Raw genomic sequence first — 59,937 nt, forward strand, 5'->3', positions numbered from 1 at the left:
TTTGCTGTGGCGTTGTCTTAGCCATCGCCGTAGTAGCTTGTGCCCACGCCATCGTCACTCAATGCACATCGTCGTCGTCGCCATTCACTATTGTACAATGGAGCAGTCGTTGCAGCGTGCATTGTGTTTCGGTTGCCACAGTGCAGGATCGTCCATCGCTGCACTACGGAGCGACTGTCATAGTGCACTGCCGTCTGTGCTGTGATGTTTACCATCTGTATGTTTGACTAACTCTTCCTACCGACTGAAGTGTCCCGCTAAGCTAATCAATCTCTTTATAGTTTGACTTGCCTCCCACAAGCTTGATGCAGTCTCCTAGTGATCTTTGGTCAAAAAAGCTGGAGCTGCTGCTGCTGCTGATGATGATAACGATGATCGTTAGTTGTAGTCCCACATCGGGAAAATCAGACTTGTTATCTCGTCTTGGAACTATAAATAAGGGCCTAAGCTTTGATATTATACACATGCTTATGGTTTGAAGTCTTCTTGTTTAGGAAGCTGAAGGTGTTTTATGGCCTAGGAACATTTCCTAAGGCATTTGTAAGTGTCCCTCTTTTATAATGGTAATTTGCTCCTCTTTCTTCCGTGGATGTAGGTCAAAGTCATTTGACCGAACCACGTATATCTGGTGTTCTGGTGTTTTGTAACTTCGGCATGTGGCAACTCAAGATGGAGGCCATTCTGGTTCAAAACGGAGTTGATTTGGCACTTCAAGGTGCTGAGAACATTCCAGATGGTACGTCAAATGAAGATCTTGCGGGTATGGATAAGAAGGCCCGATCCAACATCATTCTAAACCTCTCTGACGAGGTTTTACGGGAGGTAGCTACGGAGACTACGGCTAAGAGCATGTGGGACAAGCTTAAAGCCTTGTACATGAAGATGACAGTGGAGAATCGTCTCTACTTGAAGCAGAGTCTATATATGCTTCGGATGGTTGAAGGTACATCTATACTCTCGCATCTTGATAAGTTTGATTCTTTGGTTATGGATTTGGAGAATATAGATGCAAAAATTGATGATGAGGATAAGGCTTTGTTGCTCTTGTGTTCTCTTCCCCAATCTTTTAAGCATTTCCGTGATACTTTGATTTATGGAAAAGAAACAGTTTCGTATCAGGAAATTAAATCTGCACTAAAATCTAAGGAGCAAATAGACAGAGATATCACTGGGGAAAGTAGAGGAAATCAGGCTGAGGGTCTGGTTGTCAGGGATAAAATGGATAAAAGAGAATTTGATAGTAGTAGATCTAAATCTAGATCTAAATCCAGACATAGAAATTTGGAATGCAGATATTGTCATAAAATGGGGCACATTAAGATTGATTGCTTTAAATTGAAAAATAAATTAAAGCAAAAGGAAAAAATTGTTGAGAAAACTACTGAGTCCGCTGAAGCTAGTGTAGCTTCTGATGAGAATTTTGGAAATATTTTCTTTGCTACTGATGACAGGACAAAGTCTAAAAATGAATGGATTTTAGATTCAGGTTGTTCTTATCACATGTGTCCCAATAGGGATTTGTTTTCCACATATGAATCTTGTAATGGTGGAATTGTTTTGATGGGCAATAATGCCGCATGTGATGTTGTTGGTAGAGGCACAATCCGAATTAAAATGCATGATGGTATTGTGAGGACGCTCACTAATATTAGACATGTTCCTGATTTGAAAAAGAATCTCATCTCTTTAGGCACCCTAGAGGCCCTTGGGTGTAAATACACAGCTGAAGGTGGAGTTATGAAAGTTTCTAGAAGTGCTCTTATTGTTATGAAAGCTTGTAGGTCTGGTAGCTTGTATATTCTGCAGGGAACTACTGTCATAGGTTCAGTTGCAGTTTCGTCATCATCATTGTCTGATTCTGACATCACCAAATTATGGCATATGCGTTTGGGTCATATGAGAGATATTCGACCACCACAAAGATATGCAAATTTGGTTGCATATGCTTTGTCTGTTGCAAAAGAGACAAGTGAAGTTGGTGAGCCTACTACCTATTCAGATGCAGTTTCTTTTGATAATTCCGCTAAGTGGTTGATTGCTGAGGGAAAGGTCCTTGTTCAGAAAATTTATACGAAGGACAATACAGTTGATATGCTTACGAAGCATGTTCCGGTTTACAAGTTCAAGCAGTGCTTGGACTTGGTTGTTGTTCATTGTTGGTGATTGCCCGTTGGGGCTTTTGTGAAGAAGGTGGAGCAAGTTTTGTTGGGACATGCCAAGGTGGAGATTTGTTAGTTTGGCAAGTCCCATAGTCCCACATCGGGAAAATCAGACTTGTTGTCTCGTCTTGGAACTATAAATAAGGGCCTGAGCTTTGATGTTATACACACCACAAGAAGTACAGCAGGCATCACAAGAAAACTTGCTTATGGTTTGAAGTCTTCTTGTTTAGGAAGCTGAAGGTGTTTTATGGCATAGGAACATTTCCTAAGGCATTTGTAAGTGTCTCCTAAGGCATTTGTAAGTGTCCCTCTTTTATAATAGTAATTTGCTCCTCTTTCTTCCGTGGATGTAGGTCAAAGTCATTTGACCGAACCACGTATATCTGGTGTTCTGGTGTTTTGTTTGTTCTTGTCGCTTTTATTATTTCCGCTTTATTGTCTTTGTTGTGTTGTCAAAATTACCCTTTGGTAAATATCCTGGGGCTAGCTCTAATGATGATGATGATGATTTCTGCAAAGCTGATGAAACCAATGGCCACCTGTCCTTTGAGCTTATCCGGTAAGGAAAAGGATCAGATGCGTGTTCCACTGCGGCATGAGCTTGCGTCCAACTTCCAAAAGAAGCCACACATACAGAGAGATCGAAACACTCCGCTCGACATAGATTCTATATGCTTTTATTCCGGCTGAGTGCAGATATCGAAAGATAAACGCAAAGGACCATATGAAAAGGCTATCCACCAATAGATGTTGGGAATCTATGAGCGTCTTTTGCTATATGTCTGTATGTATGTGAGTGAAGACATCAGCAGCTAAAATGCAAAGGACCAACGAAAAGGATATCCACCAACCTAGTTTAAATCCACAAGAAAACCTAGAACCATGTTGTTCTCCGAGAAATCTGAATTCACTTCAAAAATACTAAATGAACTCTTTAATATATAAGATTCTTCTTTTATATGAACGCATGATTATGGACAAAATAAAAGCAATAATCTTGTCTTTTAACCTCGGCCATGGTCTCACCTTAGCAAGTGTGTATCACATGCATCCGCACAAGCGATTGTGAGGTCACATAGGTGTCCACTTCCACTTGGGATTATAATATACGTAACCAAAGGATCATCACAGATGAATTCATGGAAGTCATTATCAATCACCACAATCGTGACTTCCACGTATAATCCTCTGATTAATATATATATATATGTGTGTGTATATAAAAGAATTTTAAGTATCGAACGTCACAACTGAAGACGAGAACTTGGAATCGATCGGTGAGTGTGCAAGTGTGAGCCTTTGTTGTGTTTCTTAGCCAGCTTACATGATAAAAACTGTGATTGAGAAAGATTTTAGAATCAAATCTCATCCTTATCGATTACTCTTTGCTAAGAGAATAATCTTATTTAGTGATCTTTATGCTCCCAAATAATAAAAAAGGATTGCTACTTAATAGATCTCCATAAATTTATAAAATATTTTTTTAAAAAAATTAATTTGATAATCAAATTCGACTCGGATGAGTTAAAAAAGTATAGATCAGAAAAGCATAAAAAAAAAAAATTCCTTTGATCATCAAATTAATAATAAAATTATATAGATCGAAATCATGGATATAAATTTGTAGTTCAATTTAGGATCGAAAGAAACACCAACGGGTCAACTTTTGATTAGGACCCCAACCCCACAAACCAGGTGGGCTGGTCACATCATGTCAAATCAACCATTGCCACCCTCCACCATTATCGTAAATGGCATCTCCTTCCAAGCAAAACCAATTTGTATCGGGAAGGATGCGAAAAGGAGAATTAGACTTAATGATTTGGTTAAGCATCCATCATACACCAAGTGGCCCCCAAGTGTCGAAGATTCTTCTTCTTTGGTGTGATGTGGATCACAAGATCGAGCTGACCACATATAATTTCAAATAAATGATGATCTTTATGACAATTCAGTTGAGCTAAGAACAGCTATAATGAACCAAAAAAATGATAAATGTTATACTTGATATGTTAAAGACATGAACATGGTTTTATTGCATTCACTTTATTTATTTGTTAATAAAACTCTAAAATTAGTCTCATCGTTGGAATCTTTTCCTATCACTCAAACCATTTAAATTGTGCTACTTTTTATATGTCACCATTCGTGATGTCCTCCTCTCATGTAATTGCCGCAATGATTGTTATGGTGTTTGTTACTCTCATCTTATTTTCAAATATTCTCTATTTTTCTCCTGTTAAAATAAGAATAATGTGGATAGAGAGAGCTCTTTGTCTGATGAATTAACTTGTATTTTTTTTTATATACTCCTTTTATAATATCAAAAAAAGGTTCTATGTTATGATAAAAGGTGCTCGATAAAGTTAATAAAATATGATTTATATAGGAGTAGCTGGCATTATTTTTATAAAGAAAAGAGTCTCAACGGTGAATACAAAATTTATATATCTAATCTATTGACGTGAATAATACCAATGATGCTCAGACGAGTCAAACTCGGTTAGAATCTACGTGCGTAAGATGTCTGATGCAACTAGAGAGAGTAAGACTCTCACTCGATGATGATTGAGAGGGAATTGGACGCTTGTTTTGTAGTTGACTTACACAAACACTAATGTCTCATGGGATCTCTCTTTCTCACATGTTAGTAATGAATGAAATTATGATAATTTTGGTAAACAATCTTGATTATCGTGGCTAGATTATCTTTTACAATGGATTAACTAAGAGAATATTCTATGATACGTTGAAATATTCTTCCAATCTATTATTTTTGAGGTATAAATAAATATTTTTTTAAAATTTTATTTTAGATTAATGTCCACATAGTCTGATCATTATTAATGATCGAGACCCACCTTCCTATTATTATTGACTATGCTATCACATGATCTAATTATTAGGTGAATATTTTTCTTATCACCTACATAGTTTGGAAACTAATGACATCTTCTTCTCATTGTTGCCTTGATTCAATATTCTTATAAATATGATCATATATGAGTTCTCTTATTAAATATATCTAAATCGTTTCCTCAAGTGAAATATAGTACAATCTCACTATCTTAGCCTCTTATATATCCTACAACAATCACGTACTTGTCCCACTACGTGATTTGAATACAATTTGGTTCGTTCAAGTTTGACTCGATCTGAAATATGTGTGTGTTTCCGGTGTTTGACTTCGTCCCATTGGTCGGAAGCCACAAGAGACAATGCGGAGATGATTCCAAAGCCGATTCAACTCTTCACAACACATAAAATACTGAAAGATTCGATCATGCATGAAATAATGTGCCAATTATCATTGGTCGGCGGGATTGGACCAAATCAGAACGCTAAGTTGAATATGACGTAGTCAAATCTAATAATTTGGAGCTGAGCTTGAACAAGTCCATGTTTCATTAGATTGGAGCAGAACGGAACTCGGTTTCACATTCAAATCCTGACTCTTAATTGCGTCCATCGAATAGATTTCTTGACTCGAGTGTTCGTGAAGGACGCGAGAGATGATAGTTGAGAATCGATTAATAATATTCATATAATAATGATGCTAGTCAATCGTATAAAAGATTAATATCAATCATTGTCGGTTCAAATAAGAACCCGAAATCATAATTCCACTTCCGAAAAGTTACGAATCGGAGTCGAATTGTCCGATAGGTTTCAATTCGATTTGGAATCGATGAACTATCATGTGAACGTCACCGACAAATCAAAGGCATGTTTATGTTGGAATTGTGAGGCGTTAGGAGTGTTGTGGGTTGATATGACATCATCACCTTCATCGTTTCTATGTAATAATTCATCAAATATACTCTGAATCATTAGGGAGAAATAAATCATAAAGGTGAACATGAGTCTTATTTAATTAGATTAATTACATTTTATCTCATCTCATATAATTAGTTATTTTAGTATCGTACTTTTAAAAGTTACATTAAGATACTTAAAAGTAAAATATTTAATCCGTTGTTTCATCAAAATCTTTTTCTTTTTTTATATTTAATTCTGTGAAATTATTATTTTTTATCATAGAGATTTTAACGATTTACTTTCGTATGTATAAGAATCATATATAGAAATTTTGATGTTGGAATTATGAGACGATAGGGTTTTGTGGGTTGATATGATATTATCTTTATGATTTCTCTATAATGATTCATCAAATATATTTTGAATCATTACGAAGCAATTATGAATTTTGATTTGAGTCGATTAATTTGGATAAGTTTTAGGTAAAGAAAATATTAATTATATATTATCTCATATAATTAACTATTTTAGTATTTTGATTTCTATATTTTTAAAAGTTACATCGAGATCCTTATACTTACCAAATTGAAATATTTAATCTCGTTATTCCAATAATTTTTTTTAAATTTTTAATCCTATTAAAATTATTTTTTAAATCTTATATAAGGATTTTAATATTTTATTTTTCTAAATAAAAATCGTAATATAATTTTAAAAAAAAATATATAAATCGAAATATAAAAATAATTAATTATAAAAAATAATTTAAAATTAGCCTCAAAAGAGATCGGACGGACCGATTCGTCGACCCGACGTTATCCAACTCACGTTCCGTCACGGTAGCTGACGAAGCCATGTCGAGTGGTCCGATCGAAGCCGAGGCAAGCGATCGAGAAGCGCGACAGATAATACCCGGAAGCGACGCCTTTGCCCCCCCATCAAGATGGAGTCACCGCCTCCTCCCACGCGCTCCACGGCCATTGCCTTTCCCCAAGTGTCCCCCTTCTCCTTCTCCGTCTCCTATTTATAGCCCCTCTCCCCGCACCCCTCTCTGTACTCGTCCCCCGAACCAAACTGTCCCTTCCTTTCCCTTGCCCTTCAGGTTCTCTCGTTTGGTACATTCGATCCAACTCATCTCTCTTTCTTTGGAGGAGGCGCGGCAGGAGGACGAGGAAGAAGAAGACGATGGTGTCGTTGGTGTCGCGACAGGGCAGGCAGTTGCAGCGCTACACCAAGAGCGGGGGTCGCCTCGTCGTCGGGTATGTGGGTCTCGTCCTCTCGCTCCGGGATCGGACGGAGGAGTCGCGGGCTTATCTGATGCAGAACGGTTTCTTTTCGTGCGTGCAGGTGCATTCCTTACAAGTTTAGCCCCCACGGTGAAGGCCTCGACAAGTCGATGGAGGTCCTCGTCATCAGCTCGCCCAAAGGCAATGGGTTGCTGTTCCCGAAGGTTTGCGGAATCTGCCCTTTTCTTCCCGTGCCAGCGATAGATCGGTATTCCTTTTCTCGGTCGTTAAGGGACAAAAGGGTGTAATATGGATGGTTCCTGTTGCCTTCGCAGGGTGGTTGGGAGACGGACGAGACCATAAAAGAAGCAGCCTCGCGGGAGGCATTGGAGGAAGCTGGCGTGCAAGGGAACGTCGAGGTCACCTCTCGATCCCTGTTCGCTTCCGATCGAAATCATTGCAGCAGCATTAATCGCTGATTAGTTTCTCATGTCATCCTTGCAGCGTAAGCTTGGGAGATGGAGGTACAAGAGCAGAACGTACGATGCATACTATGAGGGCATCATGTTCCCTCTGAATGTTACCGAGGAACTGGGAGATTGGCCTGAGATGCATGTGAGACAACGCAAATGGGTAAACCAACCGCTGCATCTTCATTCTTCATCTTCGTATTCTTTAGATTCAATTCAGTATTGTTTCGATCTCTTACACCGATGCGATCGATCAGGTGACGGTGGCCGAAGCCAAAGAGGGATGCCAGCATCCATGGATGAAGGAAGCACTTGAGAGATTGGTGAAGCGGGTCTCCGATTCCGGCAGGAGGAGGAGCAGCAGCAGCACTATCGCAGCATCTTAGAATTCTTCTTCCTTGGCAATATTCAGTGTACATGATGTTGGGGATGAACTCTCTCATCCTTTCAAGTAGCTGATAGTTTAGCAGACTCTGATCGTTCTTTACATTCTTTCAGCCTGATGATTGCGTATGTGTAATCATCATTTTACTGTGGATTGTTGCAAGGAAATCAATGGAAACTTGTAGCACTCAGAGCTACTGTACTCTTTCTTTCCTTCCCTTTGCTTGGTCACATTGGTATTCTTGTTTTGTGCTGACAAAGCAGGATGGTGACTCATGAATCTGATGCAATTATTAAAGTTGAATCCATCTCTCCTGAACCAGATAGAATGGAACATGTTTGGTTTTGGCACAATCAACATGATTGAGACATTTTTGTCCAGCTTCCACTTCTCCATGGATTCTATAGTTGTTTCAGAGTCAACCTGGTGGTGAAACCTCTAAATATATTCCGGCAACTTTTTCATGTACAAGGCTAAGATCAATAGCAGGATATTTTGTTCAAGCTTGAATGCAAGACTAGATTAGCAGCAACATAAATCTCACTACGACTGTTGATTGCTTTGTAACAACATTCTTAGAATAATGATTGTCATAAAGTCCTGAGTTTGAGTTTCATCATCGTCACTTATGCTTTGTATAAATAAAATAATTTATTTTTGTGCCAATTTATATGTGAGTTATCTAATTGTATGAAAAATAATTATAAGAAAAATTATATGTAAAGGCATGAGCAACTCACGGAAATGATCCGTCGGCCTCCACAAATCTTAACCCATGGAAAAAGGCCAATGAAGCCTAATAGGGAAAGCAATGGCATTGCACTACTAAACTGTCCAATGGGCTGATACTTGGAATCGACGTGCACACAAGAGTACGTGTCATTCCCTCACGTGGTCATCCAATTGGAACATGATCCTAGGATAAGTCGCACGAGTCGACCATAGCTACACGATGACCAAACTCGTCCTCTCAGTTTCCTCTCGATTGCATCATCGGTCGCTAGTGATTCGTCGCTTATGGACATAATTTCAAAAGAAGTCGCAGGGAACATTAATTCTTAACGACGTAGCCCGACTTTTCAATCACCTAACGTCAATCCCCATCCCCTGTGCATTTCAAGTATGACCCTACCCTAATAGATGGCACATCCCCAACTGTTCTTCTTAAATGTAACTAACAGAAAGATGTATTCACTAAACCGTTGACATAAATGAACCCCTAATGGTATGAGAAGCTGAAAGGGGGATGAGCAACCGATCACCCTCCACTAACAAATTAGGTATAAAAGTCAACCCTCGAAATCGGACGAGGGAGGGACTTAACCTAAAACTCTCATGAGCTTTGCTAAATCTTATTCACTTTCTTTACTGACTTAAGTGTCGGAGGAGTCGAGTCGAGTCGAGAAATTCCCCTACGCTAACCAATTGTGCAGGACCTTAATGTGTGTAAGCAGTACCTTGGGGCGACAAGGAGCATCACCGGACAAGGTTAAGGAGCATCCTTCAGTTGGCGAACCACACATCGGAGGAACCGCAGATCGATTGCCATGAGCCAACGAGGCCTCATGAGTCCATTTATTATCTTAATCTCACGCACGAAATCATACCAAGTAATCCGCTTGGGCTTATATGACAGGTCTGTGCTTTTGGAACTGAACCAAATCGTATTGACTAAAAAATAACATCTTACTGTTCCCTAAGAAACATGGATGAGTAGACAACAAGAATTGATCATCTATTTATGTGTCAATTTATAGGTGAATTATCTTGAATTATAAGTAAAATTATTATTCTAGAATCATGCATTAATAATTAATTTTTTATGTACCAATTATACTAATTAATTGTCACGATTGTGCTATTGCTAATAAAGAGATTGATTTTAGTTTTGAACCTTTCAAATCATTTCTACATTATATTTAGTTTATTTTTTTTAATTTCAATAAAAAAAATTATTCTCTTTATAAAAGAAAAGAACCAATAACATTTTTAATTTAGCTTTGGAGTTAAATATCTCATTCAAATTTTGTTTTTTTGATCCAACTCGTAAAAATCAATAGAAAAAATAAATCTCCTATGATACATCGGATAGAGTGAATATGCATTCGCCATTGAATCAATAGAACAGTCATACACAACAACCAACGTATTTACAATAATCATTATACCCTTGGAGAACAATTAATGCACATTTATATTCCTTTGGTGCCAATATGGACATGCTTTTCCTATTCGACATGTAAATCAAATTCACCAGTTTTCATTCTTGTTTTCTTGGCTGTTAAATTAAAAAGACACTTATGCCCTTCATGCAGTTTGAATCTTATTCAGTTATTCATCCACAGGTTCACAATATAACGGGAGATGTGAGTGTTTTCCATTGGATTGATAAAAATACGGACTTTTAAACAACATATAGGTATTCCCAAAGGATATTATAAAAAAACCCTTATAATTTTCTAGCAATTTTTTTTTTTAGTTCCCATCAACATAACTATCTTTTTTTTTTTTTTAACAAAAGAGTAATCAGTGTTTATTTCACCATCACAAGGCTCAAAATTATTTTATAATTAAGTTTTTGAATCCTTCAAATCAAGATATGCAATATTGTACCGTACCGGTATTTTGAGGTTGACTCGGTACGGTATGGTACCGGTGTACCGAATAATTATATATATATTTTTTCATTATTGTAGCACTGTAGTGATACCGGACGGTCCGCGTACCGGTATGTCATCGGACCGATACGTACAGTCCATTCTGAGCGATACCATTTGATACTATATACCATACTTCAAACAATAATTAATATTATTATTTTTATATCCCTCCAAATATTAACATCCTTTATCTGTATATACATCCCTCTCATTAATATTTATTAAAAACTCATTTTAATAAAAATCAATCATATTTAACATAATTTGGTTGGACTTTGAAAGGTATATTATGAATACGTAAGGGCCAATTCCCAAAAGAAGTCCTTATTTTTGAAAAAAAAAATTTAAAATATTTTTATTTTAATTTTTTTTATAGAATATCTTTTATAAATGATCATTTTTTTCTAGTCCCTATCGATCTCTAGGGATGTATTAAGACGATAATTAACTGTCACATTTCAACCATTGTGATATATGAATAGATACGAAAGTTGTTTATTCTATAGGGTTATATATGTAATTTTTGGGCAAAACCAGTCTTTTTTCTGAAGCATGAGGGACGCAACCAACGATGACCCTCGCGCGACATGGACACCACGATAAGGCTGACCGTTACAGACCAGTCCTGTCCCCGGACACAGTCGCACAGAACTTCCTATGCGTACCAAGCGATCTGACCGTTGCATCTTAGATCCAACGGCAATGCTCTTCTCCTTCACATTATGACCTCGTGCGGTCCCCCGCTCCGCTCGTTTCTTCGTGTCTCCGGAGGGTGAGGGTGAGAGAGTCTTGAGAGACAAAAGCCGGGCGAGAGAGACTGGCGGAGCGACGAAGTCGGGCGTACGGCGAAGAAATCTGAGGGTGAGAGAAGAGTAGGAAAAAGGAAGAAGAAAGAGATGATCGAAAGGATTCCCGAACGAGGGTTTCTGCTCGTGCTCGTCGAGGAGAGGGAAGAATTGGTAACTTGTGTCGCGTAAACCCTGCCCTCGATCCCCACATCGCGGCTGGGATGCCGAGAATGCGCGCATTTTGATGGGCTCCGCGTCGCCGGACTCGATCGAGGCTGGGCAGGTGCCGTCTCTTTTGCTTCCTTCTTAATCGATCTTCTATTCGTTGATTGATCTAGCCCTTGTTGACTGTCTGTTTCAGTGATAGAACAACCCCCATGTTTGATATATGTGGTTAGATTGTTCTGTCGAAGGTTTCTATCAGTTTCATCAAATTAAGATAGAGCACCTTACTAACATTGCCAATTTTTTTCTCTGGTCCAGTTGAAGTATGAGACTGTCACAGATGGCATCATCTCAAAGCGGTGAGAATGTTGTGACGCAATGTAAAAATTGTCGCTGCGGTGAGGCGGACACCAAGTTCTGGATCACCAGGGCCTCTGACAATCCTGACAAACAAACAAATACATGTCCTAATTGCAATGTTAGTAAGATTTTGTTGAGATCAACAGTGCATCGTTTCCACTGCTATATTATCCCTCTTTCTCTCAAACGAGTCTCTGTATGAATAAAACAAAAGATTGATAATTCATATATTATGATTTATGTTACATTTACAAATATTTTTTGAGGTAAAACCTAATTGTATGTTATGCTGCTTGGATTCTGATGCATGATAGCATATCTAAAGCATGTTTGAGATAATTTCAGAACTTGAAAGAAGTAAGATTCATTGTCTGACTGTTGGAATGATTTTTATTGCATTTTATCTCTGATGAACTGTCTGAAATCAAATTTATCTACCAGTAAATGACTGCCAAGATAACCAGCTTTTCGTGTATATTTTGAATGCTTTAGTTCCATTGTATATTTACTTTTGCTGAGTGTGAATTACTTTTTGTAGTTAACTCTTTTGGATCTTCAACCTTTTGCCCTATGCTGAACTGATAAAAGATAAGCTCCTTCTCTTATTTGTTTAAGGGGAAAATTTGAAACCTTGAAACAGTTTCAATGTTGACTAATGAACTTGTGTTGTTATTATGGTGGATTGATTAAGATAGAACACCTAACCAACAAACAATTCAAAGAAATTTAGTCAACTTAGAATTGATAAATACAAGTAGACACAGTGCTATAAAGCCAATAAAATACCTCTGCCACATGATTGGAGGTAGCAGAAGATAAATCAATTATATAAAAAGTACCAGTCAATATGTGCAATTTATCTATATTAAAATGCAAGCATCACATGTCCAAATTTAGGTGTTAAATATGCAAATATACTAATTTACATTGTCAACAAAAAAATGGTTCTCACAAGTGGAGGCTTTAGGATAAAAAAAGCAAAATCATTAACTCAGATAGTCGATTTGGCATATTTGTTAAATATAAAGTAAAATAAAAGGCAAATGAAAAAGGGTAAAAGTTAAAGATTTTTTATTGAGATTATGAAGACTTAAAATTTGTTTTATCTTCCTTTTCCTCATCCTCAATTCCTCTTTTGTTTCAAGTCCTCTTATCCCATCCTCCTTTATTTCGAGTTCTGGCACAACCATAGTTTGCCTTATCGGTACGTATCAGTGTACTGACCAGCTGTTGGTATAATATGTACCAAGTTGTACCAAGCTAGACTGAGTGTACCAACGCACGATTCATAGAGACATACCGATGTACCACTTATACCGGTCTCCTGTCGGACTGGTACATACTGCCTGTATTGAGCAGTATGACAAACCTTGGGCACAACAATATCTGCTAAATGATGCTAAATGAGAATAAATATGATGCCCAGTGCGACTCCTATGGCTGTAGTTCTCTGCTTCCTTGTGTTTCCTACAATGTCATAATTATGGATTTTAAAAAAGGACTTCTTCAGCATTCACTGGGTTTGAATTGAATTTATAAACCTTAAGGTTGTAACATGTATGTTCCTAGTTTGGACCGTTTAATCATTATTTTCATTGCTCAAGCTTAATTTTTTCTCCTAGGATGTTGCTCTAGTTTTATTTCTAGACCCCAGCTTAATTCTAGAGGTTCTTACTATATCATCACTTCGGAACATGTTTTTTGTTTCCTGGTGTGAGGATTTCTAGCTTATAGTAGAAAGAATATGCATATTTGAACTTAATGCCTTAATATTGATATTTTCTTTTTTGATTAGATTGAATTCTTAAGTAGAAGAAAACATTTATTAATAATATATTTATTCATTGGTTTCAATCATAGAATGATATACTATGAAGCAGTCAAGGATTTACAAACAAACCAATTGAATATTATCAGTGGTTGATTGTACCAAATCACCAAGTGAAGATTGAAATTTGTGTACTATTATTAACAGATTAGTGATCTATTTTTTTTTCCCTCTCTTGTTTAATCTTTTCCTGTACCCCCTGTGATTCATTTTAAGGTTGAATAATTGCCAGTAATGCCTCTGCATGGGCTTAATTTATTCCATGCTATGTTGGTTGCATTGAGACTTGAAAAACAATGCATATGCCATGCAGTTTCGATAACCATGTTTACCAAGGCAGAAGCATAGTATTGCATTTTATCATAGTGAAGAACTGTACCAATTACATACGACAGTAATTTATAGTATAAAGTTTATACCTAGTCTTTCATATCTCAGTTAAACCTTTGTTAACAGTTACTGTATATCTACCATATACAGTCATTGTACAGGTGCTATGGCCTTTTGTTGTCATCTTATGATTTTGTTTGTGTTTGTTATATAAATCTCATTGTCAGTTAGAAGTAGACCACCTTTGAAGCTAGATAACTATCGATGCCAACCTTTTTGCTAGTGGTTCATTCTCCTCTTATGCGAACACAATAATCTTGTAAAATATGTGGATTTTCCCTATTCATATACCACTTCTTGCCTGTTTATGCAACAATTTTGAAATTCATTCAAAATTCCATTATTTTAGATGCCTCCTTATGATTCATTTGGGCCAAGTATATCAGGAAAATGATGATTGAACTTGTCTTCATCCTTTTTATCTGGACTTTCACTCAAGTGAGACATATGAACCTCTTTTAATGATTTGGTGTTTAAATCAAGGTATACAGTTTCGAATGATATCGCTCGGTACGGACGGTACATACTAGCCCGACAGTAAATCGGTATGCGGACCGCTCGCTACCGGACGATATATATATATATATATCTGCGACGTCGCCCCGCATAGGGGAGAAGAGAGGTGACGTCGCAGATTTTTTTTTTTACTCTTATATATATATATATATATATATATATATATACGGCGACATCACACATTTTTTAAAAACTTTTATATATAAATATATATAAATAAATAGATATATAAATAAATGATTATATATAGGCAACATCGCACATTTTTTTAACTTATATATATAAACATATAAATATATAAATAAATAGATATATAAATAAAAGATTATATATATATATATAGAGGCGACGTTGCCTTGTTTTTCTGCGACGTCACCCTGCTTGGGGAGAAGAGAGGCGTCGTCGCCAAATTTTTTTTTTTACTTTTATATATATATACCGAATGGTATACCGAGCGTTTTACCGCTCAGTATACAGTATCGTACCGTACCGAGAGAATGTCGAAACTTCGGTACGATACGATATTTCAATCATTGGTTTAGACTATACCTCTTTCTTATGTTAGTATCTGTACTTTCTTGCTATATATGCCTTGAGCCCACCTCAAAGTAACTTACTGTTCATAGTTGGTGCATATATTAGCATGAGATCAACTTCATGAACCTAATAAGATCCAGGCTGGTTACAGCATTTTTATCTGCATTTGCTTAAATCTATCTCGTATGTATGATATGTTGTTAAGCATTTTTTTTAAAGAAAATCACAATTACTGAATGCTAGACCTTCAGTGCAGGTACTTAAGAGTGGACCACTTTTCATTTCGTCTAAAGGTAGTTGCTCTGCAGTCAATCCATTTTTATGTTAACACATTAAAATGGTTGACATGCTAAGTTTATTAGTATTTTTGTTCCAGTTTGTTGTTTTGGTTATCGTTTATATGATTATTTGGTAAGAAATTTAACACCATCTATACCAATTTCTCATATCATTTATGTTCCAATTCATGACGTGCCTTTTTGTCTTGTTTACCTTACTACTGAACCATGAAGGATATTTTCTCATGTTCTCTTATTTTCAGTTGTTTATAGTATAGAAGGAATGATCCTTTTTGAACTTGCTAATGGATAGAGAAGAGGCTATGAATAGTAGAATGGCAATTTCCTCTTCCTAGATAATCCCTTAATTATAAGTTCATAGCTATTGCTTGTTTGCTTGAACTTGCCCTCCTTTTATTTAAAGGTCAGTCCTATACTGAAACCTGTTCTTAAATGGTGTTAACCTAATGGATCATTTCCTATACATAGGGAAGGTGGGCAGAACTCATGGAGTACGATTTGTTAGTCATGACAAACAAATGACTCCTGTAAGGTCATAACAGAAAGATCTCCCAGATGGAGAGCTCATAAGTTGGGAATATAAGGAGGGATTACGATTGATTAGTGGTTAATTGAAGTCAGCCTTTATTGCATATATGAACATAAGAGATGGGTTAAGTTGAATGAAAGATTTTCAATTTCGGGTATCGGACTGATGATGATCGAAGGCAGGATAAATAAAGGTCCAATCCGTTCTGGCATGCCAACACCATGGTATGCCGGAACATATTCTGGTACCAGGATGCTGGGGAAGCGGGGAGAGAGCGAGGAAGGAGTATGCGGTGGTGTAGTGAGCATGTCCAAGCCTGAAATCCAGTCTCCATTTTCTTTTCAAATAATCAATAATTTTCTGTTCTTTTAAGCATCATCCTGTTTGAACATGTATTCGATTGTATTAATATGTCCTGTGAGGATTTTTTTATGGAGAGGTTCAGGATTTAAAAAATACTTATTTGCAATTGAGAAGTTCGACATTCTATAGTGTCAATAAATAACTTAATTCTTTAAATCTGTATATTTTATGTTGAATTATATTTTGACCATAGCATTTTGTTTTGTTTGATCTCATTCCAGACATTGTGTATTACCATCCTTTTTTGTCATGGTTTAAGGACATCATAAATTGTAGCTCTTTCGTATTCTTTTGTCAATTATATAAATTAAAAAAAATAGTATGATTTATTTTAAACTCTTTAAAATTGCAGGAATAGGTTGGACATCATGGAAGAAACGTTGGTTTGTTCTTACACGCACATCATTGGTCTTTTTCAAAACTGACCCTGTAAGTACATTATGTAGGGTATCTTATACTGAACTCTAATATTATTTGCTCTTTTTTATGATAACATTAAGCATATCACTTGGTGCATATTTGTATGGTGTTCATGTGTATGAACAGAGCACATCTTTTGTGACCCGATTGATTCGAGTATGGAAGAAGTACCGCTTTGACAACTTCTATAAGCTGTAGTTCTGATATTTGTTTAGTTTATCATCATAAGCTACTCTAAGTCTCACCACTTGCTCATATTAACATAGAACATGCATTCCCCTATAACGAGAGTTTTCCTTCACTACCATATAAATTACTCCAAACTTCATTGGTTTCTTTTCCATAATAACTTGACAAAGGATAAGCATTTCTCTGCAAAGAGGGCTTGTGTCACTATTATGCTAAACTACTAGAGATACACTAAACTAAGGATTTAAATTTTGGTACAGTACCAGTTCTGGTAACTTACTATACTGCTACTGTACTGGTATACTGGGAGGTATACTCAATACTGACCTATACTGTCTGGTATCCTTGACTAATATAATAAAATAAATGAATAGTAATAAAATGGTATCGAGCTACATTTTTTGCTACTGGTAATTGATTGGATTGGCAAATACTTTTCCATACTGACAGATAGTCAAGATTCAAAACCTTGCAAAACTATCAGAAATAGAAACAGTATACCATGATAAGATGGACCAAGTTGTTGCAGTCAAAGCCTACTTTATATCTGGAGTCTGATTTGTATGATTTTCTAGTAAGATTCTTTTGCTTAACTGCCATATATTACACATCCAGACCAGCACATTAGATTCTTCTAAATTTTAATGTTCGCCTGGACCTTCTAGACATGCACTGTTGATGCATGAGTAACCAAATATTTTACACATTATTCAATTTGGGCATGGAGTGTTTTGGCACACGAGTTGGGGGAGGAGGCATCTGCTCCTAAGCTTCCTGACTTCTGCTTTTGGTTGTGGATTAGACAATTAAGAATTTATAAGTCATTAGTTGAAACAGCATATTATCTGAATGGATTTCAATTAGTCAACTTAATACTTTTCTGGGGGAGGCCCATTCACTAGTTATTGGAAGGAAGAAGGAAGTGTACAAACCAGAAATTCATAGCTATCCCATTTCAAACCCTTTTATTATTGCCACCACTTTGAAATTTCACTGCTCTCACTATTGCACTTCAAGCCCTCGTTCCAGAAACAAAAACCCCTAACATCAATCTGATTGAACTTCTGACCCCTCATTCTTCCCCCCTGTTCGTCCACCCTAACCTCCTGGTTCCCAGACCAACAGGTGAGAGAACCCTCAACAGCTGGCTCCATTCTATAAATTCCATCCCATCCAGTGGTGCACTCTTTTTGGTAATGGAGCTAATGGGTGACATTGAAAAGAAACCTCAACTACCTTGAACCTGAATCAGGGCTGATTAGATAATTTCCATCTGCTTGAAAGAAGAGCTTGTGGAGAACCAAAATAATTGGAATAATGCATGAAAAACATTAGATGGTGGCCCACTGGAAAAGTTGGATGGCAAGCTGGACTAGGTGGCACACTTGTTATGCTGTTAAGCATGAAAAAAAAAAGACATCAAATTTATCCATGATTGATTCTGGAAATGAACTATCTATTTATTTTGAATTTAATGGACTATAAAAATATCTGATTTTACATGTAGAAATATAGAAGTCCGATATCAAAATATTTTTAAGGATTTATTTATGGGGCTTTTAGACATGAAAATCTCATCTTAAATGATCTATGGTATTATGAAGTCGCCTTACTTTCATCAATTTTGTTTAATGTGGATCATAACCCATTTTGCTTCATGAATCGGGATACTTGCATAGATGTTCTTGAGTTTTAAGTGCTTGGAACTGTGTTTCTTGTGCAGTATCTGAGGACTTCTGTCCATCAAGGACTGCCATTCTGCATGCTGAACATGTACTAGTCAAAGGTCACCATGTATGCATCCAACACAACTTGACCCACCTATTTTGGTCATGTGCTTATGGATGCCTGGTTATCATGTATTGTCAGTTGCAATTTGGCATGTGTAACACAGTTTTACATGCAACCTTGTGACCAAAATCCTTTACACTAAATACTTTGCACAAGTGACCACCAAGCTGAGGAAGATATAATGCATATGATATTTAACAAAAGCATAAAAATATCAAGTTAAACATCATTTTAGTGAATTGTCTATTTATGATTGGAAAAGATATGTTCTAATATTTTCGTTTTCTCATTCAGATGTCAGAAAATATCTTATGCTAGAACATTTACATGCCTGTATTTGTGTTACATCTTATATAGCAAGTATTTGTAATTCCTATTCCTTTTTTAAACTCGATTTGACTTGGTTTCATTCCATACAAATTAGTTATGCATCTTGCTTTAGGGTTGTTTAACAGACTAAGTTTTTGCCTCTATGTTGGACCTTAATGTTCATTCAGTAATGTCCAATGTCCCTAATTTAACAAAGTTAACTGGTTCTGCATTACCATTTAGCTATTTTCTTGTAGATACATTCTGAAATCAAGGAAAACAAAGTCTAGTGACTTAGTTCCTAGTTATTTGATTAGTCATAAGGGGTCACTTTACAGAACACCATTGATGAGAATAAGTTGTTCCCTTCACAAGAACATTGTGGTTAATCATGATATGCATCAAATTTTCAGGCTGCTCTCCCTCAAAAGGGAAGTGAAGCAAATATAACTCTTGGAGGTATTGACCTGAATAATTCAGGAAGGTGAGAGATTATTTGAAGTCCTCTTGTTGAATATTGATTTTACTGAAATTTGATAGATCTGATTGATTATAAAATCTGCAGTGTTGTTATTAAACCAGATAAAAAGATTTTGACAGTTCTCTTTCCTGATGGCCGTGATGGGCGAGCTTTTACATTAAAGGCAGGTTTACATGTTGGTTATTTTAGGTTGGTTTAGATTTTATTTTCTTTATCATTTTATCTGGTATTGCAGGCAGAAACTTCTGAGGATCTATATGAATGGAAAGCTGCATTAGAGAATGCTTTGTCACAAGCACCTAGTGCAGCCCTTCCATTGGGACAGAATGGAATAATCCATAATGATAAAACGGAATCAACTGAAGCTTCAGGTGATCAATGTATGTTACCACATTGTGCAATAACACTATTGCCATAAGTTTTCTGTCATTCTTGTGAATTTTCATGAACTTGTGGATTTCTAGGTATTCTGGAATACCCTTTTAGACTCTCAAGTTTCAACCATCAAACTGAGGGGTATCGAGCTCATTAGGTGATGCCACCATACATCAGTTCTGAGTTATGTATATGTGGTATATATAGCTGCATATTATTAAACAATACCCTCAACCTTTTAAATCCAGGATATGCTTCTAAAATTAAAGAAAAGCAACAGAACTTTTGCAACTTTTGGTCATATCTTGAGTAAATCGGGATTAGTCTTCTCCATCAAATGAGTTTGAGCCGTTTGACAATATAGAAAGATCTTATATTATTAATATGTTAAGCAATAGATTATGAATCTAATATGATAAGACCAAGATTCTTTCTAATATACTGATTCCTGAATTGGTCCCTAGAGATGATTGAATTATTTTTCCTTAATTTATCTCTTATCTGAAGGCTCTTGGTTTATTTTCCATCTGGAATCTCCCCTCCCACCCAATGTTTACTTCTCATATCTAATCTAGTTCATCTGCTCTCTCTATCATCTGATTTTTCTCTACTCTGCTTCTGAGTTATCTCTCATCAAACATCACTCAATTATAAATTGAAAATAGTTGCTATCTATATCATCTCTTTGTTTCATGTGTCTCTTTTAGTTCTCTCTCATCTTTCATGCCCTACATGATCCCTCTCACACATTTCAGTACAGAGAGTTAATATAGGCATAACATGCTCCTTAAACTTCTGTTCATCCATCTCTTTTTAATGAGGCAACTCCATGTTTAGATCTCTATTCATCTAGCCTAAATACATTGTTATTGAAGTAGTGATGATTAACATGTAGAAACTTGAGATGTAAAAGTTTTTTACTTGATATCAACCTTTTATTGTGAGAATCCTCTAGCAGATTGATGATACTTCTGTTTCATTTGATGAATTAAATTTTTTGTGGCTTTCCTAGAAAATGCATTCTGAAACAAAGATAAAGAAGCTGTCTTGTGCATGTGATTCATCGCCATCCTAATGATGTTTGATGCTTCATCACATATGCCCATGCTTCCCTGTTGTTGTGCTTAACTCTAATAAAGAAGCTGTCTTGTGCATGTGATTCATCGCCATCCTAATGATGTTTGATGCTTCATCACATATGCCCATGCTTCCCTGTTGTTGTGCTTAACTCTAATAAGAGTATATTTGGATTGCAATTAAATTGTGATGTTGTTGCCTTTCATAGATTTTTTCTATGTTCTGAATTCCCTTTTTATTGCAAGACCATAGTAGGTGGATCATGGATGTATGATATAATATTTTAATGAAATCTAGAAGTCCACAACTGATGTTAATACTTTACCATTGTAGTCAAATTGTGAATTGAGTTTTAAAGATAATCAAATCTTCTAAAGGACATTCAAGATGCAACCTCATTCTCTTAGTTCCTTGATGAGCGGCTTTTGCATCATGGCAAACTCCAGTTTAAGTGGCTGAGAGGAAACCCAGATGGAGTATAAATGTATATTGAGCCGTTCATTTTCTGTTAGAAAATATAATTTTATTTACTAGAAACTGAAGTCCATCACTCAATCCTTATAGAAACTTCTTTGTGGAGAAAATGCTTCTGATCAAACTTCTGTATGTTTAAGAGTAGATATATTTCATTAGCAGCAGTAATACATTTAGGCATGCATGTATATGATTCTTATATAGAAGAGTAGAGATATTTCATTATTCAGCAGAGTTTATTCGAACTTATATTTGTTTGTTGTTACATATGTATATTGATGAATGTGGTTGCAAATAGACGGTTTTGTGATATGATCATACATTTTTTTCCTTTATGATAGTTTTTTTTGGTTTTATGATTACTTCATTGTTTGCTGACATTGTAAGGTTTTAATACAGTATGCATTTTATTTTGATCATGACTTTAAAGAAAATCCTGTTACAAGTTTTTTTTTCGTCCTGGTCAATTTTCTGTAAAGCATTCACGTGCTGCATGTGGATAAACGATTGGAACATTTTTAGCAAAACTTAATTATTGATGTAATATATAACCTTGAGTCCTTTCAAAGTCTTAATCTGGGATATTCTCTCTGTGAACTTATGAAACTACTGATTTTTGTTAAATTGCACTTGTCTTTGTTTTCATCTGTTCTTGAATGTATTTACGAGTGGCTGGTCCTCTCACATTGCCTGCCTCTGACTGAACAATTTCTGTTTTTTTCCTTTGCTTTTTTCCTCTGAAGTGAGGGATATACAACCTGTGAAATCCACCATAATTGGTAGCCCTATCTTGCTTGCACTTGAAGATATTGATGGGAGTCCATCTTTCTTGGAGAAGGCCCTCAGGTTCATTGAGCAACATGGTAAACATTTGTTTCTTGTGTTATTTATAGTAGGTCTTCTTGATTTCCTCTGTCAGCAAAGAGATTGTTTGTTTTTATCAAGGTACCATCAGTTCTAATTGGCCAAATCTGGTACGAAACATTGAAAGTTGATACTTGTGTTGTGGAACTTGTCCGAGCAGACTACTGATGTTATTATACAGCTATTGTTTTGACTTTTGAAGCAAATATACAGCTTCAGTTCTATTAAGTGTTCTAACATGTAAAAGTTTAGGAACTATATCATGTAAACTTCTCCTAGTTCAGTTTAAATGCATTCAATATTGAGCCTAAAGATCTGTATGTGATTATCTTCACCACTTTTTCAAAAGGTATCAAAGTGGAAGGTATCTTGCGGCAGTCTGCTGATGTTGAAGAGGTAAAACGCAGAGTTCGAGAATATGAACAGGGTTAGTTTTCTTTCAGACTATTGCATTTCCTTTTTCTTATATAATAGTAAGCAGTAACCTTTCTCTAATACCTTTATGTGGAGTGTGAACCAAATTTAGCCTCCTGACCTGCCTCAGTACTTTTGTTTTCTGCAACCAGTGTGTTAAGCATTATGTTGCAGTTAAAGAAATTCTGGTTTTAGCCATGTTTCGTTCAAAGAATTTTGGGTTTTATTTTCTCACTTTTTTACAGGAAAAGTCGAGTTTTCTTCAGATGAGGATGCCCATGTTGTTGGAGACTGTATCAAGGTACAATTCTGTTGGGGACATCAACTTAACATTTTTTTATGAATTGTGCCAGGCTTCATAATTTTTTTTTGTTTCATGCAGTATGTGCTGCGGGAGTTGCCAACTTCTCCAGTTCCTGCGTCTTGCTGTACTGCTCTGGTTGAAGCATACAGTATGTTTGGATGGAAATTCTATTTTGTATCATTACAGTGATCTTATCTCATTTGAAGTTTACAACTTCATATTTTTAGAAAGTCACTTTCCAAATATGCATATTTGGAAGTGAGAATAGAATATTTTTAATGCATTGTGATCTAATGGTTAGGTGAGGTGAGACAATTTTACTGAGGGCAATATCAATAGCTAAAATAAGAAGCATGAAACTCATCTTATTGTTTCTGATAAAGTAATGACATGGAATAGAAGCTTCATCACTTCTACATGAAAATGCCAAGATAACCATGGCCCTGGCATTATGGTGCCAATTCCAGTTAAATAATGTATCTAACATTGCTTTTGATTGTTGTTGTTAGAGCCATAGATATGCATCTGCCAAGTCATTTGCATAAGAACCTATTATTTGCTTTTTTTTCATTTTTAATTTAATTTAATTACAATAGAACATTATAGTTCCTCTTCTGCCTTCAATTCCACATAGACTGGAATTTTCTTGACCATGAAACTGTCAACATCTTGCTGTACCTTCTTGTTACATGAAGACAATATACATGTGAAACTAGTGTTGTCAAAAGCACTAGGCAAAATATGATGCTAAGGTCTATTATTGCCCGAGGCACTAGCTGTGGTCCCCTAGGTGCTTGTCGAACAAAACGAGCTGCTTAACTTACAAATATTATAATTTTTTTCCAGAAGAATTTCAATCAAAACATGAGTTTGATATCATTACATATAGAAGATTATTGTCACTAACATACCATATTGCATACATCTAACCATCTATATGGAGCACTTAATTAAAAGATTTAAAATCAAATAAGTTCACATCTAAATATTAAAACAAAAAATTCAAACATCTACTAACTCAAGAGTTCTGAAGACCACCAAGATCTACCATATCATCAACAAAATCATTCCTTGATTACATGATTGTTGTTGTTGTCCACTGAGAGAAGAGTGAAGTGAGGGATAAGTGGGAGGAAAGGGAGGTGGTGGCAGGTGTTGGCTCCAGAGAGAGGAGGAGATGGTAGAGAAGAGGGAAGAAATGGTGGTGGTAGAAGTTGCTGGCTGTTCCATGGGGGTGAGGGGAGGGTTATTATGCTTTTATGGGTTATCAGGTCAGGTTGGGTATTAATGGGTCAAGTGAGTCAGGCTCCTAGTTGCCTAATGCCTCTACTGAGGTGCTTGCCTAGATGGCACCTAGTAGAAGGTGCATCGTCTGAGTCACCTCGAATCCCTCTGGGGTGCCTCACCTCACCTAAGCACCTAGGTAAGTGCTCAAAACGCCTATGTGAAATTTTGTTTAGCTTTTACAAATATACATGAACAATCATGAGATATCAGATGTATGGAGTAGGAAAACATACAAAATATGTATAGTTGACTAATTGACATATTACTCATCTAGTCTGATATAATGTTTTTGTTATACGGAAACATGAATGTTAAATGGAAGCAAAAAGGATGACATCATAGTAGTTGTCATTAATCTTCACTTATATTGTCAATTTTCTCCTAGAGAATGCTGTCTACATGACATGATGCAATTTCTCTGTCTTTCTATGGTGATCGACTCTATTCTCCCTGGCAAATTGTGGTGGAGACTAATTGATTGACTGTTCTTCAGCCTTCTGAAAGGATCTTGTTTTCTTTGAGTACTTCCACAGATGAGACAATTATGGAACAAGTGCTCATTTGAAAGCTCCTTTTCTTTTATCTGAAAGGGAATAGCCTTCAGGTTTTCTTGGCAGTTCTCTTTGGGCAATGGCCAAAGCATTAGGTTCTTGAAGGATACTTAGGTTTAACTATCCCTGTTGGAGTACTTGTTTCTAGATTTGGTGCTCACATCCCCAATAAGACTCTAATTGCCCAAACTGTCTCTAAAAAGCTAGGCCATACTTCTTGCTGATTGGTCTCTCTTTGAAACAGTGCATCTCTCATCTTTCTTATCTCGCATCTGGAACATCTTTATCTCCTAGAAGAGGACTTATTCTAAGTGGCAATTCTTTATAATTTGTTTAATTTTGGTGGATGTCTCTGGCCATTGTGAAGTCTGCAGAGAAGTTGGTACTCTGAAGTCCAAACATTTTATGCTGTTGGCTATTAAGAACAAGTTGTAGTCCCAAGAGATCTTTCTTAAGAAATGGTGGATCCAAGCTGGCACTTAATCCTTTGCTCTGCAGACTGAATCCATTTATTTTATTCTCCACTGAACAGTGGGGACCTTCTTATTCTGCCTTGTGTTGGTTGAAAGAAACAATAGTTCCTCAAATTTTTTGAATTAGTTATATTTTCAGACTCGCTTCTTCATGGTTCAGAAGTTCTTTTGTGATAACTGGGTGCCTCTCTTTTGGTGGACTCTAATTATTCTGTTGGAAAGTTTATTTCTCTCATATAGCCCTTTTCTTCAGTTTCTGCTTTGTGTTTCATTTTTGGTTTTCCCCCATGTTTTTTAGTTTAACTTGATGAAATAAATCTGCAGCATTTCTGCTTTTGTCTGTACTTCCTGTACGAAGTGTAAAATGTTCGATAACCAGTTAACTGCATATCTTTCTTTGGTTTCAAGATTTTGCTTGTTATTCTGCATTTCTGCTGACTCTGTATAATGTTCACTATATATATGATATCTATTAGGAACTGGTCGCGAAAGCAGAGTTGACTCTTTACGTGCTGCAATCTATGAAACTTTCCCAGAGCCTAATCGTCATTTGGTGCAGAGGTATGGTAGCTAATCTTAGGTTCTTATGATTTTACTTTTTTGTGCCTGTAACTACATTTTAATGTGCTTCATTGTTTTCATGCATCAACAAATTTTCTTATCGAAAATAATCACAATGGCTACATTTTCCCCTATCCTCTTTGTTGCCTCCCCAATACCTGCATTGCATTTCTCCTGCCTGTAAAATTTATGACCTTTTGCATGTTCTGAATCTTCAGAATATTGACAGTGGCTATTGAGTAGTGAATTTTTATCCAAGGTTCTATATACCACCCAAGCTAGTTCATATGGGGCAATATTTATGGGTCCAACTATAAACCAGCACTCAGATTAGCCCTTTTCGAGAGTTCCAATCTGGTTGTTCTTTTTTTTCTAATATGGGGTTGCCTTGCAATCCCCACCTTCCATTGTCATCGGGCTTTCCATCCACCTGTCCAGTATTCCTCCTACTCTTCTTCTTCTCCTCTTCCTCCTCTCCCCCTTCTCTGTACTATGGCATGTACAGGCGTATTGTATGGTGGTATGTCAATACAAACTTGACCTAGACCAAATTGGTCAGGGACAGTATACTTCGAACCATGATTATAATCCTTTTTTTTGTCTGAACTATAATAGAATAAATCTTATATGTCTGATATTCAAGACTTCGAACCATGATTATAATGACTTATTTTGTTATCTGAGCCATAATAAAATAAATCCTATATTATTCAAATATTAGAGTTAAGCCAAATTATAGAACAATGTTGTGCATAAGCTTGAATTAATCATGGTATTTTTTTAATTGAATTCTAGTGTACTTTGGTTATATTGTTATTTTTTCTCAAGCTTAATACATTTATATCTTTTTAAGATATCTTGAATTAGTAAAATCCATAGTTTCTTTTTTTTTTTTTGGTGTTCAAATCTACCTTAAGTTTGCCAATATTTGGACAAATCAAGTTTAAGCCAAGTAATTTTGCTCGGTCTAGATAAATAGGTATAATTTCAAGAAACTTATTCAGGGTAGACAATGGAGTAATTCTTATTCTTGCACAAATAGATAGCAATGATGATTATGGATCATATCTAAAATATGTTGTATGTCTTTGCACTGAAGGTGGCATGTGTTAGCCTGGACCATTGACCTAAAGTGTCTAAGCTGAAGTTAATAGTAATATATGTATATCCATCGTGCTCATAAATCATAATTTCACTCACTTCCAATATGGGACTAGTTAGGAGGTATTATAGAAGGTTTTTTAACATGCTATGTAGTTTTACGCTTATGATTCTATAACCTGATTTTTTTAGTTATCCAACAGTCATTAAAAATTATGGATAGACTCAAAATTTTTTTATAGATGCTTTTTTGTCAGTCTTTAAATTTGCGGAATATCAGCAGCTTATAATTATTTGGTGAACCAAAACATAGAAGGCCCAACATCGGAATGTATTTTATTTATTAAAAGTATAATTAAATTATTTATTTCGGGATTCTTAAATTATTTATTTATTTGGTGACTCTAAGATCACTGTTTATTCAGGATTCTTAAGATGATGCAAACAGTGGCTTCTCACAAAACCCAAAACCGAATGTCACTTCCGGCTTTAGCAGCTTGCATGGCCCCATTACTTCTCCGCCCTCTTCTTGCTGGTGATTGTGAATTTGAGGATGATTTTAATATGGGTGGAGATGGTTCTATTCAACTTCTGAAAGCTGCTGCAGCTGCTAATCATGCTCAAGCCATTGTCATAATTCTCTTAGAGAAGTATGACATAATATTTGATGTAAGGTTTCTTTTTTACTTTAATGGAAAATGGTTGCATCATCTTGTCAATTCATTTGATCATGATGAGCTAATAACTGTCATTCAGGAGGATCTCTTGCATGAGGATTCAATGTCGTCAGAGCTTTATTCTGACTCTGGAGATAGTGATGTTGAAGATGATGATTCAACTGACAATGACATGCTAGATGATGATGAATGTCTTGATGAGCATAATGGTAGCAACGATTCAACTGACAATGACATTCCAGAAGATGATGGATATCATGATGAGCATAATGGCCTTGAAGCAGATATAGGTGATGATTCTGAACATTCATCCAGTGAAACAATTGGTGAAAGCAACAACAATGTTGGAAGTAATCCATGTGATGATAAGGTTCCTATCCCTATATTCTTCCACGTTTTTTTGTTAAAGAAATAAAGCAATTCAGTTTTAAATGTCTCTAGCATCCTTGAAAGTCATTTGTTCAGACAAATTGTAAATTTTGTTTAGCACATTAATTTCTTTTTTGTTGTCTAACTATTTTTTAGGTTTATTTCTTCTGGTTAAAAATTAATAATGCTAGAAACTAGTCTTTGTCCTTTATTGTTTAGCAAGAAATTATTTTTCTCTATGGTTCACTTGAGTTTGTCACTTGTTTAGCAAGAAACTGATTTTGCATTTTAACCTATACAAGTTGTACCCTAGTTTCTCACAAGCTTAAAACTACTCTTGTAGGGAAGTTTGAAATATGGTGGCTTAGTACCAATTTGTAGAGGGAGACTGCAACTATTAATAGTGTTTTCTTTTAGGGAACTTGTGTAGATTTGCCTCAAGGAAAATTAGAATTTTGTGGACAGTAATCTTGTTTGATATAGAGCATTATGCATGTCGACCCGCCTTGCTTGTCATAGCAAGCACATGTCATGCCAACAGAATAATGGCAGCACAAGTTGGTGGTAGCTTTAGGGTCTTATTTTAAATGTTGTTGATGAACGACTATTAATTTGGTGATTATTATTTTCACTTTCAAATATTGGTACATTTATATGGGTTTAGCAGCAATAAATTAAATAAGAATGTCTCTAGTAGTTTGAGGCAAGGTCTGCCATACCGAAGCGTACCGCCCATATCAGGCGGTACGTACCGGTCCGACAGGTTACCGGTATGCGGACCGCTCGGTACTGTTATAGTGCTACAGTATTATACTGTAGCACTGCTATAGTATGAAAAAAGTATAAAATTGTTTGGTACACCAGGGTGTACCCTCGGTATGCCTAAATGTATCACCCGGTACACCGGTACCATACCGTATCGAGCCCGGGTCGAAACGTTGGTACGGTACGGTACGGCGAACCTTGGTTTGAGGTGCTCAGTGATATAAAAGAGTGAAAGGGCTTGAGCTATAATAATGGGATTGATCCAATAGGAGTTGCTGTGGAGATATATTGGTATGATTAGACGGACTTACTACTACTTAGGTCTAACCATTGTGTTACAAGGTTAAGTATTCACTCTGTTGAAGCCGTGGGCAGTATTTTTATCAGGTAATATTCTCACAAATCATGGCTTGTCATAGCAAGCACATGCCATACCAACAGGATAATGGCAGCACAAGTTGGTGGTAGCTTTAGGGTCTTATTTTAAATGTTGTTGATGAACGACTATTAATTTGGTGATTATTATTTTCACTTTCAAATATTGGTACATTTATATGGGTTTAGCAGCAATAAATTAAATAAGAATAGCTCTAGTAGTTTGAGGTGCTCAGTGATATAAAAGAGTGAAAGGGCTTGAGCTATAATAATGGGATTGATCCAGTAGGAGTTGCTGTGGAGATATATTGGTATGATTAGATGGACTTACTACTACTTTGGTCTAACCATTGTGGTACAAGGTTAAGTGTTCACTCTGTTGAAGCTGTGGGCAGTATTTTTATCAGGTAATATTCTCACAATACATGGTATCAAAGCAGAATTGAGATCCTGTATTTGCAGACTAGTACCTGTGGATTGCTGAGGGCATGTAGTGTCATCTATCCCTTATTACTAGGAGTGTTTTCAGGCTGAAGCCTCTTAGGCTACTTAGTTAAGATTTGTCCCATCAAGTTACTTGGCTAGTATATCCGGTTGTTTCATGATAAATGAAGAAACAATTAGACTGGAGTACGAAGAATATGTTAGATCTTTATCTATGTTTTAATTTGGAAAGCTTGATATACTTGTTGCCAGAAGCTGTTAGTTTACATAGATAAGGCTCAATGAACTGTAACAAATTAGGTAACTGGACCTTTAAAATTTTGAGTTGGTTTAAGCATCAAATTTGTTCTGAATTAGCACCTGCAGCTTAGTAGGAGTAATTTCAGGCCAAAGCATCTTAGACTATCTAGTTAAATGTTTGTTCCGCCAGGTCTTCTGGCTAGTCTATCAGGTTGGGTCATGATATGTGAAGAAACAATTAGATTGAAGTCTTTTTATCTATGTTTTAATTTGCAAATCTATGTATTACTTGTTTCCAAAAGCTATTAGTCAGTGATTTCAATAGGCGCTCGAGCGCTCGCCTAGGCGCTCGAGCGAGGCGAGGCGAGGCGAGGCCCGAGCGCCTCGCTTCATGTCCAAGCGCCTCGCTTCAACGAGGCACCGCCTAGGTGCTCACCCGAGCCCAGGCGTTAGGTGCTTCGGGCAAGCGCCCGGGTTAAACCAGGCGACCGAACCAGTGTTTTACGTCTGGTTCGGTCTCCAGTGCTTTAGTTGGTTCAATCGAACCAACTAAATCACCGATAGGCTCCCTCTCACGATTTCCCTGACTTCCCCAACCCTCACACTCGCGATTTTGTCGTCGAAATTTCTTCTCCACTATCGCTGCTCTCTGCTGCCGCTGCCACCGTCGCTACTCGCCGCTGCCACAATCGTCGCTCATCGCTGTTGTCGTCGCTCGCCGCTCGCAACTCCTGCTCCCACTCCCACTCCCGCTACCGCTCGCAGCTCCCGCACCCACTCTCGCTATCGCTATCGCTAACGCTCACCGCTCTCGCTCCTGCTACCGCTGTTGTTACCTCAACAGCCTCGGTCTTCTCACACTCTTCTCACTATACTGTTAACAGTATATTAACAATATATTGCTAACTGTATACTAATAACAGTATTTTTATTTATTAGATTAATAATATATTATTTTGATTTTAATATCATTAATTTTTATTTATTTAAAATTATTGTTAGGTTTCAGAATAAATGGCAAGTGTACAGAGCAACTCAATATATTTGATGTAAAATTTTATAGTTTTGATTTTTGAGACTTTTTATTAATATGACATTGTGATTTTATACTCGATTTTCTTAATTTAACAGCCTATTTTTTATTTAAATAATTATATTAATTATATTATATATTTTTATATTTTAGCGTCTCGTTTCGCTCGAGCGAGCGCCTAGTGCCTCGGGCGTTTTTGGACCTTGGTGCCTTTTGACGCCTAACGTTTTTTAAATCACTGCTATTAGTTCACATGGATGAAGTTCAATGAACTCTAAACAAGCTAGATAATTGGACCATAATATTTTGAATTGGTTAAAGTGTCAATTTTTCTGAATTTATCACATGTTGGATCTCACCTATTTGACTAGGCTGGCCTGGTGGACTAGAGATTGCCAGACTTGATTTTTAGGCAGTAATAGTTGATTTGTCTTGTTTGCCAGATAAACTCCTGGTTAGCTATAGTGTATCCAGACAACCACATGGTTGAACAATCAAATGAACTTTTTGGCTTTGGTTAACATATATATTGGTCATTTCTTGGGATGATCTGGAACTTAAATTTGCATACATTTGAGACCATCTTAGAGGCCTTTCTCCTTAAATTTCTTATTACATGTACTTAGCTTCCATTCTTTTTTTTTTCCAAGTTTTGCACTATTTAAATATTTTCTTTGTGATTTTTTTCATGTGGTTACAAGAACTAGTTATTATAAAATCTATTAGAGATTGAGTCAAGGGGTTTGATTTTAGTGTATAAAATGTTATTGTTAAGGATCTGCCTCCAAACTCATGATTGTTAAGGTTCATAATATTTGGGTGTGGTCAGAACTGTGCTTAGTTGTTTTAAACATATTTTAGCTATTTAATTGTTTGACTTGTTCTAATAGTGTATGCAAAATAATATTGTACTTACAGTTCCTGAACAATCAGAAGAGGGATGGTGCATCACTTCAAGATAATGATGTTCCTGATGCCTCCAAATTTTTGGCAGATACAGCACATAATACTTTGTCACATGATGTTTGTCATCAGAAATCATCATCAACATCTGATATTCCATGTGCTGAGAATTCCAGTGTACTGAAATGCAGAAATTTGCTGCACGATGAAAGTAATGCCATAGCTTCTCATGATAGAGTAGCTAGTGTCGCCTATGAGTCTGTTGGTGATGATATACCTAGTTCCACAAGTACGAGTCATATTTTACCTTCAAGCGACCAACAAGCTGTAGGCAAGTCAAATCAAATGGTAATCGCTTCAAAACGACCTACTGTATGGGGACGGACCTCTGTGAGTATATTTAAATTTCATCATTGCTTGCTGTGATAGATTATATTCTCATATGTTCCCATTATCCAGGCAAAAAAGAAGCTTCCCATGGAATCAATGGATTTATCAAGCAAAGATGGGTACGTGATCTCTTGGAAAATATGTTCTTTGTGGTTTATCTTCTTTACCAGCTACTATTTGTAATTTAGTAAAATTTTTTGCTTATTTGATGATGTTTATAACCAAATTTCATTCTGAAAGTAATTTAAAACATCAATTCTGCAGGATTGATGTAATATATTGTTTAGGCCCTTAAATGACACTATGCATCAATATGGGGTTTTTGCATTGTTAATAGTATCTTGGTCAACATGTTATGTTCTGACTGGGTTATTTTAAAATCAGTGTTCTTTGATTTTAGATATCACATCCATCATGTGTAGTTGTATTGACATATGCACCTTATATTCTTTTACCTTTTGCCTCGGTGACATATTAAGACTGTAGTATATTTTGTGTATATTTCACTTGACTTGTAATTTTCTTGCTGTGAAATTATAATTAAATTTCAAACTGATTATGATCCTTCTTTGACTGATCAGTAGCTTAGAACAAGCCAAACAGTTGTACACCTTAAAACTGGATAGTCTATGATGAAATTTTGTCTGGTTTGGTTGGAAAGAAATGCTGTCTTATTATTATATTCTGAAGGATCTTTTTGGTTGGTGCACTACTGTATATTAGTTGAATTTTATTTGAACAAACTTCCAATATCTGAGGATTTATATATTATTACTTGAGGAAAATTTCCTGTTATAAAGCTAATTCACTTTTATGTTTAAGTATTGGTTTCATCCTATCAACAGGATTGCTGTTCAACAGCTTGAGAACACAAAGAACGACTTGCAAAATAAAATTTCAAAAGAGGTACCTTCTTTATTTTTCAAATCAAAAAGTCAGTTCAAATAATTAAGAAAATTTTTATGTACAAAACAAATGCCCTTTTGTTAAAGGTAAAAGGAAATGAAATTTTACAAGAAAGTTTGGAAAGACGAAAGGAAGCTTTGCATGAGCGTCGCCTAGCTCTTGAGCGAGATGTATGTACTGCATAATACATCAGATGTTAAAATTTTCTTTATCTTAGCCATGACTTCTTTTCTTGTGAGTGAAGAAATAGTCTTATGTTTTTTTCTTGCTACAACTCCTTTCCTGGATGGTTATTGTGGAGTTCATGATATGCTTACTCTATCTTGCTTGATAAAAGGATGTTTGCATTTATGATGCTCCCTGTATTGAATTTTCATTTTTTGTTTCCTTTGGGTAATGGCCAACATGTCATCAATAACCAAGAAAAGGAAGACTAGGAAGAAAATTACTTGATTTTGCTTACACTATCTAATCAATTTATAAGCACTTGCTTAGCAGCCATATATTAATGCACTTTTGTTTATTCATCTATAGATAGAGGATGTTGGGAACCCAGTCATGACTTTTTAGGGGCCTCTTATTTATCTTTTCACATTATTATCTCTGTTAGATTCTACATCAAAGTTGTTGCAACATTATTTAGACATGCACTTGCTGATCTGACATGCTATGAAATGAATAGCATCATTTGACATGTTTAAACTATAAGTCCTTTATTAGTTAGGTTCAACTTAGGGCCAATCCTTTTTGTTATTGCTTATCCAGTTTGTACTAACTATTCCTCATTTGAGACCATGGACATTACATATTTTGGCAGAAGTGAGACCCATAATTATAGTGACATGGAATTCTATCATTGTGTCTGCACTGTGATGTTTTAGTTTATGCTATTTCTAACTTCATTTCAGCTCTTAATTTAGACTTTTCCTATTTTAGATACTCAGCAATAGTCATTTTGTCTTTGGATAATATCCTGACAAGCTTCGATTTTCCCGAGAGATTTATTATCTTGATTCTGATTCAAAACTCTGGTGGTACAGTAATTGCAAAAGTTCAGTTTCTTTTGTTCTTGCTCGTGACTAATTTCAAGCAACTTAATATGACTTTTCATAATTAAATACACATGCGAAAATTATATTGTAATTTGCTAATTCTTATTGAAGATTTCATCCTTTCTATATTTTCTACGTACAACTTTGTAATGAAGTTTTCGTTTTGATTCTAGAAAATGTTTTTCTTATTTCAGTATCCCGTTTGCATTTATTATATATAGCTCCCTGCAGTTCAATCTTATTCGCCCTAGATATTTTACATTTTTTTCAGTAGGAATCTTTTCGGATTTATCGCTATTGAAACAAATCTCTGTTGAAATAGATAGAAAAGTTGCGAGAGCAATTGCAAACTGAGAGAGATCTCAGAGCATCCTTAGAGTCTGGATTAATGAACATGCGACCTGGGCACATATCTTTTGCATCTGCCATGGACAGCAAGGTAAGTTTAAAGTTTAAAGTGTTTAAGAAGCTAATTTTGTAAAAAATTCATAACATAGAGTTGTGTTAAAAGACAAGGGCAGATCTAGAGGAAGTCGCTCTTGCTGAAGCAGATATAGTAACTTTGAAGCAAAAAGTTGCTGATCTTCGTGGGCAGCTTAGTCGTCAGCTAAAACGAAGTTATGCTTCCTTGTGTGAGTCATGCAGCAAACATATCCATAGTAGGGATCATTCTGCAGAGTAAGATATATGATCCTTATCAGTACTCATATCTTTCTTAATGCAAAATTCTGGATGCCTGTTCTCTGGGTGTTTTTCTTGTCTTTTTTGGGTTTTGGTTTTTCTAAAGTTGAAAGTATCTTAAGCCACTCATACTTCTTTGTTTCGTAAAGAACTTACTTCAAACATAGTTTTCTGATAGTGCTAAGATTAAAATATCAAGATTCTAGGAGCAGGTTAAGTTTCAAGTGGTTGTTAAACATGATTGGCCATAGTATTTGAGATATATATTGGCCTGATCTGACAATTGGATGTCAATTGGCTGAAATCAATATAAAAAAGTAAAATAACATCAATATCATTGGCCATAGGATCTAAGTTCCTTGAATACAGAGTTTTTCATGAAAGAATAAGTGACTCACTCATCATAGATATTTGCGTTAAAAAACAATTAAAAAGAATGCCCAATAGAGCTACACAGTCTAATAGATTTCTTTCATAATTCAAGTTATTTCATGTTGATCCACTTAATTCAGTTAGTAATTATATAAGAATGTCGAGTGTCACAGCATAACAGTCATTTGCATTGGAATATCTTTTCAGGTGAATTCTTTGTCATACCTTAACTAGTCTTCATTGTCATACAGGAATGACGCATTGGAGGATGTTAATAACAGTTTTGGTGATCAACATGGAAGTTTTTTGAAACAAGCTGTAAGTTTATCATGTTGACATCCCTTCTTGATAGTTTTGACATTCCTTGTTTATTACTTGTTAAACAATGTACAGTCCTTATGGTGCTATTGTGCTAATACACCAAGTTGTTCTCTTTAGTGGATAACTGAGATGTAAATTAAAATTTTGTCGATACTGTTATTCATATTACCTAAATGAGACTACCTGAAGAATTTCAGTCAATGTCATATCACATCTGTTTGAATGAAAAGGGATTCTGTTTAAGCACCTGAAACTAATATTGACTTCTGGTGTAGAGGTCGTATTGGAAACACAACTTCAGATCAATGTGCATATTTTTAAAATAATGAGCTTACTGGTTTGGATTAGTATTTATACTTCTGTCATGATCATGAGTTTTTAATATGCATTCCTCCTGAACTTAGCTGTGTTCTTACATGATGAAATTATCCAATCACAATCTTCTAAGATCTTTCATCTGAGAACCTGTAACTTTGACCTCTGTTTTGCTTTCTAACAATTCACCAATTTTCTCAGCATCATTTTTTTCTTATTTAGGCCCAATGCAGCATAGAGTAGGAGCATATTGATAATTGGTCCATCCAACCTTTCTTTTATGTAAATAAAAATAAGTGGTCGGATAGATTTTGAAGTGATGTTCCATTACCTCCATAAGTTATCTTGGATAGCTCTAAGTGTTGACTTTTCAGAATTTTACAATTTAACAACCATGAGAACATTTGGCAAAAATATCTCAAAGTATTTGTTTCAGCAACTGTTTTCGGACACATTTGTTTAGCCAAAATAGACAGTTGCCATTTTAAGTGCTCATATAACCTCCTTATATGTTATTGCAAAATAACTTGATATAAATTTGAAACTAATCTAGGTTACCAGGGTTTGAGCTATAGAAAATTAGAAATAATCCTTCTATTTGCAGGAGTGAAGTTGTGTGCACTGGTCCTCCTGAAACCCTATACTTATTTATTATGGAAAGATAATACATGTTGGTTTTTATCTGGTAGATCATTTTTCAGCTTTTTCAGCTGCAAATTCATTTCACTGTAGATGATTTTATCTCCTCTTGTTTATTGGTTCGATATCTCTTTCCAATTTCCATTGTATCAAATATTATCTTGTTTGATAGGCATATCTTTTATAGGTGCAGGATTCTGTGTCTGGAGGAGCCCGTGATCTGGTGCCAGCAAAACAGCAAGAGCTACCTTCTTTAAAAGAAGTGGAGCCTCAGGCTCAGAACAGAGAGTCATGTAGTCAGAATATGATCACCTCAGGAACCAGAAACACTCCATCTAACAAGGATTCAATGTCAAAATTCTCTTCTAATAATGAGGTGCACATGCTAATTTCTATTATCCTGCTATAGCATTTGTCCTCTTTCTCATGCCAATCAGCTCCCAAATCTGTGACTGACCCATGCATATATTTTTCTAAAAATTGAAGGATACAAAGACACAAGCACAATGTTTACCTTCTTCTCCAACTGCTAAGCCTCAATCTGAGCAGCTCGATACCAATCGAAGTAGCATGGAGTCTCCAGTTTCAAAGCATTTCACTTCCATGGGTGAGGTATGCTTGTATATTTTCTGCGTCTTGTGCATGTACATGCACGTTTGTGTTTGTTTGTATCACCGACTTCTTGATCACCGGTATGAAAATACAATTTATTTATGTAGAATATACTGACTTGTTTTGTAAGCAGAACATCACTGCAGCTGACCATGAGAATGTGGAAACTCAATCCCAGGAATCAGTGGCATCATCAGATGATCAGCCATCTCAGAAGCAAAAGACAGATATAGCAAATCCAAGCAGCAACTTATCCCAGGGGCTTAATAAAGTTCTTCCATCTAATGAAGAGCCGGTGAAAGCTAGAAAGGGTAGTGCTTTAAAGAAATTCTCTTTGTGGGATGAGAAAGCGAAGAAAGAAGTCCAAGATCCATCTTTATCTAATAAGCATCCCTCCCATGAGCAACAACCAAGTGACATGACATCAAATAATTTGAAACCTCACATTTCTGCTAGTATTTCATCTTCCGAGGATGTGACAGTATCTGGGCACAGTGGAGCTACAACAAGGTTCTCTTCAAGACCGGAGGTACAAATCTTTTTACAATTACAATAAGCCTACTACGGAAGTAATTATTTGCCACTAGGTTTTGAGGGTCTCACCATCCACATATCAGATATAATCATCCAACGTACATCAGAGGCTTACTGACTTGATTAAACTATTTTGATTTCACTCAGGAAACAGCCTCGTCATCATCGTCATCGTCAGCACTTGCCAAGTTGACGAACCGCCTAAACTTTTTGAAGGAACGCCGTGCACAACTGGTAAACGACCTGCAGGTTGCACGGAATAGCCTTGGACCAGGTCCAGATGGTCCTCCCCCGAGAACCAACTCCAGATGACTATGAATCCATCCCAAAGGTGATTCTTTGGATACCTGGGTGCATTTGTGCTGCTTCCAGAGTTATCAATGTCTGGCATGGCGGCCACCATGATTGCTCACTTCTAGCTGGTGAATTTAATTGGAACGTGACAGAATTTTGGCACTTATGTACAGTTAAACACTTGCATTTATCTCTGCTTCTGAGAAATTGCTGGTAGTGATTTTAGGAAGTTTGTAAAACATGTTTGAAGACGATAATAGATATATTTGAGTAAGCTTTTTTCGTATTTGTCGTCGTACCAGGGGCTCAGATGCTTTTCTGATTGATTCTACTTAATATACAAAACGCCATACACTGCAGGTTTGCTGCCCTCGTGAAACATGAGGTGATGAAACGTCCAAATGATGGCATAGATCAAGAACAAAATCCTGCATTGTCACGGATAAGATTCTAAACATGATATTTGATGTAATGTTTATGTATGTTTGTATCTTTTAGTATGTTCATACCTTGCATAGCATGTAGAGGAACGATTAAATGCTTAACAATCTCATTTTAGTTGGGTTTGGTAGTCGTTTTAGGCTTGTAAATAAAGGTTGTGTCATGTGGACACTTAAGAGAGATACTCGATCTGTAATGAATCATTTTGATCCTTTGTTGTATAACCGTTTAGATCTTATAAAGTCTGTTTATAATTTACATTGGCTATGAAGTGTTTTCTAAAATGTTTGCTTGTGGATCCCGAGTGAGGCGCTTTCTCTAACATGTTTTCTCTTTTGTAGGTCCTAAGGGACCATGGGAGATTTCAGGGATGTTGACCTTTACGGACGGACACGTAAGGGTGCTGCACAACTTAAGCAAAACCAGTTAAGTCCGTGACAGATGGTATCAGAGTGGGATAAGCACTCACAGAAACATTTGACATGCAAACATGGGAGACCTAGCGGGGCTGCGTTTAGGGTAGCTAGCACGTACGACCGTTTGGGGGAAAATAAGCATAGAGATATAGGGAAAAGGAGTCATTCGGATAAGCAAACATTTGAGATTGGCATTCAGAGAAATGATCAACCCTTTATACAAGAGGCACCACAAGAACAAGTTTGGAAGAATGCGTAGCACACAAATGTTGGGATGGCTAAGTTCGAGCTACAGCTCGACGTTGACAACCATATTTGATGGTGTTCAAGACAAGCGAGGTGCTTGGTAAAGGATGAGACCATGCAAGGTGGAATGAGTTGCTCAGTAACCGAAAGAGTTGTGCAAAGCTCATAAAGGTGAGGGGAATTGCTAACTCGAAGAATTCAGTACTCATGCAAGGGCTTGTATGCGGATGATGGAATGTTCGTGGTCATCCCAAGGCGATCGAAACTCAGCGTTATGGAGCATTAAAACTTTCTCTTCAGTATGAGAAGGATACATCCGTAGGAGGCTGAAGTATGCAGCGAGTTCAGCATATTGCTAGGCCTTGAGTGATGTAGCGGGGGCTGTATTAATGTGGAGTCACAATCTAGCAAGTACGTTTATAGGAGGTAGAATAATGCACAGTTTGTTCAGCAAGTCGGAGTAATCCAAGGGGATGGTGGTCTCCGAAACTTTTAGAGGGAAGGAAACGAAGAGAGATATTGCTCCAACGAGATAAATATCTAGGAGGGATAAGTCTCGACTCTCTAAAGGGAGAATCATATACAACAGACCGCACATGTTGAGGAGTACCTCAAAAACAATAACTCCACGAAGCTCAATGGACCGAGTGAGCGACGAGGAGTCATCGCATGATCTCGCTTAAGAGAATGCATTGTGAGATCAAGTATGGGAGCGACCCAAAGCAATACAAATGAAGACATATTCGGAGTCAGTATGGAAATCAGACTCAATGGAGAGCTGACCCGTGGAATGTTAGGCACCAGGGCCACCATCAACTAAATGCAAAACGAGGAGCGGAGCAACTTGGGTGTAACTTGGCGAAGTATTCAAGCCGCATGAAGGGAGCCAACATAGAAGATGGAACATAGAGTGGAGGCACAAAGCTTTCCTTGGACAAAGGTCAAGGACATGAATTCTTGTAGAGGCAAGAGCGGGATCATGTCATTCCATGAGTCCTTCATTCTGATGGAGCGGACTCATCTTGCATAGTGCCAAAGACGAAGGGAGCTTCTAGGTACATGTACCTTATCTCAGAGAAGCATTTGATGGAGGAACTAAGGAGACTCAACTTGCGGAGGCAAAGTTGGGTTCAGAAGGCCTTGGCACGGGACAAGAGGACGTAGAGGCGAGTACTCTTAAAGAATATGCCACAATGCTGTCATTCAAGTTTCTATGAAGGAAGCAATGTGAAACGGAGATTGTGCTAGTAGGGGCAGAGGCCTAGGATCCAGACAATGGTACACCAATTTCAGCGAAGTCGGTGGACTTCGGGAGCTACTATTTGACAGACTGTCATAGAGCTATGTTTCGTCTGAGTGTGACCCGAGAGCGGGTGGACGTAGGTTGATTGCCAAAAGAGCGAACAAAATCGAATGTGGAAGAGGCCTTGCGATATGTTGGCAAAAGCCACACATGGAGGGATCATAATCCAAGTTCATCCCACAAGGATTAGAATGTAATGGAGATATCACTAGGAGGCGACATGGTGCAGCAGATCATGGTGGAACAGTTAGTGGCAATACGATACACACGAATGTAGTCTCATGAGGGATTATATTATATAAAGGTATGATCAAGAACTATTAGGAGCTCCACTTCAGTGAACAACATGACGATAAGAAGGGCTATGGATTCAAGGAGTGAAAGCCATAGTACCGTAGAGGCGGGTCTTCCGTGTGTGCATTAAATTTTGCATCGGATGAAAGCCTTAGTTATTAGCATATAGGGGCTATGTACCAAGGGAAAAGTTCAAATGCAAGTAATAGTGAGTTCTATGGGAAGGATTTGATCATGCAGATGTATGATCGAAGCAACCGGAGAGTTGGACTACCCTAGAGCCCATATTTGCTTAAGAGAGCCCGATAAGTCAGAGGATAAGGCCAAGTAAGCGAACATTGCTACCAAGGAAGCTAAGGAGAACAAAGTCGATGCAAACCCTATAACATGATAGCAAAGGCCACGCATGGGAGTTGCAATCTGTCTTTCCATTAACAAAGTAGAACTGCTTGGAGAACATAGAGGTGTTGATGTGAGAAAGTGACGACGAGTCGAAAGAGACTTAGTTACCCAAAACCAAGCATTAGTTAGAATGGAGGTGGACTCGAAGGAGTGTCATAGAGGCAGATCCACCGATCGTGAAGAAAAGGGATGCAGATGCGAGGTGACGGATAGTATGGTCATCGGCATGGCAGCACCATGGTACCGTAGAGGCGGGACTTCTATGAAGTCGTCAATGTAAAAGGGGCTAAGGAGGTGGAGCATACAGGGGCAAACTCCAAGTACCGAGACAATGTTGAAGGGCAGAGGCCAAGGAACTTCGTAAGATCTGTATCAACGAGCTTCTCATCAAAATAGTCGAAAGTGAAGGACTTCAGGTCATATAAGAGTACACGACCAAGGAACGAAGTAGGCAGTATGCGGTGATATACCTTTGCTACTCAGTGGAGTAGGCGGCAGGGTTGATGAAGAATACAGTACAATCCCACTGATGACCAAAACTACAAGAGACTTGCTCCAAGTTGAGTGAAAATTTCTTGCATTCTAGAAGTTCGATGGCATTGAGAATGTGAATCACAGTAACTAACTCAATGCAAGGAGTGTAAACACTTCAAGTACTTCAAAAGTACGTACAAAGAGCAGGCGAAGGCCAATAACCAGCTCGATGCATGGAGTACAACCTTCGAGGAGACAAGCGAAGTTAAGTAACTTATGCCTTCTCAACCCTTAAGAGAATGAGTGAAACTGAGTATCCCAATTCTCTTATCTATCCAATAGAGGGGCTTTGTAAATATTCAAAGACCATTCGAAGAAATCAAATGGAAGACAATAGTTATCAAATCCTCACCAATGGTAATTAGTGCTACTGAGAGTAGATTATCTGCTTCATTTCCCAAGAGAATGCCAATCGAAAGCGAAAGTGATGTGAATCTACTTGGAAGTGACAACTAAGTGAAAGAAAAGTCGATGGACAAATTTTATGGAGGAAGAACCCAAAAACTTCAAAAAGTTTGTGAGGCAATGCTTGTTAAAGCTCCAATAAGCATCCACCCAATTCAAGTAGCATGAGACATTTGAAAGACTAGCGCATAGCAAGGATAGTTTTTTCCTTCATCTGAAGGATCCACAAGAACCAACAGGGATCAACACAACTCAGCCAACCCCACACTATAGTCAGAGTCATTGGCGAGTTGAAGCAGCATGGCGGATCAAAAGTTTGACTACTCAACAACAACAGCGGAGAGTAGTTGGGAGCCAAGAGGCACATTGTAGTTGGAGTAAAAGATTGAAGACTCAATAAAGGCGAGGAGTTGTAGTATCGGTAAAGGCTTTGATAAGGACGTTGAAGGAATGAGTGGGGAGAATGTCACGGACAAAATTCTAAATAGGATGTTTGATGTAATGCTTATGTATGTCCATATTTTTTGGTATATTCATGCTTTGCACAGCATGTAAAGGGACGGTTGAAGGTTTAACAGTCCCATTTTAGTTGGGTTTGATGGTTGTTTTAGGCTTGTAAATAAAGGTTATGTCGTGTGGACTCTTGTGAGAGATACTCAGTCTGTAGTAGACCAATTTGACCTTTTGTTGTGCAACCGTTCAGAGCTTATAAAGTCTATTTGTAATTTACATTGGCTATGAAGTATTTTCTGAAATATTTGCTTGTGGATCTCGAGTGAAGTGCTTTCTCTAACCCGTTTTCTATTTTATAGGTCCTAAGGGATCATGAGAGGTTTCGGGAAGACTAATGTTTACGAATGGACCAAGTGAAATTAAACTTTACAGGATCAATGACTATCTTACTATTACAATGTAGATAATGCTTCAAAATTTTAAATAAAAATTACTATTCTAAACCAATGATGTGTTATTATTCTACTCAATTTAAAAGCATTAGGAAAGATCTTACCATGCTACATTTACAAATATCTAATCATACCCTTAAAGCATCATTATATATAATGAAGCCTTTGGTATAGCAAGAATATAGGTTGATATCAATATTCTTTTGACTCTTTAAAGTTTTATTGGGAATCATTTGTTATATATGTATGATATACTAATAATTGATCATGCAATTGAATTATCACAACATGATGACTGGTCAATCATTTCTTAATATATACTATATGTATCTAACAAGATGGGTGTAAATCTCCATTAATCATGTGATCAGATGACTCTAAAGATTTACAATATATTAGATTGGCATGATTAATCATTTCTCAAGATGCTATATATATATATATATATCCAAGAAGATAGGTGAAAGTTCTCATCAATTGTGACCGGTTCATAAATTTACAATATATTAGATTGACTTGATCAATCATTTATCAAGATACTATATATTTTAAGAACGTAAATATAGTTCCCATCAATCATGTGCCTTATACATAAATATGAAGACATGTTTAAAGATTTACAGCATAATAGGATGAGTTGGTTAATCATTTTTCAACATATTATATATATATATATATATATATATATATATATATATATATATATATATATATATATATATATATATATATATATATATATATAGGTGGGGTGCATGTCCCATCAATCATATAACCCATTTATAAATATGAAAATATTTTTAAAATTTTATAATATTTTATATTAACTTGATAAATCATTTCTCAAGATATTATATATATTCAAGAAGTTAAGTGTCGGTCTCCGTTAATCATATGACCCTATGAAGATATTTTTAAAGATTTATAACATATTATATTGACTTAGTAAATTATTCTTTAAGATATTATATATATCGAAGAAGATGAGTACATGTGTCATCAATCATGTGATCAATTTATAAATATGAGAATATCTTTAAAAATTTATAATATATTAGATTGACTTGATCAATCATTTCTCAAGATACTATATATTATTTTCAAAAAGGTAGGTTCAGGTCCCATCCATCATGTGACTCATTTATAAATATAAAAATATTTTTAAAGATTTATAATATATTATATTGGCTTGACAAATTATTTTTAAAATCACTATATATATATATATATATATATCCTAGAAGGTGGGTACTAGTCCCCATTAATCATGTGACCCATTCATAAATAAAAAGATATTTTTAAATATTTATAATATATTAGATTGACTTGCTAAATTTTTTCTTTAAGATATTATATATATGTAAGAAGGTGGGGCAAGTCTCATTAATCATGTGATCAATTTATAAATATGATGACATTTTTAAAATTTTATAATAATCATTTCTCAAGATGCTATATATATATTCAAAATGATGGATTCAGGTCCCATTAATCATATGACTCGTTTATAAATTTGAAAACATCTTTAAAGATTTAAAATATATTAGGTTGACTTGATAAATTATTTTTTAAATTACTATATATATCCAAGAAGGTGGGTACGAGTCCTCATCAATCATGTGACTCATTCATAAATATAAATATATTTTTAAAAATTTATAATATATTATATTGACTTGGTAAATTATTTTTAAGATATTATATATATATATATATATATATATATATATTCAAAAAGGTGGGGGCAAATCCCTATCACTCATGTCATCAGTTCATAAATATAAGACATCTTTAAATATTGATAAAATATTAGATTGACTTGATAAATCATTCAATCATGTGACCAGTTCATAAATATGAAGACATTTATAACATATTATATTAACTTAGGTCAACCATTTCTCAAAATACTAAATCTAAGAAAGTGGGTGCAAGTCCCATCAATCATGTGACCCATTTATAAATATAAAAATATCTTTAAAGATTTATAATATTGACTTGATAAATCATTCCTCAAGATATTATTTATATCTAAATGACATCTTTAAAGATTTATAACATATTAGATTGATTTGATAAATCATTTATTAAGATATTATATATATCCAAGAAGATGAGTGCAGGTCTCATTAATCATGTGTCTATTTCATAAATATGAAAATGTCTTTAAAGATTTACAACATGTTATATTAACTTGATTAATCATTTCTTAAGATATTATATATATATATATTCTTTAAAGATTTTTTTTTTATGATCTTTAGTGAAGGTTGCTTCACATACTCGATCAAACACCTTAAAACTTCCCAAATTCTTGTAAGTATTTAGGCATAATCGTGGTATTGGGAAGAGATCTAACTTTCATATACATATTATCCTATTCAATGCTTCGCATCTTTCTCATGACTATGAACGGGTGACATTAATAATTGCTTAGTTTCTACTGTTCATGTCCCGTATTAACATAACTACTGTTGATATAATAAGTTAGTTCGTAATTCAGAAGGGGAAAAGAATCTTCATACTTCTTATTAATGTATTACTAATAATAATAATAATAATACATAACACTCATTCATTTTTGGATTTGGCTGAAAGCCATGTAAAGTTGACTTAGAGAACTCAAGATTTTGTTTCTATCCTATATTTCAAAGATGCGTTAGATCTCTCTTGTTTGATTATCAACAGTGTAAGATTTTTTGTTTGATTTTATGAATCGATTCATCTGATGCTCAAGTTAGTTATTTAAGATATTTTAAAGTATTATCCACGTGATGAAAGTTGACCTGAACTCCTTATCATTAGCTGTCGAATTATGATTAGTTGAAAGTATATTTCTTATCAACTTAGATTCACGAGCAGAGAGATATCGCCATCGAAACAGATGTTAAAGATGAAGCATTTTACCGTCGACTGGTTACCCTGCTTTGTCTGTGTTGCACAGCTTCACCATGTCTGATAGGAGAAGACAAATGGCTCAGCTTCTTGCTCTCTGCTTGTCTGAATTCTTTCTTCTCTTTACCTTCAGCGCCCATACTGGTGTTGCAGATGACAGCCTCTTTCGAGGCCAGTCTCTCTCTGGAGGTCAGACGATGGTGTCCAAAGGTGGCAAGTTCGAGCTGGGTTTCTTCGCCCCAGGTATCTCTTCCAAGTACTACATAGGCATCTGGTACAAGGTGTCCAAGAAAACAGTAGTTTGGGTAGCCAACAGGGAGAAACCTGTTGCCAGTGCTTCATCCTCAGAGCTCACGCTCACCGAAGATGGCAACCTTGTCCTCCGCCTCAAAGACTCGAAGAACCAGATATGGTCGTCCAATTCCTCGAGCTCCCTTGCTTCCAACTCCACTGTCGCAGTGCTTCTTGATGATGGTAATCTCGTTCTTAAAGATAATATAACTTCTGACACCTTGTGGCAGAGCTTTGATCATCCTACCAACACATGGCTCCCTGGAGCAAAGCTCGGATTCAACAAGTTGACAGGCCAAGATTGGTTCCTCTCTTCGTGGAGGAACCCAGAAGACCCTTCACCGGGAATGTTTACTCAGGAGATGGATCCGAATGGCACCGGCCAGTTGTACCTTTTGAGAGATCGGAGACATCGCTACTGGGCCTCCGGGATTTGGACTGGAGAGATGTTTACTGCCATCCCAGAGATGAAATTGAACCACTTGTTCGACTTCAGCCATGTTTCCAACGTGAATGTGAACGAGTTCAGCTACCGCGTCCTTAACACCTCCGAAACAGACAACTTAATGCTGGATTTCACTGGTGAAATGAAGAGGCAGAAATGGGACGATGAGGCCAAAGAGATGTTGCAGTTCTGCTCGCTTCCGTGGGATCCATGTGATGTCGACGGTCGCTGTGGGCCGTTCGGTAGCTGTGACAACTTCACCTCTCCTCCCTGTCACTGTTTGCAGGGATTCAACCCACGGTCACGGAATGAATGGGCCCTGGGAGATTACACCGGAGGGTGCGTCCGAAGAACCCCTCTACGCTGTGGGGAAAGAGATGGATTCCTCGAGTTACCCAACACGCAGCTGCCCGCCAGCCCCGTGCGCATGTCAACCATCGGCGGCCGAGAAGAGTGTCGAATTGCTTGCTTGCGGAATTGTTCTTGTACTGCTTATGCTTTTCACTCCAATTGTTCGATTTGGCAGGGCGACCTTGTCAACCTCAAATATTTGGGTTCGAGCAACGGAGCAGAATCAGGAGCCATTTATGTTCGTGTTGACGCTTCAGAATTGGCGGATAATGATCATAAGAACAGGAAAAAGACGGCGACGATTGTCGTCGGTGCATTGTCAGGTATTGCTGCTATCGCTGTCGTCGTCTTGCTTTTGGCCTTGAGATACCGCAAAGGGGCAACCGTCGGAGCTTCAGAAGGCGTTCAAGGTCCTCTAATTGCATTCGACTACAAGCTCATAAGAAAAGCCACCAAGGGCTTCTCCGAGAAACTCGGGCGAGGAAGCTTCGGGTCGGTGTTCAAGGGAGAGCTGCCGGACTCAGGCGCCATAGCGGTGAAGAGACTGGAGAGCGTAAGGCAGGGGGAGAAGCAGTTCAGGATGGAAGTGAGCACCATCGGGACGATTCACCATGTCAATCTGGTCCGCCTCCGTGGCTTCTGCTGCGAAGGTGACAAGAGGCTGCTCGTCTACGACTACATGCCGATGGGCTCATTGGAATCCGTTCTGTTCGCCGATGGCCGCGAAGCTTTGGACTGGAAGAAAAGGTACGGGATCGCGCTGGGGATCGCAAGAGGCTTAGCGTATCTTCACGAGAAGTGCAGGGAATGCATCATACACTGCGACATCAAGCCGGAGAACATACTTCTCGACATGGATATGTGTCCAAAGATCGCCGACTTCGGCATGGCCAAGCTGCTGGGCCGCGAGTTTAGCCGGGTGCTGACGACGGTGAGGGGGACCATCGGCTATCTCGCCCCGGAGTGGATCACAGGATCCGCCATCACTCCCAAAGCGGACGTTTACAGCTTCGGGCTAATGCTGCATGAGATCGTCTCGGGAAGTCGAAACACGGAGACGCGCGAAGAATGGAATCGGTTTTACTTCCCTCTTTGGGCTGCAATCAAATTGCAAGAAGGCGACACTCTGTGCTTGCTGGATCCGAGGTTGAAGGGGAAGGCGGACGAGGAGGAGCTGAGTCGAGTGTGTAGGATTGCATGTTGGTGCATTCAGGATTTGGAGTGCAGTAGGCCGAGCATGGGAGAAGTGGTTCAGCAACTGGAGGGAGTATTAGACGTCAGCATACCGCCCATCCCTGCCTTGCTAAAGAAGCTTGTGGATGATGAGTCGGCTGAGAATAACCACTACTACACCACCATCTAGAATACATACTGGTAGTAAAACGCATTATGAATAATGAATGTTGTACTGAGGTAACACGCCTTATATGCTCTGCTGTAGCGTGATAGTATTGTAATTCCGCTAATGTTACGTTGACCGAAGATGTTGAGCAAAGCTTAATTAAATAAATAAATAGTTTATTCTAGTAGTGATTGCTCATAGCATGAATTTATCTGTTTCTTTGTCACCTATAGAAGAGAAGAAAGTGGATAAATGGATCAGTCCAAATGGACGATTTAAATTACAAATATCTTTTATGAGAAAAAGAAAGAGAATTGAATTGATCTAAATACCATTATTTAAATTATTATAAAAAAAATATCGTTAGTAATATTTTTCCCACGTTATCCGACCACAATCACGTCCTGTTGTTAGTAGTTATCATAATGCAATCAAGAATATCGTGCAGGGATAATTTACATTTTTTAAAAAAATAAATAAAAGTTAAAACTCCTTTAGAACTTTCCAGAGAGTAGTTTTAAACTCTTCCAATTTTTGAACTTAATTTTAGAAGAAAAAAAAGCATATACAACTGTTGTGGGAAACAACCTAGGAGCCGTGGCCTCGGGGCCGACGCGGCTCGGTTCGGATCCGAACGACGGGGATCTCTCCGGGGCGTCCCTTGAGCCCGCGGGGTCGGTCCGGTGCGATGGTCCGATCGGGACGGGGTCGCCGTTTCCTCCGGGCAGGGACTTCTCGTCCGCGCGTCCGACGGGGACCCTCGGCTTCGCACCTGCACAAAGGTCGGGTCGGGAAGTTCGACCCGACCCCTCCGACGATCAAGTTAGAGGATGTGGAGGGGGTTTCAGAAGAAGAAGTGTTTTGTGTCCCCCCCTCCCCCTCCTGGTGAACGAGAGGGTATTTATAGGGAAGCTTACTGTTGTTTGATGTGCCCGCCTGCAAGAGGCAGGCTGATAGCGTCTGACATGGGCGTTGGCGTTGGCGTGGCGTGAAAAACCGCGCCTGAGTAGGCGTAAATGCGCCTCGGCCGGTGTTCCGGTTCGGTTGACCGAGTGTAATCGCACCGATCGAGGCGTGAGGCGTCGGCTGACGTCAGCCGAGTCTTATCATAATTACTATCTTCATCATATTCCCCCCCGAAAAGAAGCTATACGTCGGACGTTGTAACGGGAGTTCGAGGCATGGCTTTAGCTTTCAGACGGGCTGACCGCGCAAACGCGGTCTCGGGGAGCATGGAACCGAGGAGCCGAGGAGCACGACGCAGGCGAGCGGGCCGCGCAGGTGAGTCCCAAGAAGCATGGAGCCGAGGAGCACGACGCAGGCGAGCTGGCCACGTAGGTGTGTCCCGGGAAGCATGGAGCCGAGGAGCACGACGCAAGAGGGCTGGCTGCGCAGGTGTGTCTCGGGGCATGGGGCCGAGGAGCACGACGCGGGCGGGCTGGCCGCGCAGGTGTGTCTCAGGGAGCATGGAGCCGAGGAGCACGACGCAGGCGGGCTGGTCACGCAGGTGTGTCCCGGGAAGCATGGAGCCGAGGAGCACGACGCAAGCGGGTTGGCCACGCAGGCGTGTCCCGGGAAGCATGGAGCCGAGGAGCACGACGCAGGCGGGCTGGCCGCGCAGGTGTGTCTCGGGGCATGGGGCCGAGGAGCCGAGGAGCACGACGCGGGCCGGCTAGCCGCGCAGGTGTGTCTCAGGGCAAGGGGCCGAGGAGCCGAGGAGTACGATGCAAGCGGGCTGGCCGCGCAGGTGTGTCTCGGGTCAAGGGGCCGAGGAGCCGAGGAACACGACACAAGCGGGCTGGCCGCGCAGGTGTGTCTCGGGGAGCATGGTGTCGAGGAGCACGACGCAGGCGGACTGACCGCGCAAGTGTGTCTTGGGAACATGGAGCCGAGGAGCACGACGCAGGCGGGCAGACCGTGCAGGCGTGGTCTCGAGCGTCATGCGGTCGAGTAGCACGATGTAGGCGGGCAGACCGCGCAGGCGTGGTCTCGAGCACCATGCGGTCGAGTAGCATGACGCAGGCGGGCAGACCGCGCAGGCGTGGTCTCGAGCGCTATGCGGCCGAGTAGCACGACGCAGACGGGCAGACCGCGCAAGCGTGGTCTCGGGCAACAGGCTGCTTTAGGGGGAGCTCGGCAATCTACGATTGAGGGATATGGGAAAGGCCGAGGGACACGACTCAAGCGGGCAGGCCGCGCTGAGGTGGACTCGAGCAGTCTATGGCCGAGGGGTATGACAAAGGCCGAGGGACACGACTCATGCGGGCAAGCCGCGCTGAGGTGGACTCGAGCAGTCTATGGCCGAGGGATGTGGCTCGGGTCGAGAGACACAACTCAGGCGGGTAGGCCACGCTGAGGTGGACTCGGGCAGTCTGAGCCGTTCGGGTGATCACCCGTCATTCCGAGCCCTCATTCTAGCGCCAATCTGTTGTGGGAAACAATCTGGGAGCCGTGGCCTCGGGGCCGACGCGGCTCAGTTCGGGTCCGAACGACGGGGATCTCTCCGGGGCGTCCCTCGAGCCCGCGGGGTCGGTCCGGTGCGATGGTCCGATCGGGACGGGGTCGTCGTTTCCTCCGGGCAGGGACTCCTAGTCCGCACGTCCGACGGGGACCCTCGGCTTCGCACCTGCACAAAGGTCGGGTCGTGAAGCTCGACCCGACCCCTCCGACGATCAAGTTAGAGGATGTGGAGGGGGTTTCAAAAGAAAAAGTGTTTTGTGCCCCCCCGGTGAACGAGAGGGTATTTATAGGGAAGTTTACTGTTGTTTGATGTGCCCGTAGGAGGCAAGCTGGTAGCGTCTGACATGGGCGTTGGCGTGGCGTGAAGAACCGTGCCTGAGTAGGCGTTAATGCACCTCGGCCGATGTTTCGGTTCGATTGACCGAGTGCAGTCACGCCGATCGAGGCATGAGACGTCGGCTGACGTTAGCCGAGTCTTATCATAGTTACTATCCTCTTCAACAACCATCCAATAAACGAGGAAAAAATTATAATCAAGGAAGGCTAATCGAACTAAAATTCCTAAATTTTGAATAAAAAAATGTGATTAAACAGCGATCATCGAAAACTTCGACCAGAGGAGGAAAAAAAAGGAAACTAAAAATGCAAATTTGAGCTCTCAGTGATATGGCCAATGTTTTCCACAGACGAGAAGTTCCAAAAGAGGATCATCTCTCCCGAAGGAACCCAATTGATGGCAATCTAACCGAAGCGCTCGCACCTCCGTCTTCGGGGCGGGGAAGAGAGCATCCTCCAAAGGGAGATTTCCCCTTCCCCCGAGAAGAGGACGGAGATCCCCGAGCACCGTCAAGAAAGGGATCAACAGAACCGGGAAACCGCAGGAACGGGACCCTCCTCTTCTGGCTTCAGTTTCGGTGTGGTTAAAGCAAAATAAATCATCATCGAGCTCCAAAATGGCCCATTCTAGGAGAAAAGATCGGCCTTTTAGAGATTCATTAGAACAAAAAAAATGTAGAACCCATGACAAGATGCGACGATCCATGAACATTTGGATGTCGCACTTCCATAGGCACCATTGACGTCGATCTTGCATCGCTTCATCTGACAGTTCCTGGATCGACGGTAATCGAATCCGGGTTTTTGAGACTAAAAAGAAGAGTGCAGAAAAAGAATGAAACAAGCAACGCAACAAAAGAAGAGAAACGATCAATGAGAGGTAAACAGAAGGCAAATCCAAAACCGACGAAACATGGAATCAGGCGTTGGAATTCGAAGGTGAGGAGGAGAAGAGGGGCATACGAAATTAGGGATCCGCCAATGAGGACCGCGCTATCACCATTCGAAATTACGAAAACTTCCTCCACGCGTGAACTTCTCCGACCGCGCTTTGAGATCCACAGATCAATATCATTAGGGTCATCGATAGTTGTGGTCGATCAACCAGTGTTAAATGGGCTTTAATTTGGGCTAACCCAGCCCAACAACAACAAGTCGCTCTGCTGTATGACAGAACATATTGTTGGGCCCAACGTACCTGATTGTCCAATTAATAATGCTTACTTCCACATATTTATCTTTTCAAAGTCTGAATATTTATATTTGCCATTGCAAATATTATATATATATATATATATATATATATATATATATATATGCAATTTTAACTTTGCAGAAATAGTTATTGTTGAATTATCGGCTCAACGGTCAAGTACAAGCTCTGCCTAAACCTCCTTATACAATACCGATGATGTAACATGTGGCACGTGTTCTTCATGTGGATTCTAAGATGTGGTATCAGAAATACTTCCGACACGTAATACTTCCTCCTGTTGCCGAACAACTTCTCCCATGCTCGGCCTGCCGCACTCCACAACGTGAATGCACCAACAAGCTATCCTGCACGCCCGACCGAGCTCCTTCTCGCCCGCGTTTTCCTTTGGCTTCGGATCCAGCAAGCAGAGAGTTGTCGCCTTCATGCATTTTGATTGCAGCCCAGAGAGGGAAATAAATGAAATCCGAGTCTTCGCATCTCTCCGTGTTTCGCCTGTCTGAGACCAATCTCGAACCTGTAAACGACTGCTTTGGCGGTGATGGTGGCGAAGCCTGTGATCCATTCTCAGGCAAGATAGCCGAAGGTTCCCCGACCGTCGTCGGCACCCGGCTGAACTCGCGATAGATGCGACACCTATGAGAATGACGATCGTAGGCTTCCTTCTATTCTTATGATCATTAATTATTTCTCCAAGAAACTTCCGCACGAATATAAACATCTCCTGATTGGTGTTCCTTGCTTGAACCCAAAGATTTGAGGTTGATAAGGTCACCCAGCCAAATCGAACAGTCTGAGTGGTAAGCTTAAGCAGTAGAACAATACCTCAATCATGCAATTCGACACTCTTCTCTGATAACAGCTAAGATTTTTCTTGCTAACAGCTAAAATTTCCCTCCTAACGTTTATAAATAAGGAGTACTATATCAAACGTAAGATAACATCTTTTTCGTTTCATTCCTAACATGGTATCAGAGCCCAGAAACTTGCCTTAGCAAGATTTCCACGGCGACAGCCTGCAGCGATATCATGCAGCGACACCATCTCTCTTTATCTACAGTGATTCGCTGCTGGCCGCCCAAGTTGCAACTCGCAGGACTGCAGTCAGCTGACAAGCGCACGGCGTTGAGTTGCCATCTTCTCCACTGTGACAGTGGAGTTGGAAGCAAGGGAGCTCGAAGAATTGGATGACCAAACTGGTTCTTCGAGTCTTTGTTTGAGGCGGATGACAAGGTTGCCATCTTCGGCGAGATGGAGCTCTGAAGATGAAGCACTGGCAACAGGTTTCTCCCTGTTGGCTACCCAAACTAGTATTTTCTTGGACATTATTTTTTTGTCTAAATAAAAATTTAGTTGTCTAAACTTAATGTATCTCAGTCCAAAAATAATCAAGGATATTTAATTTTCATAACATCTTTAAATTCTCAAGTGACTTTTCTCTTACCATGATTCTTTTATTACACTTTTTGAGATATATGGTATAGTTCTTTGTCAAACACATTGATTTTTTCTATCCATAATATGAATATGTTGATCTTGACATAATAAATCTTTTCCCAATCATATAAGTCATCGTTACGATGGAGCCTGAATATATTTTCTCAACATTGATATATAAAGCACATTATGAACTTCATTAAAATAGATATAATGGAGCAAGTTTATAAGCTATTTTTTTAATTTTTTAAAAACCTCAAATAGTCCAATGAATCTATGACTCAATATGCCACGTAAGTCCAATTTCATGACACATTTGCTAGGAGAAACCTATAAGAAAATATGATCTCCAGCCTTCAATTTCAAATCATATAACAATTTTAGCTACATGCATTAGAAATAGCTTTATCTATTTTAGTGTTTCTTTTATTATATTATGTCTCAAATGCTTTCTATCACTAATATCATCCCCAACATATGAGTGATTTATATTTATAACTACAATTTCCAAATGAGACCATCTTAATTTTTGCTTGATACCTATTGTATAAGCAAACTCTACCAATGATAGATTGTCTTTCACCCTAAAATTATCTCAAATCAATAACATAAAATCTAAACATGCCTTCCTTTTAACTGTCTATCTATTTGTGGGTGGAAAGCTATACTAAAATTTAAATTAGTTCCTAGAGATTCATGAAGGCTTTTCCAATAATATAAAATAAACTTGCGATCTGATACAATAATTGCTAATATACTCAAACAACCTTATCAATATATAATTTAGCTATTTTCCTTAGAGTGCTATGGAATTTTAATAGCATGAAAATGTCTTGACTTAGTTAAATGATCCACAATCACTAAAACAATATTATTCCCTTTAGTCTTTTAACAATCCTATCATGAAATCATAGAGATGTTTTACCACTTTTATTGAGGTATATGCAAAGGCTCTAATTTTCTAGGTGACTTTCTATGCTGAAATACGGCATTATAAAATATAAATTTTCTTTTGATAATATTCTAACAAAAATTTTCTAAGAGATCTTTATACATTTTAGTACCACCTGCATGTATTGTATATCCTATATTAAGAGCTTCATTCATGATTTTTTTTTTAATTTTAAAGATAAATTATATTTTAATTTTAAATATATATTATATTACTAAATCTAAAGGAACCATCGCCATGAAATTTGAAGTCTGATTGAGTTCCAACCTTCATCACTTCAAATCTTTTTTATTTGGATATCATATGATTATTTCAGGCTAAATAATATTAGTTATAAGAACTTGTGGTTCTTGCGAACACACTCTAATATCTTTTTTTTTTTTTTAATCTTCTAAGATATGTATCCTAAGTGGTTATTATTTATACGAGAATAGTTAAACTTTTTTAGCTAAGTTTATTAAGAACTTAATTTACTTTTATAGGATGATACTTTTGTAAGTATAAAAATATGTAATATACTATATTAAATATGTAAATAACCTTTATGTCTTGATATCAAATACTTAGATTTAATTAACGATGCGTACCTTTTGATGACATCTGTTCATAGATCTCTGTTTGATCTGTAAGGCACCGTCTTTAATCCAAGATCGTTGTCAATCTGTAAAGCGGAACTAGATCATTTCTCTTCTCTTCCTATCCTTTCACGGGACCACCTAAATTGATAGATTAGGAGAGAGAGAGATTGAGAAAAAAAGATAGTTCATACCCTTGAACTATCATTATATATAATGAAGTATTCATCGTGGTATAGCAAGAATATAAGCCGATATCAATATTCGTTTAAATGCTTTAAAAAATTTAGAATCATTTGTTATATATATGTATGATATATCGACAATTGACCATGAATTATCGTTACATATTAAAATGACTTCATCAATCATTTCTCAAGATATATCCAATAAGATAGGTGTAGATCTTCATCAATTATGTGATTAGATCATAAATATGAAGATAATTTTAAAGATCTTGGTCAATTATTTCTCAAGATGCTATAAAGATGGTGGATATAAGTCCCCATTAATCATGTAATCAGTTTATTAATATAAGGACATCTTTCAAAATTTACAATATATTAGATTGGCTTAGTCAATTATTTTAAACCTAGACATAGGTCCCTATTAATCATGTAACCATAGACATTAAAGATTTACATTTATCTATCATTTCTCAAGATATTATATATATATATATATATATATATATATATATATATATATATATATATATATATAGACTTAGTCAATCGTTCCCCAAGATGTTATATAGATATAATAAGATGGATACAAGTCCCATCAATCATATGACAAGTTCATAAATATGAAGACTTATAGCATATTAGATTGACTTGGTCAATCATTTCTCAAGATACTATATATATATATATATATATATATATATATAAGAAGATGGTTGTAGATCCCCATCGATTATTTAAATAGTTCATAAATATGAAGAAATTTCTCCATCAAACTTTACAAATTCTTAGAAGCTTTTAGGTTTAATCGTGGCATTGGGAAGAGATCTAACTTTCATATGAATATTATCATATTCAATTCTTCGCATCTCATTACTATGAACGGGTGACATCTAACTAATTCTCTTAGTGTAATAACTGCTAAGATAGTTTCAACGGTTCATGTCCGGTATTAACATAACTACTTTTAACATAACAAGTTAATTCATAATTTAGAATGTTAAAAGAATCTTCATACCTCTTCTTATTATGTTACTAATAATAATACCTAACACTCGTTCATTTTTTGATTTGGCTGAAAGGCCATGTGAACTTTACCTAGAGAACTAAAGACATTTTGTGCCTGTCATATGACTCCTTCGTCTCTACTTTAGAGAACAATGACATCTAACTAAGAATATAAATTTGAGAGATATCACCCATCGAATGAAATAAATGCTAAATGTAATATTGAAAATTGACTCATAAATAGTTATCTAGATAATTATTATTTTTTAAATAGTTATAGACATATCTTACTTAGTTTTACCTAGGTAGTTTCTGATTTTAAAAATTATGAGATAATTTTTATACCAAATTTAATCACGTGACATGATTAGGTGAAATAGTGAACATTAGATCTTATAAATAGGACCATAGTTCATGAGTTTAGATAGTGTGTGTCGTGGGAAACAACTTTGAGCCGTGGCCTCGGGGTCGACGCAACTCGGTTCGGGTCCGGATGACGGGGATCTTCCTGGGGACGCTCCTCGGGACGACCGAGGCGGTCGGCTGTGGTGGTCCGGTGGGGAGGGGGTCGCCGTTTTCTCCGGGAAGGGGCTCCTCGCCTGGGCGTTCAGTGGGAGGCCTCCATCTTCGCACCATCACATAGGTCGGGTCGGTAGCTCGGCCCGACCCCTCCGACGATCAAGTTAGTGATGTGGAGTGGAGTGGAGTGGTTCGGTCCCCCCCTTTCCTCTTCTACTGCGAGGATATTTATAGGGGAGTTTACTGTTACCTGATGTGCCCGCTTGTATGAGGCAAGTAGCGTCTGACACCGGCGTTGGAGTGAAAGATTGAGCTTAAGCAGGTCGTTAATGCTCCTCGGTCGGCGTGCCGGTCAGTTTGACCATGTGCTGTCGGGTCGTGAGGCGTCATCTGAGGTAGCTGACATCAGCCCGGGCCTTATCATAATTATTATCCTCATCATATTCCCCCCCCCCCCCCCGAAGGAGGCCATGCGTCGGTCGTTGTAACGGGAGTCTAAGGCATGGGTTCAGCTTTCAGGTGGGCTGGCCGTGCATACGTGTCTCCGGTCATGGAGCCGAGGAGCACGACGTAGGCGGGCTGGCTGCGCAGGTGTGTCTCGAAGAGTATGGAGCCGAGGAGCACGACGCAGGCGGGCTGGCCGCGCAGGCGCATCTCAGGTCATGGAGCCGAGGAGCACGATGCAGGCGGGCTGGCCGCGCAGGCGCGTCTCAGGTCATGGAGCCGTGGAGCCGAGGAGCACGACGCAGGCGGGCAAGCCGCGCAGGGGTCGTGGTCTCGGACGACATGCGGCCAAGGAGCATGGCGCAGGCGGGCAGGCCGCGCAGGCGTGGTCTCGGGCAACGTGTAGCCGAGGAGCATGACGCAGGCGGGCAGGCCGCGCAGGTGTGGTCTCGGGCAACACGCAGCCGAGGAGCACGGCGCAGGCGTGGTCTGGGTCAACATGCAGTCGAGGAGCACGGCGCAAGCAGGCTGGTCGTGCAGACGTGATCTCGGGCAACGTGTAGCCGAGGAGCACGACGCAGTAGGGCAGGCCGAGCAGAGGTCATGGTCTTGGGCAACGTGCAGTCGAGGAGCACGACGCAGTCGGGTAGGCCGAGCAGAGGTCGTGGTCTTGGGCAACGTGCAGTCGAGGAGTACAACTCAGTCGGGAAGCCGAGCAGAGATCGTGGTCTCGGACGACGTGCGGTCGAGGAGCACGACGCAGGCGGGCAGGCCACGCAAGCGTGGTCTCGGGCAACGTGTAGCCTAGGAGCACGAGGCAGGCGGGCAGGCCGCGTAGGTGTGGTCTCAGGCAATACGCAGCCGAGGAGCACGACGCAGGCGGGCTGGCCGCGCAGGCGTGGTCTCGGTCAACACGCAGCCGAGGAGCACAACTCAATCGGGCAAGCCGAGCGGAGGTCGTCTCGGGCAACACGTAGCCGAGAAGCACGACTTGGGCGGGCTGGCCGAGCAGAGGTCGTGGTCTCGGGCAACACGCGCCCGAGGAGTACGGTGCAGGCAGGCTGCGACCGAGGTGTATGGCTTGAGCGGCCAAGCCACGCAGAGGCGGACTCGGGCAGACCGCGGTCGAGCCGTGTAGATGCAAAAAAGGGGGCCAGGCCGGAGCTAACCGCGAGGTGGGAGGCGGTCAGGTAGACACTGAGCCTTCACTCGGCAGAGACTAAGGCAGGGCCTAGATTTCTTTTCACGAGGATTACATCGGATAGCCACCGCGGGTGCTTGACCTCTACTGTCGAAAGTCGCCGCTTCCCCTCATGGCTACCCAGGCCTCCACCGCGATGTACTGGTTGGCCCACTGGAGCATATCTGGCACCGTGGTGGGGGGTCGCTCCACGAGGGACCAGAGGAATCTGGAAGGTCGCAGGCCTGTCACAAACGCCTGCACTAACAGAGAGGGATGAGCGTTTGGCCACCCCCGAATTTGTGTTGTAAAGCGATTCACAAAATGGGAGAGGGGCTCGTCCTCCCTTTGGTTGAGTCCAAGGAGCAGTGCAATGGACAGCTTTGGCCGAGCATAGGCCAGGAAGTTGAGCTCGAAGTCTTTGACGAGCTGATCGAAGGAAGCGATTGTCCCGGTCTTTAGATCGTAGTACCACGTGCGGGCTGGCCCCCTCAGAGTCGTGGGAAACGCCCTGCACATCAAAGCGTCAGAGGTTCCGTACAGCGTCATTTGGGCACGGAAAGCGGCCACGTGGTTTGCTGGGTCGGTGGAGCCGTCATATGCGTCTAAAGAGGGGAGCTGGAAGTTCGGGGGAACCGTCTGATCTTGTATCTCGAGCGCGAACGGAGACCCTCGGTGTGTGTCCACCCCAAGCTCTCCCTTTGACCTGCGAACGTCCTCCTCTACTTCATCGAGCCGCTGACTAACAAGGCGTAGCTGGGCTCGCAGGGAGTCCGTTGAGTCCGGAAATAGCGCCTCGGGTTCCTAGCGACTCCTTGGGCCGGCCGCTGCTGGGTTCCCTAGTGGGGCCGATCGATCCCGAGGCAAAGTAGGGAGCTCGGGATCTAGCGTGTGGGCCCGAGCGGGCGACCCTCGTTGCCGCAGTGGTTGGGTCGCAGGGGGGTGCGCCAGACGAGAAATGAGCGGGATAATGGTTTGCACCATACCCGTTAGCGCTCGGACTTGATGAGCGAGGTCCTGAAAAGCCTCGGGCGACACGGGCAAGGGGTCGCTGGGGGCGCCCTCGGCCGGAAGCAGACCCGGGTCGTTGGACAGACACTAGTAGCGTTCCGCGGTCGTGACGGGGTGTTCGTCTCGAAGATCTCCACGCGGGGGACTTTCCCCCAGAGCTCCGATCGGGTGTGACCCCTCAGTTGCGGACTCGTCTGAGCTAGTCAGGTGATCCCTCGATATTCGGGGGCCCTCCTTCTAGCGCCAATCTGTTGTGGGAAACAACTTTGAGCCGTGGCCTCAGGGCCGACGCGGCTCGGTACGGGTCCGGATGACGG

At 38.9% G+C, this 59,937-nt stretch overlaps 3 protein-coding genes across 7 annotated transcripts; all 3 read left to right on the forward strand.

Moving 5' to 3' along the window:
- The first annotated feature begins 6,864 nt into the window (after positions 1-6,864).
- On the forward strand, positions 6,865-8,214 carry LOC103990846 (nudix hydrolase 17, mitochondrial). The gene is made up of 5 exons (XM_009410128.3): positions 6,865-7,180; positions 7,269-7,371; positions 7,483-7,566; positions 7,652-7,780; positions 7,875-8,214. Exons 1-5 carry the CDS (start codon positions 7,107-7,109, stop codon positions 8,001-8,003), a joined length of 519 nt encoding a protein of 172 aa, XP_009408403.2. The 5' UTR covers positions 6,865-7,106; the 3' UTR covers positions 8,004-8,214.
- Positions 8,215-11,435: 3,221 nt separating this feature from the next.
- On the forward strand, positions 11,436-38,316 carry LOC103990832 (rho GTPase-activating protein REN1-like). 5 transcript variants are annotated; one of them, XM_009410109.3, is made up of 25 exons: positions 11,436-11,733; positions 11,934-12,093; positions 15,503-15,539; positions 16,790-16,866; positions 19,560-19,630; positions 19,712-19,794; positions 19,867-20,007; positions 22,297-22,416; positions 22,767-22,844; positions 23,077-23,132; positions 23,214-23,283; positions 25,923-26,007; positions 27,534-27,777; positions 27,865-28,155; positions 31,930-32,304; positions 32,374-32,423; positions 33,150-33,210; positions 33,297-33,380; positions 34,585-34,701; positions 34,774-34,940; positions 35,567-35,633; positions 36,778-36,966; positions 37,077-37,202; positions 37,336-37,731; positions 37,884-38,316. In XM_009410109.3, exons 2-25 carry the CDS (start codon positions 11,941-11,943, stop codon positions 38,046-38,048), a joined length of 3,303 nt encoding a protein of 1,100 aa, XP_009408384.2. In that variant the 5' UTR covers positions 11,436-11,733; positions 11,934-11,940; the 3' UTR covers positions 38,049-38,316. The 5 variants fall into 5 exon arrangements, with proteins under 5 accessions (XP_009408384.2, XP_009408393.2, XP_065039354.1 ...); XM_009410118.3 differs by having other exon boundaries at positions 37,381-37,731; XM_065183282.1 differs by having other exon boundaries at positions 36,784-36,966.
- Positions 38,317-45,874: 7,558 nt separating this feature from the next.
- LOC103990823 (G-type lectin S-receptor-like serine/threonine-protein kinase At2g19130) lies at positions 45,875-48,487 on the forward strand. Its single transcript, XM_065183312.1, has one exon. It carries the CDS (start codon positions 45,928-45,930, stop codon positions 48,319-48,321), a length of 2,394 nt encoding a protein of 797 aa, XP_065039384.1. The 5' UTR covers positions 45,875-45,927; the 3' UTR covers positions 48,322-48,487.
- Positions 48,488-59,937: the final 11,450 nt, after the last annotated feature.

This window comes from Musa acuminata, chromosome BXJ1-1, assembly GCF_036884655.1.
Source record: "Musa acuminata AAA Group cultivar baxijiao chromosome BXJ1-1, Cavendish_Baxijiao_AAA, whole genome shotgun sequence".
NCBI classification, from domain to species: Eukaryota; Viridiplantae; Streptophyta; class Magnoliopsida; order Zingiberales; family Musaceae; genus Musa; species Musa acuminata.

Bases quoted from the DNA above. Each gene is read 5' to 3' on its own strand.
- LOC103990846 (XM_009410128.3), top strand. From the start codon at position 7,107: ATGGTGTCGTTGGTGTCGCGACAGGGCAGGCAGTTGCAGCGCTACACC. The intron at 7,567-7,651 runs GTCACCTCTCGA...TCATCCTTGCAG, and splicing joins GCGTGCAAGGGAACGTCGAG to CGTAAGCTTGGGAGATGGAG. The intron at 7,781-7,874 runs GTAAACCAACCG...GCGATCGATCAG, and splicing joins ATGTGAGACAACGCAAATGG to GTGACGGTGGCCGAAGCCAA.
- LOC103990832 (XM_009410109.3), top strand. From the start codon at position 11,941: ATGAGACTGTCACAGATGGCATCATCTCAAAGCGGTGAGAATGTTGTG. The intron at 20,008-22,296 runs GTATGTTACCAC...TTTCCTCTGAAG, and splicing joins TGAAGCTTCAGGTGATCAAT to TGAGGGATATACAACCTGTG. The intron at 33,381-34,584 runs GTATGTACTGCA...CTGTTGAAATAG, and splicing joins GCCTAGCTCTTGAGCGAGAT to ATAGAAAAGTTGCGAGAGCA.
- LOC103990823 (XM_065183312.1), top strand. From the start codon at position 45,928: ATGTCTGATAGGAGAAGACAAATGGCTCAGCTTCTTGCTCTCTGCTTG.